Source organism: Gigantopelta aegis, chromosome 5, assembly GCF_016097555.1.
Source record: "Gigantopelta aegis isolate Gae_Host chromosome 5, Gae_host_genome, whole genome shotgun sequence".
Lineage (NCBI taxonomy): Eukaryota > Metazoa > Mollusca > Gastropoda > Neomphalida > Peltospiridae > Gigantopelta > Gigantopelta aegis.
The window spans coordinates 17,712,807-17,784,895 of NC_054703.1; the positions used below are offsets into that span (position 1 = coordinate 17,712,807).

The 72,089-nt window shown below is 43.0% G+C and overlaps 1 protein-coding gene across 5 annotated transcripts; it reads right to left on the reverse strand.

The window, feature by feature from the left end:
- Positions 1–2,541: 2,541 nt before the first annotated feature.
- LOC121373332 lies at positions 2,542–57,055 on the reverse strand. 5 transcript variants are annotated; one of them, XM_041499904.1, is made up of 3 exons: positions 56,973–57,055; positions 11,954–12,027; positions 2,542–7,288 (listed from the first exon to the last, which is right to left on the reverse strand). In XM_041499904.1, exon 3 carries the CDS (start codon positions 4,778–4,780, stop codon positions 3,569–3,571), a length of 1,212 nt encoding a protein of 403 aa, XP_041355838.1. In that variant the 5' UTR covers positions 4,781–7,288; positions 11,954–12,027; positions 56,973–57,055; the 3' UTR covers positions 2,542–3,568. The 5 variants fall into 5 exon arrangements, with proteins under 5 accessions (XP_041355838.1, XP_041355840.1, XP_041355839.1 ...); XM_041499906.1 differs by lacking the exons at positions 11,954–12,027; positions 56,973–57,055 and adding an exon at positions 11,323–11,466; XM_041499905.1 differs by lacking the exons at positions 11,954–12,027; positions 56,973–57,055 and adding an exon at positions 11,144–11,462.
- Between the last annotated feature and the right edge of the window lie 15,034 nt (positions 57,056–72,089).

Genomic DNA, 72,089 nt, shown 5'->3' on the forward strand with positions numbered 1-72,089 from the left:
GTCAGCCCGATTACAAAAAAAAAATCAATAATAATAATAATAATAATAATAATAATAATAATAATAGTAAATAAAATAAATAAATAAATTTAATTTTTTTAATTATTTTTTAGAATATTCTGATGACATATTGTGTACTGAATGAGCAGAGTATAAGAAGAGTTTATCGTGTATCGTATTTATGGCATTTGTTGTTTAATTTACACATTTGTGTCCCTAAAAGGAACAATAAATACAGTAGTTGCAAAGCCTGTATTACTGTTTTAAAAACAAACAATAACTGTGTCTTTTGTTCATGGTTTCCTTTTTAAAAACAAAATAACCAAGTATAAATGTAACCTGTTTATCATAATTGTCTCTAGAGTTTTTTTAACTGTTATACATACCGTGTCATGTAAACGCATACACGCTATTTTCACTCAGTTTAAATATTTCATTTCATAATCATTTGACTTTTATACCTAAGCTAATCTCATGCTTTGTTCCCTCACTGCCCACCGATCCATTCTAGCTTCAATTAACGTTAACCAGTGTATCACAAACAATCTACAACTTCTTTTTAGTTTTAATCTTTAAAAACAAAAACTGGAGAAAAATAAAATCAAGGCCTATTTACTAAATTTATCACAGCATACGGTTTAGGTATAATAGTATTAATAAACAGAAATGTTAAAACTTGTTTGTGTTTACGCAAAATAAGAATGAATTAAAAACTTTTAATAAATAAAACTCTATAATGTAAGGTACAAAATATAACTACCAATATGAAACATTTAATTTAAAACAAACCTACGGTATACATATGCATTTAATAAGAAACATTTTTTATTTCTTAAAAAACAAAAAAAAACAATCACAAAACAAATCCATTAACTGTTAGCTTTAGCATGCCTTGAATAACTTGGCCAAGATGTTTCACATTTCCGACAATTATCGATTAGCCTGTCCTAACTGTCAATAAGCGACATTTTTTGTTCGTTTGTGATAAAAGCGACATAGCTGAAATAGATGGCAAGCAGCCACGTATTTACATATGCGGGTCAGTGATCACGGAAAATACGGCTGCCGTGTAAATGTGGAGTTTTTATCACTCTATTTAATGTATTTATTTTATTTCCTAATGGGGCTATTTTGAGAAAGAAGATTACATCATTCTTAATTTTACCCCAATATTAGAAAGTAATGCATCCAATATCAATTATATATATATATATATATATATATATATATATATATATATATATATATATATATATATATATATATATATATATATATACACATATACTCAACAACGAAAGTTTAGCTAATGTTAAAAGAAATGGCATAACATTTATAAATTAACCTATTTTTATTCATTAGTATTCATATCTGAAATGTTTACCATTTACAAACAACATAAACTCATCAACCTTTGCCTTAACACAACAGGAGGACCTGGTTTTCTTTTAAGTTTATTTAACCATGGCAAATTTAGACGTCATAAAATATATTTGCTAAACTTACGTTGTTATACTGATTTATATATATATATATATATATATATATATATATATATATATATATATATATATATATATATATATATATATATATATATATATATATATATACATATGAGCTTTATTACAATTATATTTATAATTATATTAATAAACAAATATATACGATAAAAAAGAAAAAAAGATGTATATGAATAATGTCGGCCTTTAATTAGGTAAATGTTTAAACGAAGAGTGGGGTTAAATATTGTGCTTAGCGAAGTCTTGAAAATAAATAATATTGTTTTATTGATATACAGTAAACGACACAGCAGTAATTTCAACTAGTCACCCGTTGTTGTTGGCTATTTCAATTAATAAGACTGTTATAGTAACATGTCTTCGACTAGCAGAACATTTCTAAGGACTGCATTTACATATTGAATATATTTCAGTGCCTATAATATTAGTGTCTTTATAACCAATGTGTTTCTAGTCGTAATGTTTGCAGTGTTCTAAACTAGATTTTAACTCCCAATAAGACTAGTTCGTGTGTATCAAAACAAATAATATTAGGAAGTACAATCCAGTTTGGGACACTACAAACAGTAGCACAACCAGAACAAAACCCCTGTATATAGAGACACTGATATTCTAAACAAGATGTATTTAATATGCAATTTTATTGTAAAACAGTTCTGTTGGTTACTTTACATGCTACTTTAGTAGCACACTGAGAACAGTGTCTGTAATGAACCCATCTGAAGACAATAGCGCGGAACTAATCACCATAACTCCCCAGCTGTTTCACCCAGCTACCTTTACACTATATCTTTTCCACAAACACCAAGTGAAATGGGATGAAAACACTCTAACCACCCACCCATACCTAGTTGACCTTACTGCTAATTCACGTTCTGTATTTATATAACATATTTTCCCAGTTAATCTCAGAGTTTTGCATTACTCGCATTTTAAGCAATTTACCTGATACATACCAGTTACATCCACACATCTCAGTCATATCCATGCAATAGCATTAATACACCAATAAGTCCTATTTTCAAGGTATGGAAACAATACTTATTTATTCCACATTGATAAGAAAACAGTAAATCCTCAAATAAAACATATCAAAACAGTGCACGCTTTTCAAAAGTCACCACAATTCCGTTTGAGCAAAGTTGGTGCTCAGTTCATCTTGAGGAATTTACGACAACCATGTTTAAGACGTCAGTACATATAAATAAAAATCATTAAAAAAACGGCAGAAAAGAAGTAAAGTTGCTCCAGTGAATTCACTGAGCCGGTTGTCTTTTTGATTGTTAGGTACTCGCGTGATGGAGCAATTTATTACACACGTAATGACAATGACGTCAAAGCTTATGACCAGATACCAATGGAGAAGTATTCCCGAGGTACATGTCGAGTTTATATGTGGAACTATCAATAGTTCGTGCTGTGGTGCTCAGTCTATTAATCCATGAGGAAATGTAAAACACACTTTGTTCATCAAAATGACGTCACGACATATAAATGAAAACTACAGCGGAAATGAACATGTTTCCATAACACACCGATGCCATATTTATGTGTTATTGGTTGTTTTGGAGAAATTCACCACCAACCTGTCCAATGAAAATTACGTCACAACACACACATGCCAATGAAGCATTGTTATTGGCCACACATAGGCAGACTTTGTTCAGTTATGTTGTGGTGCTCAATCCATGGATGGATTTTCCATTCCAGAAAATGACGTCACAACATATAATCGATACACGTGTCGCTAGGATACCCTGCACATAAAAAAGACACTGGTATGTGCTGTACGTGCAACACATTCTCACAGCAGTGTTTGCCTTCACTCAGTCATTCCATTTCACAACAATATAGTCTGTATCTACAACTTCTAATCCGATGTATAAAAAATGCAAATGTGGTTAAATAGCATGACTGTTAAATATTAGACATACCAGTGAATAGAAATCACCAGTTTGTATTGAAATTCCTGATAATTATGATTATTGTCTTCAAATACTATTGTTTGATTTTTGTTTTAAATACACGATAATGTCCCCCTCCTTTTACGCAGTAGTTTCCGTATGAGTCTGAAGAGGGCGCTCTCGCTGCTGAAGCGGATGTTGATGCTGCAGAGGTAATGAATGAGGCCCGTGCGCGTGCATGTGAGCGTGCGCATGCGCGTGTGCCTGTGGATGAACCAATTGGTGCTGTCCGTGTTGTGGGTGTTGGAGAGTGTGGTGTTTGGGCATGCCCCGGGGAGGTTGGTACGGCGGGGGTGGGTAGTCGTCAAACACAAACGTCGTGGCGAATGGCCGCATTTCCTTCAGCAACGTGGCGTGGGCGTGGCGCGACGAATGGCCGTGCCCGGGAACTGTCAGGTGAGCGTTTATACTTTCGTAGCTCCTTCTCTCCGGAATCACCTCGTAATAATTTTCCGAACTAGACTGGCTGTAGTCGGTCTGTTCCCTGTCAGACAGCGACGGATTGACGTAGAATACGTCATCTTGCGTCATAGTAGCCTGCGATGACGTCACAGAGCTACCTTTACTTCCTGTTCGTCTGCGACTCAAGAGCCACAGAGCCAGGAAGACGGACGCCAGTATGAGCGCTATTCCGGCCACAACTCCCAGCGCAACAGCCACGACCCAAAACCGATCCGAAACGGGCGCGGGGGCCGTCAGTACCTTGGATAATGGGTCGGCTTCGCAGTCGCCATAGTAACCAGAAATGTTGAAAACGTAGTTCAAGTTGAGTGATTTGCGAGCATCGCACCTACTGAGCGCGAAGTACCAGGTCCTGACCCCGCTGGAGCGGAACACCCTCTCGCCGAGACACACGTAGTACGGCTCCCCGGTCTCGTTCCACACGTTGCAGCCCACGGTGCGGTTGTTCTTATAGAGCGGGATCACCTGGTGGTTGTTGGCCGGCAGGATGTTGACGCGCTCCTGGCACGTCATCGCCTCCTTCAACTCGCGGATCTGGTCGTCGTAGTAGATGAGGAGGTCGGTGCAGCACTCGCTCACCGGGTATGTGATCTGGTACTGGATCTTCGCCCATTTCCGCATCAGAGGCTTCTGCACGAGGTACCCGTACCACTTGAGTTCCGTGTATACCCGGCCTTTAACGGTACACACGGGCTTCGGCTGGTCGGAGACGGTCTCCACCGTGGCTTCACTGGTCAGCACGAGCAACACACACAGCAGGAGGAGTCTCTTCCACAAACACTCCACGAACATTGCCCCAGTGTGGGAAACAAGCGAACAACTGGCCGCCATGTTTACATCTGACGCTTGTAAAGCGGCTTATGGAGACGGACACGACGCACAATCAATAACCAGCCTGGAACAACAGTTAATCAAGATGGCGGTCGGCGGTATCAGACGAACTACAACAATAGAAGCAGACGACGTTGGCTGTTTTTCAAAACAAGAATGGATGAATGAACACACACCTCAACAAACATGTATTAAAATCCCTGTGTTGATTTTGTAATCCGCCACTGGCTGAGCGTCAAGTTTGGTCTACAGGTTATGTTTCCAAGTACACTTGGTTGTGGGTTGGGGTGTTAATGAATGACACGATAGTACTGTAATCTGATCACCGAATTTCTCAACACTTCATGCGTTGACTGGATCAAGGCTTTCTTTTGTAGGTGATTCTTCACTGGACAGTATTTGGTCGATCTGGTTTTGTAGTAAATATTAAAACAGCGCCAGATGACTGGTGTCTATTGTAAACTGTTCAATGATTCACACAGTGCTGTATTCATTTTCCACACATGTATTAGATATTTGTTTTGTTTTGCAGGGATGACACAACTTTAGTTTTAGGTCTGTACACACAGAACAGCGAATGGTGACCTGGGTGTATCCTGGACCCTGCGAGTGTTTCACGTCTCCCTCCGTCAAATGTGACAAATAATTGACACCTATATCCAATCTGTTACACGCCTAATATCCGAACTACAGGTGAACTTTCCAACACTGTCACTGATAATAAAAACTGAATGTCTTCTTCTAGACGTGATTCCTGCAACAAGAAAGGTCCAGCTTAGTTTAGTACACCAGTCCTTTAGACCCCTTAAACGACTCTTGTCTACCGTGTCCGTGAACCTCTGTCAGAGAGGTGTTTGTAGTCCTCGGCCTCACGGTAGCTGTATAAAGAGATCGTGCCTCGAGTACACTGCTAAATCTAAAGCGTATTGGCGAATCCTATTGCCTGTTGTAAATCCGTGCAGTTAGAACTCTGTCGTATCGCGGTGTGCCCGTATACTCGACACAGGAATCAAGGAATCAGTCAACTGTTCACTCAGCCTTCTGTACGTTATTCTAGTACGTGATTTATCACCGTACGCGGGGTGCGCGCCAACAGAAGGAAGAATATACGAGCGGGTTATTTTTACATACTGTAATTGCTTACAGGACATGCGCGAGTTGGCTGATCAATAATGTATACAATCAATAGTCAGTACCCTGGCCTTGGACGACAAAAACCCGATGACTTTTATTCAGCAACTGTTGGAACACAGACGATGTTGTCCCGAAGAAAAAGAGAATTGAGATGAGTAGCTTCACCTTGATTCTGGAGATAGCTACCGGTGTCCGTGAAGTGGTCTGCCAAGTTACGGATCACACTACACTCTATATTTACTTTTTATAACGTTAGTGAACTGTGTTAGTATCCACAAGCTGCGGGTCACAAAAAATGTTTTTGTCTCTAGACTTTGTTTTCAATTTTAGCGTTTAGAAAAATATATTCTCTTTCATTAAGGTGAGTATGCAACTCCACCAACGTAAATCCAAGTGTTATAAGGTCGGTGAACTTGTCCTGTACTATAGTTCTTATAACACGTGTCTGTTCTCTATCTCTGAATGTTGTCCACAATTACAAACATCCACTTCGCGTAATGCTTAGTTACTTTATAATAAAATCACAATGCCTAACACTGGAGGTGATTCGGCTCTAACAATATTAATCCTGAAGACGAATCTTATTCCACACTCTGAAATGTATCAAGTATAAAATTTCTAATTCGCACTGTTGTTCTTCTCTGTATAACCGTGTTTGTTTCTGTATGGCCTGTGATTGACTTCTTCCAGTATCAAATGATTAACACTCAGCTGTTGTTTGGATCTACACTTTTTTTTCCAGTATGAAACTCTGAATTCACACTTGGTTTTCCTTGAACAACCGTATCTGTTTTAATAGGTGGCGAGTTTGCCCGCTGATCTATGATAGCTTTGACAGCCCCTGTCATCACATGCCATCTCCCCACCGGTACTGGGAAATACCAGTCGGTTTGAGCGCGGTCTTCACGGGCTACTGTCCCACCAGTACTAGGGACATACCAGTGCGTCTGAGCGCAGTCTTCAGTGAACCGCTGACAACACCAGGTACTTCTGGAATGTCAATCAAAGCAAACAAACCAGCTGGCGTGGCTAACAACTCGAAGCAGACGACACGATCTCGCTTCAGCAGACGATCAAAAAACATTAACACGAGAATTTTCTTCTTGAGTTTTAACTGGAATTTCTGTCAGATTATTGGTCTGGGAACGTCATTGGAGCTCAATCAAAATTGGAATTGTAGTAAACACTTTTTTTCAGTAGACAACAATTTGTTTTGGCAGATGATAGAATTTTACCAGACGATATTTCTTCTTTCCGTGTGTGTCGATGTAAAATAAAAGTTTTTTTCTCCAGATATTCGTTTCTATTCGTGTTAACCCTTAGTCACAAGTAGATGCGCTGAAGATGTTTGAATTCGTAGACTCACTTGAATGTCTGAAAAATAGAATTTTATTGTTTAATAATAATCACAAGAAAGCTGCTATCATGTTAAAATGTAAGTTAATTCTGATTTCGGTTAGCATTTTAAGTCTGATTATTATTAAAGGGACATACCCAAGTTTTTAAACACTACGGTATATTTGTGACAATTATATCCGTTTTTGATAACTGGAATCATACTCTACTTAGATTTTATGATTTAGATTATCAATTTCCGTACATTCGAAGTGTCTTTGGTCATCCTGGTGTTTTTAATATCACAAAATGCATTTCTCATATTTTAAAAAACGCACGTGCGTCTGAGAAGTAACAGTTATGGAGTCGAGCTTTAGGCAGTTTTCAGAGGGTATTTCACAATTTCAAAGTCACAGACTCATGTTTCACTCAATTGTAACTTTATCCAAATGTGTTTCAGATTTGTAGATTAACTAAACGTAGTGTTAATTTTCACGGGTTGAAACTAGGGTCTGTCCCTTTAAAATATAACGAAAAGGTAGCTATAAAATACCTTTTAATCTAGTTTTCACTTCAGGTAAAAAATTCAAAACCTCAAACAAAATTAGAATACATTTAAAGGTGATCTATCCAAAAATTCAATGAATAAGAATCTTGAAACTTAAAACTTGAATATCAACACCGAATTAAGTTATCTTCCATCAACACAACTATACCTAAAGTTGATAATTAATGTTCAAATCGTGTTTCGAGACATATGATATATTTACGTTAAAGCAGCAATTTCGCCTCCCATCTTTTATTAATTTCCACGAAAAGACATTGGGATATCCTCGTTTTGGCTTCATAGACAACAAATATACCGTAGTATTTTAACACGCTACATTTAAATAAATTAAGATATTTTTAAACAACAATATATTTTTTTATTTCAGCATATTTTTCCTTATTTGTACAGAAGAATCTGTACATAATGACATAAAAACATTGTCGCCTGCTCAGTGTGTAACTGAGCATTATTTGTTTTATAGGGATGAAGATAATTCAAACGACCTCTTTAAAAATGAAATACAGGTTTTCTATAATACAGGTTTTCTATAATAAAAGTTTTATAGAACCAAACTCCTAGCACTGGAGTAAGAAACGGGGGAGGGGGGGGGGGGGGGCAAGTGGGGCATATGCTCCCCATATTTCATATATTTTGCTTTATATTTGCATTATAATAGTGTAAAAATGTATAAATATAAAAGTGTGCCCCCAATTGTTGGCACCTTCCTACGCCACTGCCTAGTGTTGAATTTCCTTTGCATTCATTCCAATTAAAAGCGTCTTAAGTTTCTGAATAGTGTCATAGTAAGAAAACTCAAATGATCCGATGTTTGTTTGCTTCACGATTACCAATTAATCTGACCGTGTATGTGCAAACATTAGAGTAGGCTACCATAGAGTTTGTTTTCATTAACTAGAGTACATTGATTTATAAATCATCGGCTATTCGATGTCAAAACATATGGTCATTTTGACACAGTCTTGGAGAGGAAACCCGCAACATGTTTTCATTAGCAGCAGAGAATCTTTTATATGCACCATCCCACACAGGATAGCACCTGCTACGGCCTTTGATATACCAGTCGTGGTGCACTGGCTGGAACGAAAAATAGACCAATGGGCCAACCGACGGGGATCGATCCTAGACCGATCGCTTTATCACTGGGCTACATCCCGTCGCCAGTACGATAGAAGAGAATTGAATCCGAAATGCGTACGAAGTTAAAATGATGGTGTCACGTGGTTCTGTCGCTGACGTTATCGATAAATATAAAATACATCAAAACATTTATAGTCAGCCATTGGGAATTTAGTAATTCAGCAATGCAAACAATGTTTGAAAGTAACTTACACGTTACAGTGAATGTTTGTAAGTGAACAGAGAAATATATTAATTTATTTGGAATAGTTAATGGTATTTGTATTTGTATTTGTAAATTAAAATATTACATTTTGCACACTAATAATTATTAATAGTGATTATAAGTACTTTGAATACATTTGGTTGATTGTTTTTTGTTACTTTCTAGTATTTTGATAAAATTTACAGAACATACAGCAGTAAGGCTAATACATGTTTAAAGGGATATACCCTAGTTTCAACCCGTGAAAATTAACACAAAGTTTAGTTAAAGGGATATACCCTAGTTTCAACCCGTGAAAATTAACACTAAGTTTAGTTAAAGGGATATACCCTAGTTTCAACCCGTGAAAATTAACACTAAGTTTAGTTAAAGGGATATACCCTAGTTTCAACCCGTGAAAATTAACACTAAGTTTAGTTAATATACAAACCTGAAACACATTTGGATAAAATTACAATTGAGAGAAACATGAGTCTGTGACTTTGAAATGGTGAAATACCCTCTGAAAACGGACTAAAACTCTATTCCATAACTGTTACTTTCAGACGCACGTGCGTTTTTAAAACTATAAGAAATGTATTTTTTGATATTAAAAACACCAGGATGACCGTAAACACTTCGAATATACGAACATGGATAATATAATCAATAAGATCTAAATAATGTCGGATTTCAGTTATTAAAAACTGCTCTAATAGTAAAAAATATGCATTAGTGTTTAAAAACTAGGGCATGTCCCTTTAACCATGACTAGTGGATTTGTAAAATCACTGATCCCATGGCTGATGGATTTTGATAAAACTCGAGAAGCTCTACCAGTACATTCACAATTTTCTTCCATCAAAACAACTGTATTTTAAAAGCAGCTATTTAAATACAAACGAGGTTTCTCAATTTGAAGTTTTTATTAGTATTTATTTCTGTTGATAAAATACATATTCAAATACAGGAGGGGATGGAAGAATTTGAAAAAACATCAGAGGCCAAATGTTAAAGGAACTTGAAACGATAGGTGATATAGTAGTGTGAAATATTATAGCCAATTTTTATGATATTTCGTAAAGCTTTCTGCCAGAAAATAACTTGAGGGTATGTAATAAAAACAAAACAGATCATAACTGTCTCTGCTAGGTGGGTATGGCTTTCAAACCTTTTTCAAATTGGACTGTGCATTTTGTTTACTTTGACAACATTTAAACAGTAATTATCTAACTATAATTTTTCTCAAAATTCAAAAAAAAAAAAAAAATTATCCATTAGTTTTCACGATTTTAGAGTACGTAATTGTGCCCCTCGTACCCTCTGGCAGAAACTTTGACAGTCTTGCAAAATAAAGGGTGCGCACTCCACGCACCCTACCTGTGGATCCCGAATATGAATGTTGAACACTTACATTACTCTCAGTAACTCTGACAATTTGAGAGATAAACCATGACTGTACAACACATTGATTTCCTATTAAACTACTAACTGTGGAAAACACCATCTTATTTATTGTAACAATTAATGTGTCGCATACAGTCCAACATGGCGGATAGTAGATTGCAGTTTGAGAAATAAACAATCGTTATAATATTGCATACCAAACTCACAGTAAACTGATTTTAACCCAATCAAAACAACAGGTTGAACAACCAACTATGTACGAATACAACATACACATTTAACGTACGCTGACAATTAATAAACTATGGCCTGTACCCAGTACGGTACACACAATTCTCAGCAAATTCAGCCTTCGTCCATCTAAAACAACGACATTATACTGTACGTGAAGTCCGGTTATTTACTGGTACACAAATAAACCAACATGGCGGACAATTTAACGTACGTTGACAATTCATAAACAATGGCTATACAAAACCCCACATTCCCAGTAAGCTCGGGTTTTCTTTCATCAAAACAATAACCAACTATTTATCTACAAACCTTACACGGAATTCCGTTATTTACTACTGTTAAAAAGTGTTCGAACACAGACCAACATGGCGGACAGTTTGACTTGCAGTGACAGATTGACAGAATCCAATACCAGACACTGCCTTGATCTACTGGCTGCGGTACACAGGTCTCCTAATAAACTGACTTGTCTTCCATCAAAAACAAATCACTCAACATTTCTCGACGCCGAGCTGTCAGCGAGAGAAAAAACACACATACACGCCATGTTAGAACCGAGCACAGTGTTGTCGTCTGCACAACAATGCGACGAGGAGAATCAAGCGGCTCTTTGTGTGCTGGAAGGTCGGGGTTAAAATGAGCGCCTGTAACCATCAGAAAATCCTCTCTCGTCCTCCCAGGGTGGGATTTCTCTTGCCAGTGCCAGTGCAGTTTACCGCTGTGTTAATTTGCCTGGAAAATCGCAAGCTTGATGGAGCATGGGTATCGCCTTACGCCAGCTGCCGCTGATAGGCTCACGCTGGGAAATGAAAGCGCGGGCTTTGTGACGGTTATCGTCTGCTACAGACCTTGTCGCATAGTTCGGCTTTGATTCTATCTGGCCCTCGATGTCAATCTTCAGGTAGTTTGTACTTCGCAATTCAATAAGCTTCTTAGGCCGTGTTTTTAATATACCTGTACATATCTTTGGGCCACGGTTTCGTATTAATAGCCAGTGAATAATTTACTCACGCGCGTACACACGCATGTCAACGCACACATATCGAGTCTCTGTATAATTGTCTGAATGTCTCTCTCATCCCTACCTATATCCGTCTGTCATAATATATACCAACAATGTTTTGATACTGCATAAAATAGATAAAATGGATATTATGGTATCCCTGTTTACCTGTTTATTATTTAAAGATGATGCCGTCCTGGATGATTGGCGTCGGATCACGTGAAGCCAATGACAGATAGTATCTGAAATTGTAAAACATAATATTGATATTTTATACATTTCAGCATAACCTGTGTTCCACACAAAAAAAAAAAAAAAAAAAAAAAAAAATAAAAATTAAATACGCAAAAGATTAAATGAACTGTTTTCTATGCTTTGAGTGTTATTCTGGGAAAGAGGAGGAGGAAGGGTGTGGGGGTTGCTGTGTGATTGTAATAATAATATAATGATGTTGAAGAAGAGGATCCACGGATTCCAGTGCGTCTGTGTTTCTGGCTTTAAAACAACATATTGGTTACCCTCTGTACGAGTTGCTTCATGTGCCCTTTTTTTTACTTTGTACCCTCACAAAACATGCTGGATCCGCCCCTGTAATGACGACGACGAAAGATGATAGGGAAAAGAAGTGGGGAAGAAGCAGGACGATTCACTAGGGGACGCGGGGGGGGGGGGGGGGGGGTGTTGTCTGGGGTGGGGAACATCAGGGGCGGGGACAGTTAACCCCTGACCTTCCGTCTCGTACGCTTATGCGTTTTTAGACAAGTGTGACGTAAATTACAGGAAGCCGCTCCGTCGGTGGGGACGTTAATGTGAAAAGCCGTGTAGTGTTGATTTCCGCTGTATAACCTTCTGAGTGTTAACTGCTGTTAGATAATTGTGTGACAGGCGTGGTAATCGTCCATACCTGTCCATCAGTGTGACACCACGACCTTTTCCTTCTCAAACACTTACTGCATACTTGTTCATTCTCAAACACTTACTGCATACTTGTTCATTCTCAAACACTTACTGCATACTTATTCATTCTCAAACACTTACTGCATACTTGTTCATTCTCAAACACTTACTGCATACTTGTTCATTCTCAAAGTGAGAAACGAAATTTTAAAGTGTATGTAACATGTACAAATTCGCAGGGATGCAGAAATGGAAAACATTTCACCAGCCCGCCGGACCAGAGCCAACTAAAATGTATTAGCCCACCAGAATTTCTACTAGTCCACCAGCCTATAGAAGAATCTAATTAAAATTAGCTCCACTATTACATGTGGATCTAACAGCAGCCAGTTGTAGCTCATGTCCACCAATCAAAACCTTACTTGCAGAATCATGCCAGTGATTTAAAAATAACTTGAAAACATTCCGAATTATGTTTCGTGTGAATTACGAATGCCTTAAAACATGTTTTATTTTATAAAATAAATAATTTGTAATGTAAAAGTGAAGACTGATTTAGTATTTTTTTTTTTTATAAATAAATAAATAATTTTTAATGTAAAATTGAAGACTGATAACCCATCCCGTACGTATTGGTATGGTTCACTGTACTGCGGCCACTAAAATAGACTTGCCCGATATTTTTAGAATTTGTATGCTACCAAATAACGTTATAAAAGGCGAAGTGTGATGGGTCAATATTTAAATTATTATTTACAGACAAAATGTTACTTGGACATTGAAGACTACGCAGTGTTGTTAGCAATCTGATTAAAATTAGTTCTACCGGTCTAAATAAGGCATTCGTAATTCACATGAAACATATCGTATACCCTCAGGATAATGCGGACTATTTTCAAATTATTTTCAAATCACTGTCATGATTCTGCAAGTAAGGTTTTGATTGGTGGACATGAGCTCCAACTGGCTGCTGTTAGATGCACATGTAATAGTGGAGCTAATTTTAATTAGATTGGCCTATAGAACAATATATTATTGTTCAACATATATATAATTCGTCAATGCGGAACATGAATTGTGTATTTGAACTAGTTCATCATCATTCTGAACAGTTTGTTTGAATGGTTTAGAATTTTGGCATGGCTGATACTGATACACAAAATAAATTTACAGTCAGTCAGAAAAAGACAGATCGCCCGTCGGACGGGTAGTTGCATTTTGTAACTCGTCAGTCAGAATTGTTACTCGCATTTGGCGAGCGGGCGAGTACTTTCTGCACCCCTGAATTCGTATTTGGGACATTTGTTACTTTTAAATCGTTTATTTCAAATTTTGGTTTTGTTTATTTGTTTATTTTTATTGTTTGCTTGTTTGTTTAGTTTTATTGTTTGCTTGTTTATTTGTTTATTTTTATTTTTATTGTTAATTTATTTATTTTTATTTCATTATATATTTTATTTTGGTGGAGAAGGCGAATAAAAATCAATCAATCAATCAATCAATAAGATAAGTAAATAAATACATAAATAAGCCTGTTTTCCATTAATTAGCCAGACGTCGACGTTCGATACAGACGTAGACCGTCTAAGACTGGATTTTATTACAAATGGTCTTAGTTTACGTCGGCCAGCGCTAATCTGCGTCGGTAGCTGACGTGTTACATATTGTATGGGAACCAGTGAAGAACTGTACACATGGTAGTGTTGTCTGCCATAGTGTATGTATATGGCATTTACTGAACACGGTTTGTTATTGCGAGTTTTCATGTGTGAAATCGGCCAAACAGTGAAACCACGTGCAACATATGGAAAGTGTTACTGACCACGGGTCAACAACTTACCCACAAACACGTGGCATTCTGACCTGAATGTCTGACCGTAAATCCCCAGTATCGATACCAGTTTAATAATAAGACAACACAGTTCGCATCGGCGGTCATAGCAATTAAACAGATTAGCCATTTTGAAATACAATTTCTGTAAATAGTACAATACTTCCATACACACACGTGTGTACATGTATATGTGTGAGTGCGTGCTTTTTTGTTTTTGTTTAACGACACAACTAGAGCACATTGACTTATTAATCATCGGCTATTGGATGTCAAATATTTGAGAGAGAGCGAGAGAGACAGACGAAAGTGAGTATTATAGATTATTTCTGTTCTTTCTCTGTATCTGTCTCTCTCTCGCTCTGTGTCTCTCTCTGTCTGATTCTCTCCCGCTCCCCCTCCCCCCTCCCCCTCCTCGCAGATGATAATCAGGCAATTTTCTAATTTCCTAACTTGTAAACGTCAAAAAAGGTTAAAGGTTTAAAAATATGAACCCTCCCTAACAAACCCATTTAAGAAATCGACAAACAACATAGATGAACTTCTATGAATGTGACCTCTGACCTGCTCGAAACAAGAAACAAGGTCAGCGCACCGATTCCCGGTTCCCCGTGATGTTTAGACAACAAACACCGTCGTGCACTAATTGTACACCTTAGACACGTTAGAGAGAGGCCTTGTTAGGGTGTTCAAATTCACACTAAACACGTTATTGGGTAATGGACAGATGTAATATGAAGAAAGAATATTAATACGGCATCTGTTTGTCTTCTTGTTGTTCTTAAATCATTAAAATGAGATAGTGGTCCTTTAACAGCATTTCTCATCCTTTACCATTATTGTAACCACATAACTTTAAAGTTTAAAAAGTTCGTTTTCTTTAACGACACCACTAGAGCACATTGATTTATTAATTATCACCTATTGGATTTCAAACAGTTGGTCATCTTTAACTCATTGTCTTACAGGAAGCTCGCAAACTATTTTCAGATATTTTGCTTTATATTTGCTTCATAATAGTGTAAAAGTGTGTAAATATGTGTGTGTCTCTCCCCCCCCCCACCCCCCGACACACACACACACACACACACACACTTTTCAGCACCTTCCTACGCCACTGTATATTTACAAACAGGGTTGTTTTCATTTGAATCACTTGTGTGGCCACTAGGGCGGACCCCCCCCCCCCCCCCCCCCTCCGCTAGTTGCACCCGAACTTTTTCTCGATCAATATCTGACCTGCCCCTCATTTTGTTTTCCATTGATAAATGGGCAGGCCGTACAAACACCGCCCCAGATTCCTTCCAGCTCGGTTTTTCTTCCAGCACGGAGCAATATTTCACGACACTGACACTGGCGCTGTCACTTAGCTTTACTTCCCTAATCCGTTCTCCATCTCGCCCTGCCAGCCCGGGCTGATCGATTCGCAACACGTGCTCATTGGGAACACGACACGAAACTGACAAGGTTTCCTCAAACTGGCACATCCGCGGTGCGCGCTGCTTTACCATATTCACATTCTGGAATTAATAAACAGTTGCCAAATACACGCCGTCGCTTCCTACACGCCGTGTGTAATATCGATGGGAAATTAATACTAGACCGTGACGTTAAAGGCCTGTTCTAATAAATTGCCCGATTCCGATTTTAAAGCCGCAGACCCTAGTTTCAACACGTAAACATTTACACTCAATCTTTTAGCCTGTAACACGTTTGGATAAAGTTACAACAGAGTGAAACAAGAATCTGTGGCCCTGAAACAGCGAAATACCCTTAAAACTAGACTAAAACTTGAGTCCGTAACTGTTATTAGTACTTCTCAGACGCACGTGCGTTTTTAAAAATATGAAAAATCTCAAAAACAGAAGCCGGGTGTGGGCAAAAGCTAATTAAAATATGTCCATTTCTTATTTCAAAACCTATTCGACATTTAACGAATTATGTACATAATATGTTCGCTGCCGAAATTGTCTTTATGACGTCATCACAAAAAACACCCACGTTTCTTATGTGTCACCCTGAAGCACTAAGAAATGTTTGTTGATTCAATACTTTCCTAGCTTTTGTTTATTACTTCAGTGAATGTACCGTAAAGCTGCACTCTCAGGCTTTATATATACTACTCAAAAGAATTTAAGGGTCAGATGATATTTTCGACATTATTTTCTGAATGTCAATTATATTAGCTAGACCATAATGTCACGCATGGTATTGTTCCATTTTGACGAAAGTGGGTCTAAGCAACCCATAAATGAATTAAAATCCACTGTCATTGACACTGTCGACTAGTTCTAATGGCGAAAACATGCTTACATTTGCACGTAAATTAGGGCGAAAGCGAAAGGTCTGCTAAGTGCCCATAACTTGCTTTTTCACAAAACGCTTCATTTGCACGCTTTGCATGTGTATTCCATGTTCCCAATGCTGAATTTCCGTATAATTGGAGCTTGCGTTCGTGTACGGTGCACACTCCAAATTCGACAATGGTACGACGTCAACTGACTATCGAAGATCCAGGAAGGGCTATTGCTTGGCTTCAGGATGGCAATACGCAAAGAAATGATGCTCTGAGACTTGGTGTCAGTCAGAGTGTCGTTGGCCGACTGTGGCAACGGTACCAAGCAACAAATTCTGTTCGAAATCGTCCACATTCGGGAAGACCCCGAAGCACTACAAATAGAGAGGACCGCTACATCACCAATATGGCTCTACGTCAACGCACAACCACTGCACGCCGATTACGTGACAATCTGCGGACTGCGACTGGAACTCGAGTGTCTGATCAAACCATACGCAATCGTCTGAGAGCTAATAATCTACGCTGCCGTCGCCAGGCTGTTCGACCACCACTCCTACAACGTCACAGAACGGCCAGACGTCACTGGTGCACGCTTCATCTGCGGTGGCAACGTGTTCAGTGGGGTCGAGTGATGTTCACTGATGAGTCCAGGTTTAGTCTCCAGTTCAACGACGGTCGGGTTCGTGTCTACAGACGTCCTGGGGAGCGCTTCGCTGACGTTAACGTTAGACAACGTCACCGGTTCGGTGGTGGCAGCGTCATGGTGTGGGGCGCATCTCTATCCACCACAGGACCCCCCTCTATGTGGTGGATGGCAATCTGAATGGAATCCGCTATCTGAATGAGATTATCCGGCCGTTGGTTCTCCCAGGCCTTCAGCAGATTGGCGGCGGGGCAGTTCTGCAGGATGACAATGCCAGACCCCACCGCGCCAGGGTGGTAACGGACTTTCTCAGACAACAAGGTATCGCCAGGATGGATTGGCCAGCATATTCGCCTGACTTGGCCCCAATAGAGAACGCCTGGGACGAATTAGGCAGGAGAGTTCGGGATAACCATGCCCCTCCGGCCAACCTTCATGATCTGGATCAACGTCTTATGGCAGAGTGGCAGGCCATTCCCCAAGAGTTCTTCAGACGTCTGATCAACAGCATGAGGCAACAATGTATCGAGTGTATTCGCGCCAGGAGTGAATTCACACACTATTAAACGAATGTTCTAATGTGTAAAATCCATGTTTGACAACCTTCAACTTTGACAGCATGTCATGTGACTTTCTTGTATACAGTGACGTTTATTTGTGTTTTTTTGTAAATATGGAACAATAAATTAAATTTTTGGTGTAGTTTACATCATCAATCTAATACACTCTGAAACTTATTTAGTTATAAATGTTTGACCCTTAAATTCTTTTGAGTAGTATATATATATATATATATATATATATATATATATATATATATATATATATATATATACTAGGCGGCAATAAAAACGCAATCTCGGATATGATCATGGTTTATTTTATTATGCGAGATCCCACAAAAATGAAACTGATACCACCAGTGAGACCAACCACTGGCCCATCTGACTGGTACTGTCAGCCGCCAACAGTGAATCGCGCATAACGTCTCTGGCGATGTCAAGTCATGGGGGTCAGTATTTCGTGTGACCTCCATGTGCTGCGATGCACGCCTGCAGCCTCCTAGGCATGGACATGCACAGGCGTGGGATTGCTGCCCAGTGATGCTGCAATGCCTGCTGCAGCTCCGCGAAGTTCTGTGGTGGATTCGGTTGGTTTTGAACACGACGTCCCAGCTCGTCCCACATGTGCTCTATTGGGTTAATGTCCGGGGAAACTGCTGGCCAGTCCAACACAGTGACATGGTGGGCACGAAGAAACGCCTGTGTACGCCTGGCAGTGTGCGGCCGAGCGTTGTCTTGCTGGAAGACGAGCCTGTTTCCGCCATGCCGTCTCATCAATGGGAGGAGGACCGGCCGCAGGATGTTGTCGACGTAGTGTTGCGCATTAAGGTTTCCCTGTACCACCACGAGTTCGGACCGGAAGTCAGCATTGATGGCGCCCCAAACCATGACTCCGCCGCCCCCGTAGCGGTCCCTCTCCAGAACACAGGCCTGCGCGACACGTTCTCCACGACGGCGGTAAATGCAACGACGTCTGTCCGTGACACTCACGTTAAATATCGATTCATCCGAGAAGATGACATCTCGCCATCTCCTGGGTCGCAAATGCCCACCATTCCTAGCCCATAAGAGTCTTGCTTGACGATGTCTGTGCAGGAGGATAAGGCCACGGTAGGGTCGGTGGCAATGCAGTCGTGCTGCGGCAAGACGTCTCCGGACAGTTCGGGCGCTGATGAGTCGTCCCCTGGTTCCCACTTCAGTCCTGGCAGTGCTTGCGGCTGTCAAAAACCGATTGCGCAGGTGCCGCAACCGTATGTTCCGGTCCTGTCTATTGGTCGTTACGCGTGGTGTGCCCGAACGACGGCGGTCATTGACGGTCCCTGTCGTCTGATATCGGTTGAGGAGCCGATTAATGGTTGACGGGTGCACGTGGAACCGTTGTGCTACCCGCAATTGGCCTCAGATTACAGTTATCTTCCCATTTGGTTGTCCAAAATCCGGAAGTTTCACCGCGCAAGTAGTCTGCTGTTTGACTGTGATTATTTCATGGCAGACAGCTATGAAGTGGCAACTGTTTGACTGAAGTGACAGGGGATAGCATGTAGTTTGTAAACATGTGTAACTTGCTGACATTGAAGACTTGTTTGTGGTAATTCCGGCCCATGCAAAAGTAGTGCTTTTTGTGTAAAATGGGTGTACTCCGGCCTGGTTTAGAGGGTGTGTCTGTTTAAACCAATATGCTGGGAGAAAGAGCTGGACAACAGGGGTTGTCCTTTTCAGGGTATGTGTCCCCCATGCAGGCAAAGGTACATACAAAACTTCACGGGCCTGCTGATATTAATAAAAATGTTATAGCCACTAAGGCTATATAGAAACATATAGCGAAATTAATTGTGGTCTGAGGCCAATTGCGAGTTTCCGGCATTCAACAAGCCAATGGCTTGATTCCGATCGGCGTTGTTCAACCGAGGCATCGTGTAGGAGTGAGATACTCATTGCCACCCGCGTGTTCTGAATGTGCCCGGGTATCAGGAAATGCACGTGCAAAGTGTTATTTCGCCAAGTGGTTGCGTGTGCGCGATTTACCGGATAATGCGTTTTTAGCGTAGTTCCCCTTATGTTGGGAACAGGCCGGAAGTCGACCTTTACATGCTGCTGAAATAATGTGTACCACTGTACCATGTACATTGACGAATAGCGTCAACGAAGTCCAACCGGAACGTATATTATTTTGACAAAAGGAAATTGCGTTATTAATGACGGCTAGTATATATATATATATTATTATTATTATTATTATTATTATTATTGAACCATTTATAATCGACCAAGCTTTTCTTCTACATCGACGAGAGATTTGTTATGAAATATAAAAAAAAAAGAGAGTAGATTTTTTCATAATTTTAAGGGAATTAATGTTTCTTGTGAAATGTAACGATTTTAACTTGAATTAAATACACATACTCCACCACCACCACCACCACCACCACCCCCCAAAAACAAAAAAAACAAAAAAAATACAAATAATTTAATAAAGAAATGGCTCATATTTTTGTGAACGAATATTTTTTTTGTTTTTTTATGTACTTAATATTGTTATCATCACCACTCCTGCCGGCGACGGACAATGGATTACTACTGTACATAATTCTACGCTACTTGTATTCCCTGTCAGGCGCGGATCCAGCGGGATGGTCTGGAGGAGCGCATTCCAATTATTGTATTTCGACATTTTCCGTTAAGTTACGAAAATTGCCGAGAACGTTACCACGCAAACGTCAACAATGCTTTGACGTGACGTCAACAATGATTTGACTTTTTAATATGCTTTATTGATGTCAAAGCGATACTACGCACATTCGTCTAAATATAGTTTAACTTCAGAGTGAATGAATGAATGAATGAATGAATGTTTAACGACACCCCAGCACGAAAAATACATCGGCTATTGGGTGTCAAACTATGGTAATGCAAACAAATAAATAAAGTGATGACCAACACCAATATAAAAATTCAAGATGTGCGAACTGAATCGCTGTTTGACATTTATTAACATATTTATTTTGAATGTGTACAAATATAAAATATCTGTGCATGAATCTAATACTATCTAATGGCGGATCTAATATTATCTAATGGCGGATATAACACTACCTAATGGCATGATGACATCTAACTACTATGCTATATTTTCCTTAAAGTGGATATGTGAATAAAGGTAAGTGTTTGCTTGTTCGTTCGTTCGATGCTTTGTTCGTTTGTTTATCAGGGACGACGAAGCAGGAGGTGGGGTGCATAGGCATTGGCGTATAATCGTTCAATTCATTTCAACTTATTTTCGTACTTATATCCAATTAAGGTTCAAGCACGCTGTCCTAGGCACACATCTCAGCTATCTGGGCTGTCTATCGAGGACAGTGGGTTAGTTGTTAGTGGTTAGTATGATAGAAGAGGGTGTAGTGGTCTTACACCTACCCATTGAGTCGTTAAAACTCACTCTGGGTGGGAGCCGGTACCGGACTGCGAACCATGTACCTACCAGTGTTATGTCCGGTGGCCTAACCACGACACCACCGAGGCCGGTGCTTATAGTCGTCCTCCGTTATGTCAGGTCATAGGGTTTTACGTGCACATTCAGAACAAGCTGTTGTAGCGCACGCCTGTCCATGACAAGAAAGGTGGGGTTAGGGGAGAGGAGGGACCGCCTGCACTGGCAGTTGCAAGGGAGCACCAGCAGAACGATCAAATCAGTAGCAGGCGGGTGGGGGTCTAGGTGGTGCTATGGAATTTGAATGGAGCAGTTAAATGCCAAAGAGAAAAGGGGGCGCAATTTTGATTGAGGGAATTTGGCGCAATTTTGAACGGTCGGTCGAAAGGTAAATGGCCGAGCTAATATAGGTTTTGATATGAGTGAATCGAGAGTAGCTCGTTAATTTTAGACCTCTACGATGCTGTGGTGGCTCCCTAGGTTGCCTTTAGGGCCCTTATAAAGGGCCTGACCGCTTCTGGTCGAGGCATCACCAAGTACCAAGTTATTACCAGCAGCAAGTATTGGGGGTTTGGGTGGGGGAGGCCGATATTCTTTTGTTCATCTTCTCCCGGGTGCATTGCAATTGTGTACTCGGTCCTCCGTTTCCTGAGTTTTTGTTTATATTGACAAGTGATGCAGCAGTTATCAGTGCATGTTGCATCTGATTTAGTACGTGCCCGTTCATTGGTCGCAGTGTACTAAACTTCCCAATCAAATGGTCGGTTAAACCAGTGCATAATGATTTTTATTTCCCCGCTTTTGAGAGTCTTCTGGGAGTAATGAATAACCCATCTTGCTTGTGTGTAGTTTAACAGTTATTTAACATTTCAAACTTACGTCGAAGTGTAGTTCATTTGTAATGAAAACAGTAATAAATATTGTTATTGCTTCATGTTGTCTCTTAGTGTACATTATTAGGTTATTATCTAAAGTTACTAAGTGAATTATAATCAATCAAATGCAGTTATATGGGGCATAGACGTAAACTCCCAGCGGTAGAAATGTATACCACCTCCGATGTATTTTTCATATTCAAAATGACGGCATATGATTGATTCTTATAGGCTCGCATCATTTGTTCCTGACGTCACTGGGCCACGATTGAAACACGACTATTAGGTAATAAGCACGATATTAAACACGTTACTATTTCATATAAAATTTATGCTTTACCATTTGTTAAATAGAGAATAATACATGAGTGACCGCTAGATACCACTTATCTCACAACGAGTTGTTTTAAAATGTATCCGACGAGCGAAAGCGAGTTTGGTACGTTTTCAAACAACTAGATAAATAGTGTCTAACGAACACGAATGTTGTTGGTACCTTTTTAAACAACTAGATAAATAGCGTCTAACGAACACGAATGTTGGTACGTTTTCAAACAACTAGATAAATAGCATCTAACGAACACGAATGTTGGTACGTTTTCAAACAACTAGATAAATAGCATCTAACGAACACGAATGTTGGTACGTTTTTAAACAACTAGATAAATAGCGTCTAACGAACACGAATGTTTTATTCTATTTCCTCTATTTCTTACATATTCTCAAAAACCAGGTTTTAAGCAAATTTTAACATCTTTCTCGACTAAAAGTTATTTACAGCCGTTGCACTTGTAGCTTGACTTATGCGTCACAGACACATGATTGTCAGGTTAACTATACATAACAATGTAATCGATTTCCATCGTGCTGTTGTTTTTTATTGGACGTATGCCATCACCTAGGAGCAGCCAGGCATATGTCTTGAAATTGTTAACACACGTACATTTGTTAACAAGTATGTGTACTCATAACTAACACATTATGTTCTCACCAACGGGTGTGTAAGAAATGAAACTTGTGTGTGTGTGTGTGTGTGTGTATGTGTGTATGTATGTGTGTGTATGTGTGTGTGTGCGTGTATGTGTGTATGTATATGTGTGTGTGCGTGTGCGTGTGCGTGTGTATATGTGTGTATATGTGTGTGTATGTGTGTGTGTGTATGTGTGTGTGTATGTATGTGTGTGTCTGTCTGTGTCTGTCTGTGTATGCGTGTGCGTGTGCGTGTGTTTGTGTGTCAGTGTTCGAGATTAAAACTTTTGGGCAGTATCCCAGTTGGATACTAACATTTCAAAATCTGGTATCCCACCTGAGAATTTAGTATCCCACTTAAATGAAATTCATAAATAACATCGTAACAAACTTGGACGACACTGTTACTTAACTTCACCAGTAAATGTCGACTTTCATTGTTTCAGCGAAAAATAAAAACGCAGGATTAAAAAAACCCAACAACATTATACGGTATCCCGGTGGGATACTTGGTTATTGAAGTCTGGTATCCAAAATTAAATTCTGGGATATCGGGATACCGTTATTCTCGAACACTGACTGAGTGTATGTTTATCTAGCACATGGTTATAAGGATACGGAGTCTAAAAATGAGAGAGAAAATACCCGCTGCTCCCGCCTAAAATACTTTTACCGGAAAGCAGCATACACACCATGGGCTTTTATATACCAGTCGTAAAGCACAGCCTATGGCACGAAAAAAAAGTGTACTAAGAGCATTTAGAAAAAAAAAAAAAAACCTTCGCTTCTCAGAAAAAAAAAAAAAAAAAATCTCATTTGCCAACTGAAAGGATCCCCGCTCCTCCCCCCGCCCATAGTGACGGCCTTGGCCATCACGCCGACGTCACGCAGATAGTGGGTGTCCGTCGCCACACGGTGATCTCAGGGGAGATTACTCACGACAGGAAACTGTTTCATCCCAAATCAGCTAATATATCTGTAACTGAACACCAGTCCATTTGGCTGGAATGTGTTTGTCACACAGACTGGGTGCTCCACGCATGCTTACTGTCACCGTTATCGGATGACCGGGTGCGACGTCAGTCTTTGTTAGTCGTCACAGAACAATGGGGTGTTAAAAGCGAGACTGTATCATGTGCGACAATCGAGGCCCGTTTGTCTCCAACCATTGTCGACATTCACTTTTGATCTAGTCAATTTATCAGGCTAGCATTTTAATTCGCAATTATCTGAGAATATAGTTTAATTATGAAATATTTTTCATCCATTTTTGTCCTTAAAATGTGGGTTCACGTTTTTTTTAATGATATGTACAAAAAGACGTTGTTTCTCATATAACATATAAACAAAGTATGAACGGTCACTTTTAAGTAGTGGGTGTCGTTTTACTGTATTTTTAACAACACATTTTGGTGCGTCAATATGCAGGCTATCACGTTTATAAATAATAAACTTCTCCTCTAGATTTAATTATGAATGATACTGTAATGAATGAATGAATGAATGAATGAATGAATGTTTTAACGACACCCCAGTACGAAAAACACATCGGCAATTGATTGTCAAATGTGATAGTGTAATTTGAAGACTTTGTCATTTTCTAGAATATTGAGTTTTCATACCATCCCAAGCTCACACTGGAAACACCACGACGTGCGTGAACGATTAAAAACCGTGAAATATGAAGTTGTGGGGCACTGGGCAACTGCTGTCCGATTCCCACCCCTGAAACAATTGTGACAAATGCATTTGTTTAGAACTGTTTTTTTGTTTTTTTGTTTTGTTTTGTTTGTTTGTTTGTTTGTTTTGTTTTAGCTGGAGACGTTTCTATATGACTGTACCCTGGTTCGTTCTCAGGGCCATGCACCCACTACCGTCATGTCCAATGGTTTAGACAGTCGATGTTTCAGTCTTTTTTGTTTAACGACAATTTAACACATTTTAACCCACGGCTATCTCATAGAAGACACCCGCCGATACACACGCTACGGCTACAACAATAAGACACCCGCCGATACACACGCTACGGCTACAACAATAAGACACCCGCCGATACACACGCTACGGCTACAACAATAAGACACCCGCCGATACACACGCTACGGCTACAACAATAAGACACCCGCCGATACACACGCTACGGCTACAACAATAAGACACCCGCCGATACACACGCTACGGCTACAACAATAAGCAGCAGTGAGTCTTTTATAAGCACTTTAATGTACCATTACTTGTATATCAAATGTCGTGGTAAGTGCTGTTATGTCTGTGGAAACGTGCATATAAAAGATAGTTTGTTGCTAATGAGAACAATGTAATCGGCTTCCTCTGAGACTACGAGTGAAATGGTTGACATCCTATAGCCGATTACTGATAAATCAATGTGCTCAAGCGGTGTCGTTAAACAAAACAAAACAACCTCCCATAGACAGCAGAACATACCAAGGACTTTGATGTGCGACTGGCTGGGACGTGGAAAACAACCAGAGTCCATCAACGGCGATGTATTCCCCCGACCCGTCGCCCATCATCAGGCGCACGCTCTACCACTAAGCTACATCCCACCATCACTGGATGACGTAGAAACCCGATGTCGCGTATAGTATCCCAGTTGGTGACCGGTCCAGAGTTCAACGATAGATCCGTTATGAATGATTCATTAGACCCCACCTGTCGGCTAAACAGTGTATGTAATACTAATTCTTTTACTTCAGCCTTTAGTCTGGACCAATCCCTCGATTACATCGCACATATCTGTGATTACGTCATAAGTTGTTACGTCATAACAGACAAGTGACCAATCTCCGACGCTTAGATCGCGTTATTTAACACGTTGTTGCTGTTATTGGTAATACTTATAGCTCAAAGGACGACTGCATACAATTCTGGGTTTGTTATGCTCGATAAGCTGATACGTCACCCTCTACTGATTTTTTTTTGTTTGTATTAGAGTGTATTTTGTTATGAGCGAGATATTCAAGGCACAACCTTTACACTAACAGATGCTGCAAACATGCCACACAAATAAATAAATAAATATATAAAATGGCACCTCGGCACATTTTAAACCACTGGCCTCAGTGGTGTAGCGGTTAAGCCATCCGACATATATAGAATACTAAACGAGCTTGCCTGTCATACCATTTTTATGAAATGAGTGAACACTTTTGGTATCTGACGAGCGAAAGCGAGTCAGATGCAACCGCTATTCACAAGTTTCATAAAAATGGTATGACAGACAAGCTTGTTTAGTATTTTTTTTTTATTATTACAAACCAACTGAAAACAAGCCGCAACGCAGAAGTAAGCAGATGTCGAGAACTGCTACACGTTATTTTTCTACGAATTGGGTCAGCAAGTGATCTACGTCACGCCGATATTACACTAGTTAGATATTGAGTGATTGTTATGACATGAACAATATCTTACACTGGTGTGTAATAAAAGATTGGTAGGGACCGGGTTCGCACCCAGAGCGAGTTTAACGACTCACTGGGAAGGCGTATGGCCACTACATCGACTTCTCTCTTACTAACCACTAACCCACTGTCCTGGGTGTATGGCCACTACATCGACTTCTCTCTTACTAACCACTAACCCACTGTCCTGGGCGTATGGCCACTACACCGACTTCTCTCTCACTAACCACTAACCCACTGTCCTGGGCGTATGGCCACTACACCGACTTCTCTCTCACTAACCACTAACCCACTGTCCTGGGTGTATGGCCACTACACCGACTTCTCTCTCACTAACCACTAACCCACTGTCCTGGGTGTATGGCCACTACACCGACTTCTCTCTCACTAACCACTAACCCACTGTCCTGGGTGTATGGCCACTACACCGACTTCTCTCTCACTAACCACTAACCCACTGTCAATTGGATATAAGCACAACAATAACTATAAATGAAATAGTTTTAAACTACAGCTGTTTGATATAATTATGTTCATGATCTCTCAGATATACACATGGTACACATTTTATTGTACAAAAAAACATACATACATATTTGTAAACAGAATAATATAATGTGCACATTGCGGGGAATGGCAAGTAGCAACGGGTTACAATCGATAACAGTCAATAGTACATGGGTAATGCATGCATAGCAATAATATACAATATAATAACATAGTAACATATGTCATGTATCAATGCTGTCTGTTCTATGCGTGGTAGTAGTGGTCAGATACTTACATAATTTAATTAGCTGTTTTAAATTGTCACTGGAGAGCAGTTGATGGTTTATTATAATAAACAGGTTTTATATATTTATCTCTTATGGTACTGTAGAAAGGGAACACTAGAACAAAGTGATATTCGTCTTCTGTTACATTCATATTGCACAGACGACACATTCTATTATTCCTGTCAATATTGTGCTATTTGCCCGCTCTATAAAGGGATTATGGGAAGATAATCTATATTTACTCAAAATATGTTTGTATTTCAGGCAATAGGTTTCTGAAGGTAAGGTTGTAAGTAATAATTATTAACAACGAATTTGTATAACAGACATTTTTTAGAATTGTTGAATACAAGAAACATAGATTGGATAAATTGATCAGTCATGCTCTGTTTGAATAGTGATACAAAGGTATTGCAATTTTCTACATTTTGATTATAGCAGGTCTCGTATTTGACTAACCCAGTTAACAGAACGTGGTTTTCTTATGCACTCGTCATATAGGGTGGTATACCTAATTTAAAATAGACCATCATGTTAGTATCAGTGCCCCTCTTCACGTCTAAAATACGTTTAAAGAATTGTAAATGTAGGATCTCGTGACTATTTGCTTTGTTAAAAACCCAAACTTCACAGCCATAATTTAAAATACTGCTAACATATGTATTAACCAGTGATAGTAATGTTTGTGGCATTTAAGAAATAGTTACTAGTTTTACCAAATAGAGCAGCCATAGCTTTTCTACCTTGGTTGCATAGTATCTTCTGTGCGGTATTATATTTTCCATTATAATGAAGACAGACCCCAAGATAGTTAAAACTATAAATAATTTCTAACTCGGTTTCGTGGTATGTCCACCATTCTTCAGGTTTCACATTTCCACCTTTTCTAAATACTACGATTTTACTTTTATTAATATTTACTTTTAAATTCCACTTGTTTGTGTATATATACAAAGTGTCTAACCTACTCTGCAATTCAGGTGCAATTTCGGAGAACAATACTGTATCATCGGCATACATCAGTAGACAGAGATGAAGCATATTTAACTGGTGTAGAGTCTGTGGAATGAGCCTATGGAATTTAACTGTTCCATTTCTAGATCGTTAACAAATGAAGAAAACAAGAATGGCGAAAGAGCTTCTCCCTGAGTTAGATCGGATTTGTACCAGAAGGATTCAGATATATTTCCCTGATATTTCACGATTTTATATGATCATACATTGACTTTACAACATTTACAACCTTACTATTTAATCCTAATTTATAACTGTGTTAGCCTCAATGCCTTATGCTCAACGGTATCACATGCTTTACTAAAGTCAGTGAAAGCAGAATAGACTCTTTTTTTGCTGCCAAGCGTAATACTTGGTCTAGGTAATTAGAAGGAATCTGCTGCCGCCACAAATGATACTCCCGCCACAAAGGATACTCCCGCCTAATAACAGCAACGTATATTAGTTTATACACAGTTCCTCAAAGACCGGTCAGCGACATCTAATGGCTATCGATACTAGTATCTACGACATCCCAAGCGAGCACTCTAACACTTAGGTCTCGCTATACAGTTCACTTCCGGGTGAGAGTTTATTCATCACGGTCCACTATAGTTCCTAATTGTGACATATGCTGTGGTTAACATATTATCTTGTACTAATTGGAGAAGAATTAAAACAATTTGTATTTTAATGGTAAGCCTCCTGTTGTTTTGTAATATTGGGCATCGACGTTTTGGGACATGAGTGTATAGGGAGGAGGCGTCCTGTGTGAATAGGTTCTTAAATTCTCAATTGTGGAGTGGAAAAACAACAATTATGCTTATATATTGTATATTGTATATTTGCAAGGATCTATGTTGTTGGTGCCAACGAAAACCCATTATATTGAAATCTTCATTTGAAGTTGGGCAATTTAACATGGATTTCAATGGCAGATGACATCTGTATAGTGAGACCTTCGCTACGTACCACTACCCCGTATAATGCAATGCCCACCCCTCAGTTCCGTGACGCCTCTTTCACAAGTGGTTATATCATTGTTTTTCTTAACGACACTAGTAGAGAACATTGATTTATTAATCATCGGCTATTGGGTGTCACTTTCTTTGGAGATGCAGTCTCTCCCCCATGTTACATCGTTTGCTAATGCAAAGTACACACGCATCCACTGTTAAAGACTCGTGTTTTTTTCACTGCTGACGTACAGTCGTCATATGACAAAGAGATCGTCCGTCAAGTTTTATAACACATCATTACAGGAAGTAGTAAATAAAGTGTTTTCTGACGCTCATGGTGAACTAATACCTGGTATATGACCTACATAAAATGACTGATAGAAAAGTAATATGGACAATTAATGTAAATTAAAAGTATGGCTGAATAGTAAAAGGTATTCTTGGGTGTGTTTTAGTTAAATCCCATTTATGGTACTGGCATAACAACTGAACCTCTAACAACAACAAATTCTACACAGCATTAAAAGTATGGCTGAATTGTAAAATGTATTCTTGGGTGTGTTTTAGTTAAATCCCATTTATGGTACTGGCATAACAACTGAACCTCTAACAACAACAAATTCTACACAGCATTGAAAATGACCCCCCCCCCCCCCCCCCCAAAAGAAAAAAAAACCCACCAAAAAACCCCCAAAAAACAACAAACAATAACACAACAAAAACAACAACAACCCCCCCCCCCCCAAAAAAAAAAGAAACACAAACTCAACAAACAACAAAACCCTAAACCTCCCCCCAACCCCCCCCCCCCCCCCCCCCACACACACACCCAACCTCAAATCGTTATGTTTTCCATATTAGTATTATTATCAGATGAAGCTGCACGTCTCGTTGCTAACGATATTTGAATTACTTGGCTGCGTTCCAAAATGAATTTCGCGTGTACCGCACTGACGTGTTCCGCTGACGAAGGCCACGACAGGGTCGTATAAGCTTTTAACGCCGTCAGCCATGACGTCACTACATTGTGAACTTTGAAGCAACCACTTACACTAATGTTGGTGAAAATATCACGGGATAACATTGTGTATCGGATATACACACACTGCCTGACGACTTGTGTAGTATGTTGGTTTTGGTCTCATTTTTAAAAAGGTCTTCCTAATTTTCTTTCTTTTTTTCTTTTTAATGCTCTTATCCTTATTTTATCAAACAAACAGGGGTATGGCAGAACATTTGTTCCAAAACTGTAGCCCTGTGATAATGTCATCAGATTTCAATCTGCCCGGGTGTGGGGGTGGGTGACGTGGGGTGGGAGAAAGGGGTTGCTCAGTAATAAAACAATTGTCTGAGATGAGATAAGGATGAGGTATGTACTGTCCTGCCTATCGGAAAACACACGTATTAGATCCCTTGATGTTTTTCAGAAAGAGTAGCCTGTGTGGCAGGTGTCTGTTTCATTACTGTTCACCATTATCCGACCGGCCTCGGTGGCGTCGTGGTTAGGCCATCGGTCTACAGGCTGGTAGGTACTTAGTTCGGATCCCAGTCGAGGCATGGGATTTTTAATCGAGATACCGACTCCAAACCCTGAGTGAGTGCTCCGCAAGGCTCAATGGGTAGGTGTAAACCACTTGCACCGACCAGTGATCCATAACTGGTTCAACAAAGGCCATGGTTTGTGCTATCCTGCCTGTGGGAAGCGCAAATAAAAGATCCCTTGCTGCCTGTCGTAAAAAGAGTAGCCTATGTGGCGACAGCGAGTTTCCTCTAAAAACAGTGTCAGAATGACCATATGTTTGACGTCCAATAGCCGATGATAAGATAAAAAATCAATATGCTCTAGCGGCGTCGTTAAATAAAACAAACTTTACTTTTACCATTGTCCGAAGTGATACAGCAAATAGCCACGTAGGGTGCTAAGATGTTAATAAACATATACTATGTCCTTTCCCTTTGGGTGGGATTTTAGCTCAGTCGGTTTAGTGCTCGGCTGAGGTTTCTGCGTCGCAGGATCAAACCACCTTGGTGGATCCATCCAACTTATTGGGATTTTTCTCGTTCCCACCGGTGCATCACAACTGGGCAAAGGCCGTGGTGTGTGCTGTCCTGTCTGTGGGGGAAATGCACATAACAGATCCTTTGCTGCTAATGGAACAATGTAGCGGGTTTCCTCTGAGGACTATGAGACAGAATTAACAACTATTTGACATCCAATAGTCGACGATTAATTACTCAATGTGCTCTAGTGGTGTCGTTAAACAAAACACAACTTTAAACAAAACTTGTTTTTCTTTCACTCCAGACTGGTGGTAAGACTCGACTAGGTCCATACTTCAGTACCGGCTCCGACACGGCGGTCAGTGCATGCTTCCATGGGCTGATGTACTTGTTTACTATTACTAGGTCCATACTTTAGTACCGGCTCCAGCACGGCGGTCAGTGCATGCTTCCATGGGCTGATGTACTTGTTTACTATTACTAGGTCCATACTTCAGTACCGGCTCCAACACGGCGGTCAGTGCATGCTTCCACGGGCTGATGTACTTGTTTACTATTACTAGGTCCGTACTTCAGTACCGGCTCCAACACGGCGGTCAGTGCATGCTTCCACGGGCTGGTGTACTTGTTTACTATTACTAGGTCCGTACTTCAGTACCGGCTCCAACACGGCGGTCAGTGCATGCTTCCACGGGCTGGTGTACTTGTTTACTATTACTAGGTCCATACTTCAGTACCGGCTCCAACACGGCGGTCAGTGCATGCTTCCACGGGCTGGTGTACTTGTTTACTATTACTAGGTCCGTACTTCAGTACCGGCTCCAACACGGCGGTCAGTGCATGCTTCCTTGGGCTGATGTACTTGTTTACTATTACTAAGTCCATACTTCAGTACCGGCTCCGACACGGCGGTCAGTGCATGCTTCCACGGGCTGGTGTACTTGTTTACTATTACTAGGTCCATACTTCAGTACCGGCTCCGACACGGCGGTCAGTGCATGCTTCCACGGGCTGATGTACTTGTTTACTATTACTAGGTCCATACTTCAGTACCGGCTCCGACACGGCGGTCAGTGCATGCTTCCACGGGCTGATGTACTTGTTTACTATTACTAGGTCCATACTTCAGTACCGGCTCCGACACGGCGGTCAGTGCATGCTTCCACGGGCTGATGTACTTGTTTACTATTACTAGGTCCATACTTCAGTACCGGCTCCGACACGGCGGTCAGTGCATGCTTCCACGGGCTGATGTACTTGTTTACTATTACTAGGTCCATACTTCAGTACCGGCTCCGACACGGCGGTCAGTGCATGCTTCCACGGGCTGATGTACTTGTTTACTATTACTAGGTCCATACTTCAGTACCGGCTCCGACACGGCGGTCAGTGCATGCTTCCACGGGCTGATGTACTTGTTTACTATTACTAGGTCCATACTTCAGTACCGGCTCCAGCACGTCTGTCAGTGCATGCTTCCACGGGCTGATGTACTTGTTTACTATTACTAGGTCCATACTTCAGTACCGGCTCCAACACGGCGGTCAGTGCATGCTTCCACGGGCTGGTGTACTTGTTTACTATTACTAAGTTCATACTTCAGTACCGGCTCCAACACGGCGGTCAGTGCATGCTTCCACGGGCTGGTGTACTTGTTTACTATTACTAAGTCCATACTTTAGTACCGGCTCCAACACGGCGGTCAGTGCATGCTTCCTTGGGCTGATGTACTTGTTTACTATTACTAAGTCCATACTTCAGTACCGGCTCCAACACGGCGGTCAGTGCATGCTTCCACTGGCTGATGTACTTGTTTACTATTACTAGGTCCATACTTCAGTACCGGCTCCGACACGGCGGTCAGTGCATGCTTCCACGGGCTGGTGTACTTGTTTACTATTACTAAGTCCATACTTCAGTACCGGCTCCAACACGGCGGTCAGTGCATGCTTCCACGGGCTGGTGTACTTGTTTACTATTACTAAGTCCATACTTCAGTACCGGCTCCAACACGGCGGTCAGTGCATGCTTCCACGGGCTGGTGTACTTGTTTACTATTACTAAGTTCATACTTCAGTACCGGCTCCAACACGGCGGTCAGTGCATGCTTCCACGGGCTGGTGTACTTGTTTACTATTACTAAGTCCATACTTTAGTACCGGCTCCAACACGGCGGTCAGTGCATGCTTCCTTGGGCTGATGTACTTGTTTACTATTACTAAGTCCATACTTCAGTACCGGCTCCAACACGGCGGTCAGTGCATGCTTCCACGGGCTGATGTACTTGTTTACTATTACTAAGTCCATACTTCAGTACCTGCTCCAACACGGCGGTCAGTGCATGCTTCCACGGGCTGATGTACTTGTTTACTATTACTAAGTCCATACTTCAGTACCGGCTCCAACACGGCGGTCAGTGCATGCTTCCACGGGCTGATGTACTTGTTTACTATTACTAAGTCCATACTTCAGTACCGGCTCCAAAACGGCGGTCAGTGCATGCTTCCGTGGGATGATGTACTTGTTTACTATTACTAAGTCCATACTTCAGTACCGGCTCCAACACGGCGGTCAGTGCATGCTTCCTTGGGCTAATGTACTTGTTTACTATTATTTATTTACCAAATTAATTTTGTTTTATTTAACGAGACTACTAGAGCACACTGTTTATTAATCATCAGCTGTTGGATGTGAAATATCTGATAATTCGGACACGAAGTCTTCAGAGGAAACCCGCTGCATTTTTCCATTATTAGCAAAGCGTCTTTTATATGTACTTTCCCTTTGATATGTCAGTCGCGTAAGACTGATTGGGACGGTGGGTGGGGGAGGGGAATCAATGGGTCCGCCTAGGAGGTCTGACCTTCACACCCAAACACCTCAAGTGAGCGCTTAACGGACTAAGCCAAATCTCGTGTTTCTATTTATTTATCAATACGATAGTTTATAGGCATAAGATAGACTTGTGGATACTATAGCGTGTAAGCCAAATCTCGTGTTTCTATTTATTTATCAATACGATAGTTTATAGGCATAAGATAGACTTGTGGATACTATAGCGTGTAAGAGCACTACACCGACTTGTCGCACACTAACCATAACCCTGTCTTTGTCGCGATCACCCAGGTGGTCGAGGTGAGTGTCTAGGACAGCTGGTTTCTGTCTTAGTTGGACAAAACTATATTTCCAGAACATAGGTTAGGGTTGCCCTGCACTAAATGATAGACGTCCGTGTCATAGTTCGAGGTTCGCTGTTACATATTACTCTAAGTGATACTTGTGCAATTATTATCTAATCTAAAAACAATTAAATAAATAAACAACTACAATAACAAAACCCCATCAGAAACACACACACACGCGCGCACGCACGCACACACGCACGCACGCACGCACACACACACACAAACAACACACACACAAAACACACACACACACACACACACACCTGCGTTAAAGCGAGTGATACATACTTGAAAACATCAGTTGCTACCTGCATTAAAGCGAATAATAAAGATACTTGAAAACATCGGTTGCTACCTGCGTTAAAGCTTATTCATTTCATTTCAACTTATTTTTGTGCTTATATCCAATATTAAGGTTCACACAAGCTGTCCTGGGCACACACCTCAGTTATCTCGGCTGTCTGTCCAGGACAGTGGTTTAATTGTTAGTGGTTAGTGAGAAAGAAGAGTGTAGTGGTCTTACACCTATCCACTGACACGTTAAAACTCGCTTTGGGTGGGAGTCGGTACCTGGCTGCGAACCTAATACCTACCAGCCTTATGGCCGATGGCTTAACCACGATAATACCGAGACTGGTTTTGATACCATTGGATTGGATAACACGTTAACGCGTGTGATAAAGATAATGTGTCACTCAAAAGCAATAGCCGCGCACGTAGCTTATGAACGTTGGCAACCAGCTTTATAACACAACCACGTAAACGACCCTGTTACAGTTTTAAACAGCGCAATGTCCAATAATCAAACGGCAGATACGTTATCACTGTTGACATGTGACTTAAAGAGGCAGTTCCACAGCCATCAGTAAAAACCTACTTAAGAGTTACTTCCGGTATTCCCTCTGTTGTTGCGCTCCGCTGTGATTTGCCTTGTTTTAACAGACATGCTAAACAAACACAACATGGCTTTAGGGGGTTAATGAATTTTAATTTACTTCCGGAATTTGTTTTTTGTTTGTAAAGACGCAGCAATTACCGAGAACACGCTTTTATCACTGTTAAAATATCCTCTCTTTTTATGCTGCTCCATAAGTAAGTACGTAAGTAAGTAAAGTAAAGTAGGTAAGTAAGTAAGTAAGTAAATATTTAAGTAAGTTTATATATAACTAAGTAAATAAATATAATGGACGAGGGGGCAGAGGAAGTATCTCACCACCCACCCCCAAACAACAACGAAACTAAAACAATTATAAAAACCCAAAAGATCCACCCACCAATCTGTCATTTTAAAGTTTAACATTGCCTTTTGTGTCTAACTGGGGAAGACTATATTACATTACCCTGATTATTTTATTACTAAACTGCCCTGAAAATCTCAGTCCATTTTTGCTTTTGACTACCATGATTGTTTTATTAGCTTAAATGTGAAAAGTCGACGGACACCTAACAACTCACAGGACAATTCAATCGATCCGTGGTGCTGCTAAACACGATGGCCGCGGGTACTGGAGGAAGAAGAATCGACGTAAACGTCATATTGTCTCTGCCAATAAATGCACATTGATTTCTCAGTAGACATGAATGTTTGGCTATCCCAGCGGGACAAGCGGCATCCTTGATGGAACCACTTACATGAACTGATTATCTGCTGCGGCGGTTACAGGGGGTGGGTGGAGGGATTCAAGACTGCCGTGTACCGTGAGGCGCGGCAATAGAATAAGTGACAGATTTTATGGAAACTAGATGTTACACTTGGTACGGTCCTATTCATTCAACAGAGTCCAAACATGGTCGGTTCCACTACTGTCTAGACCGTAGTTTGAGCAGGAAGTGGTTTTCACACAACACACACACACACACACACACACACACACACACACACACGCACGATACCTTCCCCCGGCACACGCACCTGGACTATGTATTAGGGGATCGCTTCAACAGAGTTCAGAGAATATTGAAAAATTAATTAATTTTTCGTATTAAAGGGGCTGCATACTGATTAATTTGAATGTATATTATATATTTTAAATCTTGAAAATTATGCCTTTAATTATATGCCAACAAAATATAATTACATTTAAATAATTTCATTTCCTACTGTTTATGAATTTATATTACTGCAAAATCCGATGAGTGTAGCGACTGTTTCAATTTGAATTACATATCCATATTAGTATTTTAATGGATAAGCGGTGAAAATGCGCGCGCGCGCGCGTGTGTGTGTGATAATGTGTGAGTGTGTGTGTGTGTGTGTGTCTCTCTCTCTCTCTCTCTCTCTCTCTCTCTCTCTCTCTCTCTCTCTCTCTCTATGTTTGTGTGTATGAGCGTGTGTGTGTGTGTGTGTGTGTGTGCGTACGCGTGCGATTGTGTTCATTTGTGTGTGCTTACTTGCGTGTGCTTGTGTGTATGTATGTCTGTGTGTGCGTGCGTGCGTGCGTGCGCGTGTGCGTGTTTGAAAAAACGTATGTCGGTAAGGTTACTGTAGAATTCAAATCAGTGCATCAGGTTGGAATGCCGTCACTCGATAATGCTACCCCCAAACAGCTCAAACCTTCTGCTTACATCATTCTAAAGACTCATTGGTATGAACATACTGCAAGGAGATCGGCCCCTCCCTGTTAGTGGCCCTGGATTCGTTCCTGGGCCCTTGGTGGAACCACTTACATGGGCGCGTTGTGTGCTTGGGGATATTCTGCCGGCGAATCCGGCAATAAGAGAAATTAGTTTATGTTGTCACCGGCATGAAGCAGTTTGCTCTGTTTAAACACCACACAGAACAAACACGATCAAGTTGCCCACTCGGGGATTTCAATTTGGCTCAAGTAATAAGTGAAATATGTCCAATTTCATCAATGGATTAAGGCACTTCTACTGAAGTAAGAGAGAGAGAGAGAGAGAGAGAGAGAGAGAGAGAGAGAGAGAGAGAGAGAGAGAGAGAGAGAGAGAGAGAGAGAGAGAGAGAGAGAGAGAGAGAGAGAGAGAGAGAGAGAGAGACAGACAGACAGACAGAAACAGGGAGTAAGAGATACAGATACAGATAGCGACAGCTATAAAGAGACTAGATACAGAGACAGAGAAGAAAGAAAGAAAGAAAGAAATGCTTTATTTAACGACGCACTCAACACATTTTATTTACGGTTATATGGCGTCAGACATATGGTTAAGGACCACACAGATTTTGAGAGGAAACCCGCTGTCGCCACTACATGGGCTACTCTTCCGATTAGCAGCAAGGGATCTTTTATTTGTGCTTCCCACAGGCAGGATAGCACAAACTATGGCCTTTGTTGAACCAGTTATGGTTCACTGGTCGGTGCAAGTGGTTTACACCTACCCATTGAGCTTTGCGGAGCACTCGCTCAGGGTTTGGAGTCGATATCTGGATTAAAAATCCCATGCCTCGACTGGGATCCGAACCCAGTACCTACCAGCCTGTAGACCGATGGCCTGCCACGACGCCACCGAGGCCGGTAAAGAGACAGAGAAGAGAAATGTGACTCCATCCGCTAGAAGTGATTCTGCGATCCCTTTTATGTGTACCGTTCTAACCGCCATGCTACGATTGATACTAAATAAGATATTGTTGAATGCGTTAGTGCAAAAATACACAATTAACTATACATGGCTTGCAATCGGTACTTTCCCCGACTTCCAATTTGAGACAGTAGTTCTTGTAATGATCACAGGCCTCTATTCACACGTTCTAGACCAAATATCGCAGTTAGCAGACCTTAATAATCGTTATTGGCAATTACACTGGGTTTACATTAAATATTTAGTTTTTACAAGAAGAATAAAACTCTCAACATGTTCAAACTTTCACAGCAGAATACACTTCAATACCGGCCATTTCATTTCAATGTATAATCACACGCTTTGTCTAGTTGTGCTTGAAACACAATTTCCTTGGCACACTCTAGTTGTCAGACTGGCCAGAGTTTAATGGTTGTGTTTTTGTGGTTAGAGAGGGAGACATCGATGTAGTCGCGTTACGCCTTCTCATTCTCCTGCTATCATTCACAGAACACTAGGCAGATCTAGATCATCAGGTCATTAGGTCGTAGGGTCGAATCCCCCCGGTGGACTCTTTCTCTTATTGTTTTTTCCCCCAGTCCCACCAATCAGTCCCCCACGTCCGGTATATGAAAGGTCGCAATGCGTTCTGTCCGAGGGACAGTACATGTAGATCCGTTGTATGAAAGGTCGCAATGCGTTCTGTCCGAGGGACAGTACATGCAGATCCGTTGTATGAAAGGTCGCAATGCGTTCTGTCCGAGGGACAGTACATGCAGATCCGTTGTATGAAAGGTCGCAATGCGTTCTGTCCGAGGGACAGATCCGTTGTATGAAAGGTCGCAATGCGTTCTGTACGAGGGACAGTACATGTAGATCCGGTATATGAAAGGTCGCAATGCGTTCTGTCCGAGGGACAGTGCATGTAGATCCGTTGTATGAAAGGTCGCAATGCGTTCTGTCAGAGGGACAGTACATGTAGATCCGTTGTATGAAAGGTCGCAATGCGTTCTGTCAGAGGGACAGTGCATGCAGATCCGTTGTATGAAAGGTCGCAATCCGTTCTGTCCGAGGGACAGTTGTATGAAAGGTCGCAATGCGTTCTGTCCGAGGGACAGTGCATGCAGATCCGTTGTATGAAAGGTCGCAATGCGTTCTGTCCGAGGGACAGTACATGCAGATCCGTTGTATGAAAGGTCGCAATGCGTTCTGTCCGAGGGACAGTACATGCAGATCCGTTGTATGAAAGGTCGCAATGCGTTCTGTCCGAGGGACAGATCCGTTGTATGAAAGGTCGCAATGCGTTCTGTCAGAGGGACAGTACATGTAGATCCGTTGTATGAAAGGTCGCAATGCGTTCTGTCAGAGGGACAGTACATGCAGATCCGTTGTATGAAAGGTCGCAATGCGTTCTGTCCGAGGGACAGTACATGTAGATCCGTTGTATGAAAGGTCGCAATGCGTTCTGTCCGAGGGACAGGTGTATGAAAGGTCGCAATGCGTTCTGTCCGAGAGACAGTACATGCAGATCCGTTGTATGAAAGGTCGCAATGCGTTCTGTCCGAGGGACAGGTGTATGAAAGGTCGCAATGCGTTCTGTCCGAGAGACAGTACATGCAGATCCGTTGTATGAAAGGTCGCAATGCGTTCTGTCCGAGGGACAGTACATGTAGATCCGTTGTATGAAAGGTCGCAATGCGTTCTGTCCGAGGGACAGTGCATGTAGATCCGTTGTATGAAAGGTCGCAATGCGTTCTGTCCGAGGGACAGTGCATGTAGATCCGTTGTATGAAAGGTCGCAATGCGTTCTGTCCGAGGGACAGTACATGCAGATCCGTTGTATGAAAGGTCGCAATGCGTTCTGTCCGAGGGACAGTACATGTAGGATTTCTCTGAAGACTATGTGGGGGCGGGACGTAGCCCAGTGGTAAAGAGCTCGCTCGATGCGCGGTCGGTTTAGGATCGATCACCGTCGGTGGGCCCATTGGGATATTTCTCGTTCCAACCAGTGTACCACGGGTGGTATATCAAAGGACGTGGCGTGTACTATCCTATTTATCCACTGCTACTAATGGAAAAATGTAGCGGGTTTCCTATTTAAGACTATGTCAAAACGACCAAATGTTTGGCGATGATTAGTAAATCAATGTGCTCAAGTTGTGTCGTTAAACAAAACAAACTTTACTGAAGACTATGTATAAAAGTTACTAAATAGTTGACATCCAATAGCCGATGATTAATAAGTCAATGTGCTCTAGTTGTGCCGTTAAACAAACCAAACTTCTACATCCAATAGCCAATTATTATTTAATCAATATGCTCTTGTGGTGTCATTAAACAAAACAAACTTCTAAATTCAATAGACAATTATTACTTAATCAATGTGCTCTAGTGGTGTCGCTAAACAAAACAAACTTTGTAAGAGGAAGCGAAGTCAATAAAATGTCCAGACATAACGTTTCTGGCCTCGCCACTAGACGATGGAGTCGGGTTAATGACTAGTGGGAGAGATACACGTGTTACGTCACGGGTACACGGGACCGAAACACGTGTGGTAATAAAGAGGCTAATTTCGGTCATTTACTAACATGAGTCTGTAATTTACGATATTTCTAAACCAACTCGTAACGCACACAGTGCGCGTTACTCTATAATCAACAACGTGTGTGCACGCCCGTCTGTCCTTGCCGTATCATTGTGTAAGGATTTATGGCGTTGTTGTGGGCCGTGTATTAAAGACGTGGTCACACCGCTCTACTGAAGGCAAAGTCGCACTGACAGAAAGAAATGGCTTCTTTTTTTTTTTTCAGAACGACAAACTTTTCGGATTTTTTTTGCCACAAATTCGAAAATCCGAAATTGACGTGAAATATTTGGATTTTCGTTTTTTAAATTTACTGTTCAATTTGAATGTTCCGTCTATAACATTGTAATAAAAATAAAAGTGTTTTGTTATGTATCCTTTTGCTTGTTGGTATTTTGTAAATATATGTCAAAACTGGCGTTTTAACATACTTTAAATTACTCTTTTTTTAATATCATACTTTCGTACACTTTCAATTATTGTCATTATTGGTAAAAAAAATATTCTGTAATCTAGTTTCACTGCGCTTAAAAATAAAAATACACGAACATTATGGGGAAATAATGTGTATTTACCTGCGAACACTCTTATTTAACGACGCACTCAACGCAGTTATATTTACTGTTATATGACGTCAGACACAATGGTTAAAAAGAACACACCGATAATAAGACACGAAACCCGCTGCCGCCACTTCTTGGGCTACTCTTTTCGATTAGCAACAAGGGTTCTTTTTATAGTCATATTCATCTCATAGACACGATACTACATACCACAGTCTTTTTTTTACACCAGTTGTGGATCATTGGCTGGAAGGAGAAATAGCCCTATGTGTTCACGGGTGGGGTTCGATGCTTTACGATCGAACGACAAGATGGGGCTGTTCGGACTCGATCTACTGGGCAGACTGAAGGCTCCGTATTGAGCAGACACTTAACTGTTACGCTATGTCTGACGTACATTATAATAATTAGTTCCACATTTTATTATTTCCTCCTAGCAATGTTGTTCCAGCTGTGTCTTAAAATATGACATTGCATGGTATGGTCTCGCTACAAATACGGTCAGAACTGCACAAGCCCAAATTACAGAACTTATTGAAATCAAGTAACTTGTTATGTTGAGAATCAGTTTATTCTGATAATTCAGTAGGCTAGGGTGTATTTCTAAAAGGTACTTATAAAACAAACTACTAGTATCATCGACACTCCAGCACACGCAAACACTGACAACCAAGACAAAGTGGTTCTAAAAACAACTGTACGTTTTAACAAGAACTACTGTACAATGTTGTGGAAGGAGTTTGTAGGGTTTTGAATTTTCATTCATTTAAACTTCTTTTTGGTGTTTGCATCTAACTAAGGTTCAAGTACGCTTTTCCTGGACACACATATCAGCTATTTTGACTGTCCGTCGAGGACAGAGGTTTAGTGGTTAATTGTTAGTTAGTGGTTAATGAGAGCGAGAGTGGATGAAGAGAGACAAATAGGGAGATAGAGGTGTATTGGCCTTATCTTCCGGGAGTCGAAACCACCACACCGCCGAGGCCGGTCTGGGAGTCGAAACCACCACACCGCCGAGGCCGGTCCGGGAGTCGAAACCACCACACCGCCGAGGCTGGGAGTGGAAACCACCACACCGCCGAGGCCGGTCCGGGAGTCGAAACCACCACACCGCCGAGGCCGGTCCGAGAGTTGAAACCGCCACACCGTCGAGGCCGGTCCGGGAGTCGAAACCACCACACCGCCGAGGCCGGGAGTGGAAACCACCACACCGCCGAGGCTGGTCCGGGAGTGGAAACCACCACACCGCCGAGGCCGGTCCGGGAATGGAAACCACCACACGGCCGAGGTCGGTCAGGGAGTCGAAACCACCACACCGCCGAGGCCGGTCCGGGAGTGGAAACCACCACACCGCCGAGGCTGGTCCGGGAGTTGAAACCACGACACCGCAGAGGCCGGTCCGGGAGTCGAAACCACGACACCGCCGAGGCCGGGAGTGAAAACCACGACACCGCCGAGGCCGGGAGTTGAAACCACCACACCGCCGAGGCCGGTCCGGGAGTCGAAACCACCACACCGCCGAGGCCGGGAGTGGAAACCACCACATCGCCGAGGCCGGGAGTTGAAACCACTACACCGCCGAGGCGGTCCGGGAGTTGAAACCACCACACCGCCGAGGCCGGGAGTTGAAACCACCACACCGCCGAGGCCGGTCCGGGAGTCAAAACCACCACACCGCCGAGGCCGGGAGTGGAAACCACCACACCGCCGAGGCCGGGAGTTGAAACCACCACACCGCCGGGGCGGTCCGGAAGTGGAAACCACCACACCGCCGAGGCCGGGAGTGGAAACCACCACACCGCCGAGACCGGGAGTGGAAACCACCACACCGCCGAGGCCGGGAGTGGAAACCACCACACCGCCGAGGCCGGTCAGCTTTTCACTTAAAGGCGCAGACCCTAGTTTTAACAAGTAAAAAATGGACACTAAGTTTAGATAATTTACAAACCTGTAACTCATTTGGATACAGTTATGATAACAGTGAAAGAAGAATCTTTGACGTTAAAACGGGAAATAATCTTTAAAATAGACTAGAACTCGCATTATGTACATAGTAGATATATCGGCCAAATGACCACATTCGTCTGACTTTGACACTTCACCTGTATCATACATCAACACGGTGCTAATTAATGAATCAAAGTAAACAATGTTTTAATCTACTGTCGGTCATTAGCTACCTACAAACGATCCCTGACTGTTTTTATCGATAGAAGCCCAGTGGTCACATCTCTACCCCTCCCCCGTCTGTCTCTTTGTCCCTCTTCCTCCTCTATATCTCTCTATTACTCTTTGGTCATCCCTCTTTCTCCCTCTCTGTCTCTTCCCATCTCTCTCTATATGTTTGATTTTATATATATATATCTATCCCTCTCTCCTCTTTGACCGTCCCTCTTACTCCCTCTTTGTCTCTCTCTTCTGCTCTCTCTCTCTCTCTCTCTCTCTCTCTCTCTCTCTCTCTCTCTCTCTCTCTTTATTTCTTTGTCTGCCTCCCCCCCCCCCCTCCCTCCCACAAAATGTTTCCAAATTTACCATAAAAGCAGGACGTTGTATTCAATAAATAGCAGTAAAAAGGACTGCAACAGCTGAAAAGTCTTCCCTGCATGACAACCAGGAGCATTGCCTTCAGGTGACCGACAGCAGATTAGTAACAAAAGTCCATAACAACAAAGACTTCAATGTATAATAGAAAATATACATTAATAATAATAAAAAACAAGCACACACGGTTCCTGTAACCACCCCATCAATCATAAGTGTTTGAAGCTGGCGAGTTTCCGTCTTCCACGACGGACGATGCATCACCAGGCGTCTCCAGTAGCCATCGGGGACAGAGACAAAGAGAGGAAACTGTCACATTAACCAGACTTTATGTGCAGTTGCATAAACCCAATCAATCATGGCGACTAGAGGTCTCACAGGGCAGTTTTGTTTAGGTCAGAGGTCTGCCTATGATTAGTCTATATGCATGCCATGGCGGCACCAGTATGAGATAATTGGAGAAAAATATACATTCGTATAAGTGTCATTAGCAAAACATCTCACTTCTGTCTTGGGTTGGCAGCTGAAATTCATGGATTGTTTGCCCAGGATAGCGTGCAAGAACATTAATTGTGTATGAGGAAGAACTCTTATTTGGTATTACTGTAGAAGTTCGATTAATCAGCATGAGTCTGTTTTTCTGTGTGATTCATCCGTTTATATAGAGTAAGACGTTCTTTGATGCCATATGGATTACCCGTCAGACAAACACACACACACACACACACACACACACACACACACACAGAGAGAGAGAGAGAGAGAGAGAGAGAGAGAGAGAGAGAGAGAGAGAGAGAGAGAGAGAGAGAGAGAGAGAGAGAGAGAGAGAGAGAGAGAGAGAGAGAGAGAGGATATTGTGAGAAAGAAAGAGACAGGGGTAGAGGGAGGGAGGATGGATGGATGAAGCGAGGGTATAATAAAAGGAGGGGAGAAGGATGCGAGAATTCCTATTTGTTGGCCGCAAATGTTTCATGTTTCACATCAGAGTAGACATCAAATAGTCAAAATCACCCGCATATCTAAACACTCCAGGTTATGGTTATGTCATGCATAAACACCCTTTTTGCTGGTCGGTAGCGATAGTCTATTATTCTAACATGGTGTTTCCAGTGTTGTTTTCTTCACACACATAACGTTCCAAATAATAACCGTTGACAGCAAAAAATTTTATTTTGTTTAAGCACATTGATTAATTAATCATCCGTTATTGAATATCAAACATTTGGTCATTCTGATTCACAGTGTTCAGAGGAAACCCGCTACATATTGTCCATTACACATGTCCCTCAATAGGTCAGAAGGTACTACACGGTTTGATATGACAGTTGTGGAACAATGGCTAGAGTGGTAAATAGGTCCACCAAAGAAATCTTTTCTACTGCACATCGCACGTCGAGCAGACATTCCGACACTGCTGAAAAGCCTCGTATAGTTTAGTAGATCTAGCAGGTTGTACTATACCAAATAAAATTCCATAGGCGACCACGTTAAAGTTTGTGTTTAAAAACGCTATATGCAATATATCAACCAAACAATGACCCATAAATATCAGTATTACAACCCCTACCTCAAAGTATTAACTGCAGAAAATGATACCTTTCATGGCTCATTTTCGGTATAACCAGATGTTTCTACAACACACCTAGTGTCGCACACAATTTGAGTACCTCTTTTTACAGGTATCCCATACATGTTTCAAGCACAAAGCTACTTGACACAGTGGTACTAGATGAAACAAAATTGCATACATTTTTAGCCAAGATGAAACTAACTTTTTTGTACAACCAACACACTCACATTTATAACCAACCACAGGACTTGTGGTGTTAACTTCTCTATCAAATGTTCGGTGCATCACGAACTTTGACCCAGCCAGAGGTTATTTTGTTTACTACTACCAACAAGGAAGGAAGGAAGGAAATGTTTTATTTAACGATGCGCTCAACACATTTTATTTACGGTTACATGGCGTCAGACATGGTTAAGGACCACACAGATATTGATAGAGGAAACCCGCTGTCGCCACTTCATGGGCTATTCTTTTCGATTAGCAGCAAGGGATCTTTTATATGCACCATCCCACAGACAGGGTAGTACATACCACGACCTTTGCTATGCCAGTCGTGGTGCACTGGCTGGAACAAGAAATATCCCAATGGGCCTACCGACGGGGATCGATCCCAGACCGACCGCGCATCGAGCGAGCGCTTTACCACTGGGCTACGTCCCGCCCCTGTACTACCAGCGAGAGGCAATGTCACGTGGTCCCGCTGATATAATCCTGTTACGTCTGCGTATGAAAGAACATTTCTTGGACATATAACACCTCGAAAGTCGTGTGTTTATAAGGAGGTTGCGAGACCTCGACAATCGATAATTTACTAACGCATACACCAAATGAGTTATTACGACTACAACACGATATGACATAATTCGATTTCCAGAATGCCTATCCGATTAGCTATCTATAGCGATATCAATTATGATTCGTAGTAGCAATTTAAGAAGGGCCAAGGAACCGATGACGTCAGCGCAACGCCATTTGGATCGAAGACTGTAAGAGTAGTCGATTGATACCATTTTTCTCTCATCCTTAATACACTTTTTTCTATCCCATATGCCCGCATACGATAGAGTCTTATAGTCGTAGATATGAAACGGGAGAAAATGAGAATGTGCTGGAGTTGTTGAATAGGTGTGTCTTTCATTATACCCATTTCCTTTCTTTTCCTTCACACGTAGCCTAGTAGTAAAGCGCTCGCTTGATGCGTGGCTGTGGTATGTGCTATCCTGTCTGCGGGAGAATGCATAAAAAAGATCCCTTGCTAATAATGAAAAAATGTAGCGGGTTTTCTAAGACTATATGTCAGAATAACCAAATGTTTGGCATGCGACTATTAATAAATCAATGCATAAGAACGCATGCAACGACTTGCAAGATATATATATATATATATATATATATATATATATATATATATATATATATATATATATATATATATATATATATATAAATGGTATCCAACGGACGTAAGTGTAATATTATTCTATATCATACATTTGATTCCATTTTAACTTTATTTTTGCGCTTATAAACAACATTGACCGAGACTTCGGCTATCTGGGCTCTCGGTCCGTGAAAGGGGTTAATGGTTATTAGATCTACCGGCCTCGGTGTTGTTTTGGTTAAGCCATCGGACATAAGGTTGGTAGACACAGGGTTCGCAGCCCGGTACCGGCTATCACTCAGAGCGAGGTTTTACGACTCAGTGGGTAAGTGCAAGACCACTACACCCTCTTCTCTCTCACTAACCACTAACCCACTGTCCTGAACGACTCACTGGGTAGGTGTAAGACCAATACACCCTCTTCTCTCTCACTAACAACTAACCCACTGTCCTGAACGACTCACTGGGTAGGTGTAAGACCAATACACCCTCTTCTCTCTCACTAACAACTAACCCGCTGTCCTGAACGACTCACTGGGTAGGTGTAAGACCACTACACCCTCTTCTCTCTCACTAACAACTAACCCGCTGTCCTGAACGACTCAGTGGGTAAGTGCAAGACCACTACACCCTCTTCTCTCTCACTAACAACTAACCCACTGTCCTGAACGACTCACTGGGTAGGTGTAAGACCAATACACCCTCTTCTCTCTCACTAACCACTAACCCACTGTCCTGAACGACTCACTGGGTAGGTGTAAGACCAATACACCCTCTTCTCTCTCACTAACAACTAACCCACTGTCCTGAACGACTCACTGGGTAGGTGTAAGACCAATACACCCTCTTCTCTCTCACTAACCACTAACCCACTGTCCTGAACGACTCACTGGGTAGGTGTAAGACCACTACACCCTCTTCTCTCTCACTAACCACTAACCCACTGTCCTGAACGACTCACTGGGTAGGTGTAAGACCAATACACCCTCTTCTCTCTCACTAACAACTAACCCACTGTCCTGACAGAGAGCCCAGACAGCTGACGTGTGTGTCCAGGACAGCGTGCTTGAACCTTAATTGGATATAAGGACGAACATAATTTGAAATGAAATCTTACATCTTGGTGAGCGAGAGGTCGGCGTCACGACCTAACACTTCGCACGTTTACTGTTACTCAGCAATGGAGCCGGTATAGGGATACGAACCTGGAACCGATGAACTAACCACCAGGCCACCGGGTCTGGTACCATCGTTGTAAATGATATCAGTTCTAGTGATGTGGAAAGTGCATTTCATAAACCTCTCGCAGATAGCTTGCCATTTTAGCCCGAAGCACCAGCGATGTCAAACGATAAGGACCGTTCTGAAATCACTCCAATTATCTCCCTTGATCGATATCTGGAACGACTCATTACGGCGCGCCGAGCACTTCCGGTTGTACAAGTCATCCAACTAAATCCGATATCGAGCCGACGCTCTCTGACAATTTCAAACATTTATCATTTAAAGGACAACGCCAAATATTTACCTTGTTTTACCGATCAAACCTCTTACTTTCATTTAAGTATCGCACTGAATACATTGATAAACACATTTTGATTTAAAGTATTGCTTTAAATATTTATATATTTACATAGAACCATCAACACTTTTATCTTAAATAAGTGCCGGAATAAATATTTTGAAAACTATTGCCTCAAACACACACACACACACACACACACACACACACAGAGAGAGAGAGAGAGAGAGAGAGAGAGAGAGAGAGAGAGAGAGAGAGAGAGAGAGAGGGGCAGAGGGAGAGATCGGGGAGGGAGATAGAGAGAGGAAGAGAGATGGAGAGAGAGGGATAGAGAGGGATAGAAAGTATTACAAAGATGGCAACAGATCTCAATGCTAAATGAGTAGAGTAGAATAGAATAGATGTTTAACGACACCCCAGCATGAAAAATGCATCGACTACTGGGTGTCAAACTATGGTAAATGCAAAACATTAAGTGGTATGCTAAATGAAGGCAACTGAGTAACAGTGTTAACACATACGTTTCTTAAATCAATAGGTCTGTTTTTATTTTGCTTTATTAAATCAGGTTTTAACATGGCGAGGTGTAAAGGTAACATTAAACATTAAGCATCCATTACTGATCAGACGCAGTATCCCCAATCTTCAAAGTGAAAACACACCAACACGCTGGAAACGCACCGTGTTGACTTATCGACTGCCAGGAAAAACTACAATGGCGCGATAATTAGGAAATAACGAAAACCCGTCAAGCTGTGCTCAATATCGACCGATCTCGTCCACGCCTGGCCGTACATATATTGGTCCAGCCCTCGTCTTAGGGAACAAAACCCGTTATTTGCCTTTAGGCTGTTAATGGACGCGAAATCCGACTTTCTGCATCATTACAGCCCTGCATATAAGGGGATAGGGGAGGGGTGGTGGGCAAAGAATTCGTTTGAATTATCTCCTCCTGGCTAATTAAGCACGAAGCTGTGGAATTATTCTGCAATTCACCGCGGACATATTCCTATTAGCCAGATTACTTCTAATCAAGCGGTCAGATTGGTTTCCAGTCGCCCGTCTACCAAAGTCTTACATGAAACAGCTAAGGCGTATCATTCCAAAGCTGAACGGTGCATCACTAACATGGCGCTCTACGCGATAAGGAGGAAAACTAGATGATGGTAATACACGCGGTTATCGAGGTTACTGAAAGGACAACCATTCGATTGCAATTTTCAGTGAACGTTGCCAGTCTTTGTAAATGAAATGAGCCGATTTGCAAATAAGAAAGCCTTGATTGAGAAGGATTCTTGGACAGAAGATAATTTCCAAATATTTGCACCGTTATCTCGACTGCAACAAGTAGGGCTTACGTCTTACATAAATCTAGTTAGAATGTCAACTAACTGTATTCTCTTGATATTGGGAGTACGGCTAGATACGGTTAGCAGCAGTTTGTCAAGTGTGGACAACGAACGGCTGCCAGATATTGTGTCTAAAATACACCTATTGTCCTACATCTGACGAGACGCCGTTGAGCTATTTCTCGTTACAGCCAGTGCACCACGACTGGTATATCAAAAACCGTGGTATATGCTGAACTGTGTGGGAAAGTGCTTATAAAAGATCCCTTGCTGCATTGGGAAAAAATGTAGCGGGTTTCCTTTGATGATTACGTATCAGAATTACCGGTGTCCTCCCATTTTGCCTACAGCCCACTTTGCCTACACTCAGTTTGCCTACCACCCAGTTTGCCTACACTCAGTATGAAAAGATGACATCCCCAGATAAAAGTGGAAGATTCCATGTAGGGTCCCTATGTATAAAACTAACATTACACAACAAAACCAATTAAACTATTAAAATGAGATCATTAGACTAATACTAATCACCATAAAGAGCATGAAATCCCCTTTGCACAACTAAGCCCCAATTACATTACTTATGCTCATTATAATCTTAATTGTCACATAATACCATGTTTTTATATTGGTTTGACACATAAAATAATAGGGATTGTCCCACTGGGGTTGTCACTGTTTCATATTGTAGGCAAACTGAGTGTAGGCAAAGTGGGTTGTTAGGCAAACTGAGTGTAGGCATACTGGGTTGTAGGCAAACTGGGTGTAGGCATACTGGGTTGTAGGCAAACTGAGTGTAGGCAAAGTGGGTTGTAGGCAAACTGAGTGTAGGCATACTGGGTTGTAGGCAAACTAAGTGTAGGCATACTGGGTTGTAGGCAAAATGGGTGTAGGCAAAGTGGGTTGTAGGCAAACTGAGTGTAGGCATACTGGATTGTAGGCAAACTGAGTGTAGGCAAAGTGGGTTGTAGGCAAACTGAGTGTAGGCATACTGGATTGTAGGCAAACTGAGTGTAGGCAAACTGAGTGTAGGCATACTGGGTTGTAGGCAGAATGGGAGGGAACCCAGAAAGACAGTCAGTCAGTTTTGGTTAGGGGAGTTGGGTTTCTTTTTGTATCGTTTGTGATCGTCACTAAAATGTAACCTTTATGTTAGTAAATGTGAAAAGGATGAATGACTCTAAAGGTCCTCTCGTCAGTTAAAAGTTAAAAGGGGGGGGGGGGGATGCCGCCTCCCTAGTGCTGGAACAAATCCTTAAATTCGGGCAAACACGATAGATATATTCGGGCAAAATGAACTTGCCCAAAACCTTTTCGCCATGTATTTCCATCATTTTACCAACAACATTAAATATAATCCATGTAAAAATGAGTAACGGTTCGTTTGCAACCCTATATAGCTATTTAGGAGTAATGTTAATATAAATAAATATTGTTATCCAGATTCGGGCGTTTTCGTTTAATTCGGGCAAAAATCACTCAGCCTTCCACCCCCTACCCCCCCTCCCCCTCCCCACACACACACAAAAGAGCCCGTACGCCTATGACGCGAACTAGTCGTTGGAGAAGACTGATATTGATCACTTGAATCTTCTCTAGCCCCACTCTGTCTGTTTGTTCAAGATGCTTCTACGCCTAAACAATTTAACCAATATTCGTGTAAGATACAGGTTTACAGTTCCCTGCTTGCAATATTATTGTCTGCATATTCGACTGTGCACTGAGAGGTCACTTTGTTAAGTGAAACTTGAGACAGATGATCAAGGCCTGTATCGGCGCGCTGTACAGTGACTGTCCTCCTACAGGCGGACCTGGAACCATATGTAAGGGTCAGACGAGCTCTCCTCTGTAGACAAACTACCCAGCAATGGTTAAAGTTTTATTTTGTTTAACGACACCAGTAGAGAACATTATTTAATCATCAGCTATTGGATGTCAAACATTTGGTAATTATGACTCGTAGTCATCAGAGGAAACCCAATATTTTTTTTCCAATAGCAGCAAGGGATCTTTTATACGCACTTTTCCACAGACAGGAAAGCACATACCACGGCCTTTGATCAGCCGTGCTGCCCTGGTTGGAGTGAGAGAAAAAATAATCAGTTGAATGGATCTAGGTTCTTGTGGAAAACAAAAGGCAATGATTTTGTCTGTTTGCGCGTATAATAACCTCATCACATTTCTTAAAGGCAATGAGCCTAGTGATGACATACAGAAAATGTGACTGGAAATGTACGCGTGTACTTCCTGGTCCTAATCCACCGATCTACTATTCCACCTATCCTAATGATTAGTTAGCATTGTTATAAGCTATTTTTCACTGTTATAATTGTTTTACGATCAAAATACACCTTTAATGTCTTTGGAAAATACGAAAACCCCCACCCGAAAGCAAAAACAAAACAAAATAAAACGCAAACCCAAAACTAACAAGGAAAACAAAAATATCACTCACTTTTTCGACAATGTTATCTCAGAACAGCCGACACAACAAAGTGTGTTTCGTTTGTTACCAGCTAGGAACTGAGAGCAGGACAACATAATTTTATTACTCTATAGATCGCGGAATCGGCTTAAACTAGTCAGGCAATTTTCACAATAGGTTTAATCAAACATACGGGTTCTTTCGTCGCCAAACCGGAACCGGTTAATTAGAGCCTAATTGACGCAATCAGTCTACACCGGCCGGCGGCCATTAACCCGCCATTAACCCGCGTCCAGGTTTCTACCCGTAAAGGTTGTTAAGTCGTAAAAGTTGATTACTAATATGCGGGTGGCAGGTTCGACATGCACTTGCCCGGTTCTTGTTGGCAATAAATAAAGAGACCATCAAAGTATCCCATATAGAGGCGCGGCCAGAGTGACACGTCAGTTATATAACTACTGAAGTGTAAAGGACGCTTTGTCGTCGTCAGTGGTTTTGTGTGGTTAGACGAAAACAAAGGAGGAAATTAAAACAACAACAAACAAAACGAATGAAATATAAGAATACTTAGATATAACTGACTATGAAAACCCCCCACAAAAACAAAACAAATTGCTACCCCACCCCCGAAAAAGCCACAACAACAATATACAAAAAACGAACGAAAAACAACCACCTGAAAACTGATGTGGAAGTTAAAACAAACAAAAAACAAATAAACAAACAACAACAAAAAAACATAACAAAAAAACCACACCCGGAAATGTAATACCGGCCTCGGTGGCGCAGTGGTTAAGCCATCGGACTACAGGCTGGTAGGTACAGGGTTCGCAGCTCGGTACCGGCTCCAACCCAGAGCTAGTTCTTAAGGGTTCAATGGGTAGGTGTAAGGCCACTACACCCTCTTCTCTCTCACTAACCACTAACCAAATAACAACTAACCCACTGTCCTGGACAGACAGCCCAGATAGCTGAGGTGTGTGTCCAGGACAGCGTGCTTGAACCTTAATTGGATATAAGCAAAAAAGAAAGAAATGTTTTATTTAACGACGCACTCAACACATTTTATTTACGGTTATATGGCGTCAGACATATGGTTAAGGACAACACAGATTTTGTGAGGAAACCCGCTGTCGCCACATAGGCTACTCTTTTACGACAGGCAGCAAAGGATCTTTTATTTGCGCTTCCCACAGGCAGGATAGCACAAACCATGGCCTTTGTTGAACCAGTTATGGATCACTGGTCGGTGCAAGTGGTTTACACCTACCCATTGAGCCTTGCGGAGCAGTCACTCAGGGTTTGGAGTCGGTATCTGGATTAAAAGACCCACGCCTCGACTGGGATCCGAACCCAGTACCTACCAGCCTGTAGACCGATGGCTAACCACGACGCCACCGAGGCCGGTTGGATATATTTAAGCACGAAAATAAGTTGAAATGAATGAACGAAATGTAATAAAAAGCGAATAAATCCGACCGGAACTGGGTAACGTATTGAAATTTACCAAACAAATACAGAAACGAAGTAATTATGAAACCAAAAAATAAAATAAAATAACATGAATGCAATAAAATATATTTAGAGCGACCAAATGATGATTTCTTTCAAAGAAATAATAATAATAGTAATACAAATAATTAAAATAAATAAATAAATAAATAGCGAAGGAAAAAAAATAGCCCAGGGAGGTTAAACGGAGATAAAGACTAAATTAAAGAAATAACTAAGAAACAAACAAAAATGATAAAGAAAACAAACAGTGAACAAGACAGAATAACTGAGAAGAAAGAAAAGAAAAAAAACTTTAGTAAAAACAGAGAGATGGAAAAAACCGAAAGACATCAAAGAAGACGAAATTCCTACTAAGTTCACACACACACACACACACACACACAACAAATGTCATTGGTGTCGACAATGAAGACACGCTGAACTCTTGAGTATTCCTCATGATTTACACAACTTCACACTGTGGCGTACAAACCGGTTATACACTTACACAAACTACTTATTGTTCCCCTCGTCAGAATAACTACTGAAAAAAGGCCCTCGGCGAAAAGACCGCGCAGGCTTCTAGACCATTAAGTAAAGTTTTATGCATCGCGTATCTTGACCTCTGAAAATAACGATCAATTCATTCACTACCCAGACCCCGGGTATTGAGACTTTCACAAAGCCCATCTCGGGAATATTGGGTCTTTCCATAGATTGTATTAAATTTGAAGTATTGTTATGGCCAGGTTTCCAGCCGGTTTTCTGTACATAATTATATGTGTTGACAATGAAAAGAAGTCTTTTTGTCAAATGTTCGACAACCATGAATACGCAGTTGGTCGACTTTGGCGCCAAGATATATAACAGCCACTTCGAAGCCATGGCAGTTTCTAAGTTTGGGAGATCCTGTGTTCAATGCTCAGTACCGGTCCGAATTAAAATATTTGTTTTCACACAGACTAGGATCACACGCAGTCAGTCTAGGATCGATCCCTGTCGGTAGATCCATTGAGCTATTTCTCGTTCCAGCCAGTGCTGCACAACTGGTATAACAAAGGTCGTGGTATGTACTATCCTGCCTGTGGGATGGTGCATATAAAATATCCCTTGCTGCTAATCGAAAAAGTGTAGCCCATGAAGTGGCGACAGCGGATTTCCTCTCTTTATATATATATATATATATATATATATATATATATATATATATATATATATATATATATATATATGTGTGTGTGTGTGTGATCCTTAACCATATGTCTGACGCCATATAACCGTAAATAAAATGTCTTGATTGCGTTGTTAAATAAAACATTTCTTTCTTTCCTTCTGCAACAAAAACTTAGATACCCACATATGCTACACCTTTATCCACCCGCCTGTCAACACCCCCAAAAACCACCCATTTTTATCGTGTTATCCCCACACGTGAACACGTAGGGAATATATACTAGTATTACCGAGTTAATACCAAAACATAACAGCAGGATGAGCCTGCCAGTCATGATTTCTTTCCTGTTTATAAAAGCAGCAAAACCTTTTCATTAGCTAATCCGGGGTCTTAATACCAAGGGCTCTAAAGGGCTTATCTCCGCCAATGAACGTCAGGGGCAGCTAAGTCACCCCGGCATGCCACTGTCGACCAATTACTGTCAATAAACAGCGCATTAGCGTGCTAGTTCTGTCAACACTCGTCTTCTTATCAGTACTACAAAATTATATTTCTACAATTGATGTCAATCCAAAGGGCGGCCATTTTGTTACGCATAACGTGTGAGTTATTGGGTACAGACGTACTACTTTTAAAGGTGCCATCTCGCCACCGTGTTCTATAATATATTCTGTTTACTAATGAAAATTACAAGCAGAGGAACAATTTAATAAAGTATATCTTGTGTTTTAGCTCCACCACTTATTGTCAACTGCCTGGATACAGGTCGAATTCGATTACCAATTTTACCTGGCCAATATACAACGGGAGACATTATAATCTAATAATGGAAACAGACAATGTCACATGCAGTTTGGCAATAAGGAGAAGACAATTCATATATACTAGTATCTTTCGCACTGAAGCTGTATTTAAATTATTTGAATACGACCTCGAATGTGAATCAAACCTAAGTAACATCGCAAAATGACCGGTAACAGTAAGAAACACAAGTTGGTGATCACGTTTTGACGTTTAGATGTACACTATTCTACACATTGCCCCCTTATATCGCTATTAATTACAATATTTCATAGCAGAATACTACATGTATGTTTCAGAACATTGATTCCCGCAATGGTTACTTTAATCATACTATTTTTACACTCGACACCTGGGACAGTACTTATAAAACTTTTAAAGTCCAACTTAATCTCTAATGACGTCACACGCATACAATTTTATTTGCGTGGCGTTGTCATGACAGTAGTGTCTCAGACTCTATTAGAGTCTCGAGTCTGGACTCTAAATATTTTACAAACAATCAGGCCAGGAGTGGATACAGAATTTATCTAAGGTGTGGGTGAAAGCAGAACAAAACAAATGGCACCAGCTTTATTCTAAAGTACAATATACAGTAAAGTGTTAAAGTATTATATACACGGCAATTTTATCAAAAAATATGATATGAGATTTTAATAAATAAACTGACTATAGGCAATCATTAAACATGGAAGTTTCGGTGAACTCGGACTGCATGGCTTGGATACGCTCATACAACACGAAAACCCTGGATCCACACCAGTTAATCAGAAGACCAAGCTATGAGTGTATATTACGTTGAGACAAACTTAGACAATTATACAAATTAAACACAGAACATGTTAAGTCTAAAATACTTGATAAAATAACATTGTTTTTTGGGTTGTTACTATATTTACTGTCATTTTAAGTTTTGTTTTTGTTTTCATTTTTACAAAATTACATCTTAGTTAGTAGAAAGGTGGGAGGCAACTGGTATATCTAAGGTCATGGTACGTGCTATCATGTCTGTGAGTTGGTGCATGTAAAATATCCCATGCTACTAATGGACAAGTATAGCGGGTTTCCTCTTTAACACACTATATGTCAAAATTACCAAATGTTTGACATCCAATAGCCGATGATTAATAACCGAATGTTCTTTAGTGGTGTCGTTAAACAAAACGAATTTTAACCTTTATATGTTTGACATGATTAATTCGTCAGTATCTTGATCTATATGGTATCTCGAGTAACCTCTAGCCCCCCCCCCCCCCTACAGCCTATTAATAACGGGAGGGCTAGAGTTGCATGTAACTCGAGCTGCTGCAAAATATATGTTGTCATCAAACAATAAATACGAAGTAAGAATAGCTGAAAATTGTACGACAACTCGGACTGTCTGAACACAATCTAAAATGTAAACTAGAATGAAGATAACGAATACTCACATCACAACATGATATGAAAGTTCCCACACAAAAGGTATATCTTCTGGTATGTCAGTGGTATGTCAGCCACATTAAGAATACACACCAACACAAAAAACCATACCACCCGATCTATTAGTTAACTCGTGCTTATTTCCGTATAGCACCACCCACTTAATTTGAATATATAGCCCGATTGTCTAATAGTGTTTCTTAAGCGTGCTACTTAAGGCGCTTGGTAACACGAGATTCTGTTCCAGGATTACGTAGAACAATTCTACCCTGTTAAATACACCCCTCCCTCGTTCACTAATACGCGTAGCCTGGCTGCTTAACAACCCATTTCATTGGAGTGCTTTCTATAGAGCTTTGTATCACAGAGTTTTTGTCAGCGTAATGAAATTCTACCTTGCGTAGTGAAGCAAGTCCTCAAGAGATGCATTCTGTTCTGGAGTTATTGCTCTTGATTAAGTAGATTTAATGTTCACAAAACACTGAACGAACCGAGTGTCGCTCGAGGTGAGAGTTGTCCGTATTATAACATTTAGTGTCCCACCATCGAATATCGCTGTAAGGGCACTCGAGTCGGACAAAGAGGTTAACACCAGACATGGTTAATGCTTGTTTATTACCGCGAGAGGGGAACCCGATCATGTTGGAGTACCCGAGAAGGAAATACCAGGCGTCACTTCAAATATACAATCCGCTAGTGATCGCAGGGTGCGCAGTCTTCAAGAGCCAACAAAGGGGTATTAAAGGGGTAGGTATGTGCTGGGGAGGGTGGTGGTGGATGTAATCCGCTAGTGATCGCAGGGTGCGCAGTGTCTCCACGAACCAACAAACGGGTATTAAAGGGGTAGGTATGTGCTGGGGAGGGTGGTGGTGGATGTAATCCGCTAGTGATCGCAGGGTGCGCAGTGTCTCCACGAACCAACAAAGGGGTATTAAAGGGGTAGGTATGTGCTGGGGAGGGTGGTGGTGGATGTAATCCGCTAGTGATCGCAGGGTGCGCAGTGTCTCCACGAACCAACAAACGGGTATTAAAGGGGTAGGTATGTGCTGGGGAGGGTGGTGGTGGATGTAATCCGCTAGTGATCGCAGGGTGCGCAGTGTCTCCACGAACCAACAAAGGGGTATTAAAGGGGTAGGTATGTGCTGGGGAGGGTGGTGGTGGATGTAATCCGCTAGTGATCGCAGGATGCGCAGTGTCTCCACGAACCAACAAAGGGGTATTAAAGGGGTAGGTATGTGCTGGGGAGGGTGGTGGTGGATGTAATCCGCTAGTGATCGCAGGGTGCGCAGTGTCTCCACGAACCAACAAAGGGGTATTAAAGGGGTAGGTATGTGCTGGGGAGGGTGGTGGTGGATGTAATCCGCTAGTGATCGCAGGGTGCGCAGTGTCTCCACGAACCAACAAACGGGTATTAAAGGGGTAGGTATGTCCTGGGGAGGGTGGTGGTGGATGTAATCCGCTAGTGATCGCAGGGTGCGCAGTGTCTCCACGAACCAACAAAGGGGTATTAAAGGGGTAGGTATGTGCTGGGGAGGGTGGTGGTGGATGTAATCTGCTAGTGATCGCAGGGTGTGCAGTGTCTCCACGAACCAACAAAGGGGTATTAAAGGGGTAGGTATGTGCTGGGGAGGGTGGTGGTGGATGTAATCTGCTAGTGATCGCAGTGTGCGCAGTGTCTCCACGAACCAACAAAGGGGTATTAAAGGGGTAGGTATGTGCTGGGGAGGGTGGTGGTGGATGTAATCCGCTAGTGATCGCAGGGTGCGCAGTGTCTCCACGAACCAACAAACGGGTATTAAAGGGGTAGGTATGTGCTGGGGAGGGTGGTGGTGGATGTAATCCGCTAGTGATCGCAGGGTGCGCAGTGTCTCCACGAACCAACAAAGGGGTATTAAAGGGGTAGGTATGTGCTGGGGAGGGTGGTGGTGGATGTAATCCGCTAGTGATCGCAGGGTGCGCAGTGTCTCCACGAACCAACAAACGGGTATTAAAGGGGTAGGTATGTGCTGGGGAGGGTGGTGGTGGATGTAATCCGCTAGTGATCGCAGGGTGCGCAGTGTCTCCACGAACCAACAAACGGGTATTAAAGGGGTAGGTATGTGCTGGGGAGGGTGGTGGTGGATGTAATCCGCTAGTGATCGCAGGGTGCGCAGTGTCTCCACGAACCAACAAAGGGGTATTAAAGGGGTAGGTATGTGCTGGGGAGGGTGGTGGTGGATGTAATCCGTTAGTGATCGCAGGGTGCGCAGTGTCTCCACGAACCAACAAACGGGTATTAAAGGGGTAGGTATGTCCTGGGGAGGGTGGTGGTGGATGTAATCCGCTAGTGATCGCAGGGTGCGCAGTGTCTCCACGAACCAACAAAGGGGTATTAAAGGGGTAGGTATGTGCTGGGGAGGGTGGTGGTGGATGTAATCCGCTAGTGATCGCAGGGTGCGCAGTGTCTCCACGAACCAACACACGGGTATTAAAGGGGTAGGTATGTCCTGGGGAGGGTGGTGGTGGATGTAATCCGCTAGTGATCGCAGGGTGCGCAGTGTCTCCACGAACCAACAAAGGGGTATTAAAGGGGTAGGTATGTGCTGGGGAGGGTGGTGGTGGATGTAATCTGCTAGTGATCGCAGTGTGCGCAGTGTCTCCACGAACCAACAAAGGGGTATTAAAGGGGTAGGTATGTGCTGGGGAGGGTGGTGGTGGATGTAATCCGCTAGTGATCGCAGGGTGCGCAGTGTCTCCACGAACCAACAAACGGGTATTAAAGGGGTAGGTATGTGCTGGGGAGGGTGGTGGTGGATGTAATCCGCTAGTGATCGCAGGGTGCGCAGTGTCTCCACGAACCAACAAAGGGGTATTAAAGGGGTAGGTATGTGCTGGGGAGGGTGGTGGTGGATGTAATCCGCTAGTGATCGCAGGGTGCGCAGTGTCTCCACGAACCAACAAACGGGTATTAAAGGGGTAGGTATGTGCTGGGGAGGGTGGTGGTGGATGTAATCCGCTAGTGATCGCAGGGTGCGCAGTGTCTCCACGAACCAACAAAGGGGTATTAAAGGGGTAGGTATGTGCTGGGGAGGGTGGTGGTGGATGTAATCCGCTAGTGATCGCAGGGTGCGCAGTGTCTCCACGAACCAACAAAGGGGTATTAAAGGGGTAGGTATGTGCTGGGGAGGGTGGTGGTGGATGTAATCCGCTAGTGATCGCAGGGTGCGCAGTGTCTCCACGAACCAACAAAGGGGTATTAAAGGGGTAGGTATGTCCTGGGGAGGGTGGTGGTGGATGTAATCCGCTAGTGATCGCAGGGTGCGCAGTGTCTCCACGAACCAACAAAGGGGTATTAAAGGGGTAGGTATGTGCTGGGGAGGGTGGTGGTGGATGTAATCTGCTAGTGATCGCAGGGTGCGCAGTGTCTCCACGAACCAACAAAGGGGTATTAAAGGGGTAGGTATGTGCTGGGGAGGGTGGTGGTGGATGTAATCCGCTAGTGATCGCAGGGTGCGCAGTGTCTCCACGAACCAACAAACGGGTATTAAAGGGGTAGGTATGTGCTGGGGAGGGTGGTGGTGGATGTAATCCGCTAGTGATCGCAGGGTGCGCAGTGTCTCCACGAACCAACAAAGGGGTATTAAAGGGGTAGGTATGTGCTGGGGAGGGTGGTGGTGGATGTAATCCGTTAGTGATCGCAGGGTGCGCAGTGTCTCCACGAACCAACAAACGGGTATTAAAGGGGTAGGTATGTCCTGGGGAGGGTGGTGGTGGATGTAATCCGCTAGTGATCGCAGGGTGCGCAGTGTCTCCACGAACCAACAAAGGGGTATTAAAGGGGTAGGTATGTGCTGGGGAGGGTGGTGGTGGATGTAATCCGCTAGTGATCGCAGGGTGCGCAGTGTCTCCACGAACCAACAAACGGGTATTAAAGGGGTAGGTATGTCCTGGGGAGGGTGGTGGTGGATGTAATCCGCTAGTGATCGCAGGGTGCGCAGTGTCTCCACGAACCAACAAAGGGGTATTAAAGGGGTAGGTATGTGCTGGGGGGGGGGGGGGGGTGGTGGGTGTAATCTGCTAGTGATCGCAGTGTGCGCAGTGTCTCCACGAACCAACAAAGGGGTATTAAAGGGGTAGGTATGTGCTGGGGAGGGTGGTGGTGGATGTAATCCGCTAGTGATCGCAGGGTGCGCAGTGTCTCCACGAACCAACAAACGGGTATTAAAGGGGTAGGTATGTGCTGGGGAGGGTGGTGGTGGATGTAATCTGCTAGTGATCGCAGGGTGCGCAGTGTCTCCACGAACCAACAAAGGGGTATTAAAGGGGTAGGTATGTGCTGGGGAGGGTGGTGGTGGATGTGTTGCTCACCCACAGTATGATATTTAAATAATAATAACAAATGCAAAAAAACACCCCAGAACAAACACACACATACAGCCCAACCCCCTAAACCCCCCCCAAAAAAAATAAAAAATAAAATAAAAAATAAAACAAAACAAAACCCCAAAGCCCGAACAAACAAACAAAAAACTCCAAAAAAAATAAATAAATAATAAAAACAAAAAACAAACAAAAACAACAACAAAAGCAAAACAAAACAAAAATAAAACAAAAACAAACAACAGTAACAATAACTAAAAGCCAACAAATAACACCAAAGAAAGGAAAACCCCACAAGAAACACACAAACCAAACCAAAACGTTTGTACATGTAGTATTCAATAAGTCGTGGGATTTTAGATTCTGTACAATTTAATATTTTTGTTGTCTTGTTTTTAGTGATGGTTGACCTCTATGGTTGCTGTCTTGTCTTGTAGTTGTTGTTTATTTGTTTGTTGTTTTGTTTTTGTTGGTGGTGTTTTTGGTTAGGACTTGTTGATGTCTTGTTTTGGAAAACAGCAAACAAACTAAAACGAACAAAACATTTTCATTTCAACTGATGTTCGTGCATATGTCTAATTAAGGTTCTAGCACGCTGTCCTGGGCACACACACCTCAGGACAGTGGGTTAGTTGTTAATTGTTAGTGGATAGTGAGAGAAAAGATGGTGTAGTGGACTTACACCTACCCAATGAGTCGTTAAAACTCATTCTCGGTGGGAGCCGGTACCGAGCTGCGAACCATGTACCTACCAGCCTTATCTCCGATGGGTGGGAGCCAGTACCGAGCTGCGAACCCTGTACCTAGCAGCCTTATGTCCGATGGGTGGGAGCCGGTACCGAGCTGCGAACCCTGTACCTAGCAGCCTGATCTCCTCCGATGGGTGGGAGCCAGTACCGAGCTGCGAACCATGTACCTAGCAGCCTTATCTCCGATGGGTGGGAGCCGGTACCGAGCTGCGAACCCTGTACCTAGCAGCCTGATCTCCGATGGGTGGGAGCCAGTACCGGGCTACGAACCATGTACCTAGCAGCCTGATCTCCGATGGGTGGGAGCCAGTACCGAGCTGCGAACCATGTACCTAGCAGCCTTATCTCCGATGGGTAGGAGCCAGTACCGAGCTGCGAACCATGTACCTAGCAGCCTTATCTCCGATGGGTGGGAGCCAGTACCGAGCTGCGAACCATGTACCTAGCAGCCTGATCTCCGATGGGTGGGAGCCAGTACCGAGCTGCGAACCATGTACCTAGCAGCCTGATCTCCGATGGGTGGGAGCCAGTACCGAGCTGCGAACCATGTACCTAGCAGCCTTATCTCCGATGGGTGGGAGCCAGTACCGAGCTGCGAACCATGTACCTACCAGCCTTATCTCCGATGGGTGGGAGCCAGTACCGAGCTGCGAACCATGTAATTAACAGCCTTATCTCCGATGGGTGGGAGCCAGTACCGAGCTGCGAACCCTGTACCTACCAGCCTTATCTCCGATGGGTGGGAGCCAGTACCGAGCTGCGAACCATGTACCTAGCAGCCTTATCTCCGATGGGTAGGAGCCAGTACCGAGCTGCGAACCATGTACCTAGCAGCCTTATCTCCGATGGGTAGGAGCCAGTACCGAGCTGCGAACCATGTACCTAGCAGCCTTATGTCCGATGGGTAGGAGCCAGTACCGAGCTGCGAACCATGTACCTAGCAGCCTTATGTCCGATGGGTAGGAGCCAGTACCGAGCTGCGAACCATGTACCTAGCAGCCTTATGTCCGATGGGTAGGAGCCAGTACCGAGCTGCGAACCGTGTACCTAGCAGCCTTATGTCCGATGGGTAGGAGCCAGTACCGAGCTGCGAACCGTGTACCTACCAGCCTTATCTCCGATGGGTAGGAGCCAGTACCGAGCTGCGAACCGTGTACCTACCAGCCTTATCTCCGATGGGTAGGAGCCAGTACCGAGCTGCGAACCATGTACCTACCAGCCTTATGTCCGATGGGTAGGAGCCAGTACCGAGCTGCGAACCATGTACCTACCAGCCTTATCTCCGATGGGTAGGAGCCAGTACCGAGCTGCGAACCATGTACCTACCAGCCTTATCTCCGATGGGTGGGAGCCAGTACCGAGCTGCGAACCATGTACCTAGCAGCCTTATGTCCGATGGGTGGGAGCCAGTACCGAGCTGCGAACCATGTACCTAGCAGCCTTATGTCCGATGGGTGGGAGCCAGTACTGAGCTGCGAACCATGTACCTACCAGCCTGATCTCCGATGGGTGGGAGCCAGTACCGAGCTGCGAACCATGTACCTACCAGCCTTATCTCCGATGGGTGGGAGCCAGTACCGAGCTGCGAACCATGTACCTACCAGCCTTATGTCCGATGGGTAGGAGCCAGTACCGAGCTGCGAACCATGTACCTACCAGCCTTATGTCCGATGGGTAGGAGCCAGTACCGAGCTGCGAACCATGTACCTACCAGCCTTATCTCCGATGGGTAGGAGCCAGTACCGAGCTGCGAACCATGTACCTAGCAACCTTATGTCCGATGGGTAGGAGCCAGTACCGAGCTGCGAACCATGTACCTAGCAGCCGTATGTCCGATTGGTAGGAGCCAGTACCGAGCTGCGAACCATGTACCTAGCAGCCTTATGTCCGATGGGTGGGAGCCAGTACCGAGCTGCGAACCATGTACCTACCAGCCTTATCTCCGATGGGTGGGAGCCAGTACCGAGCTGCGAACCATGTACCTACCAGCCTTATGTCCGATGGGTAGGAGCCAGTACCGAGCTGCGAACCATGTACCTACCAGCCTTATGTCCGATGGGTAGGAGCCAGTACCGAGCTGCGAACCATGTACCTACCAGCCTTATGTCCGATGGGTAGGAGCCAGTACCGAGCTGCGAACCATGTCCCTACCAGCCTTATGTCCGATGGGTAGGAGCCAGTACCGAGCTGCGAACCATGTACCTACCAGCCTTATCTCCGATGGGTGGGAGCCAGTACCGAGCTGCGAACCCAGTACCTACCAGCCTTATCTCCGATGGGTAGGAGCCAGTACCGAGCTGCGAACCCAGTACCTAGCAGCCTTATCTCCGATGGGTGGGAGCCAGTACCGAGCTGCGAACCATGTACCTAGCAGCCTTATCTCCGATGGGTGGGAGCCAGTACCGAGCTGCGAACCATGTACCTAGCAGCCTTATCTCCGATGGGTAGGAGCCAGTACCGAGCTGCGAACCATGTACCTACCAGCCTTATCTCCGATGGGTAGGAGCCAGTACCGAGCTGCGAACCATGTACCTACCAGCCTTATGTCCGATGGGTAGGAGCCAGTACCGAGCTGCGAACCATGTACCTACCAGCCTTATCTCCGATGGGTAGGAGCCAGTACCGAGCTGCGAACCATGTACCTACCAGCCTTATCTCCGATGGGTAGGAGCCAGTACCGAGCTGCGAACCATGTACCTACCAGCCTTATCTCCGATGGGTAGGAGCCAGTACCGAGCTGCGAACCATGTACCTACCAGCCTTATGTCCGATGGGTAGGAGCCAGTACCGAGCTGCGAACCATGTACCTACCAGCCTTATCTCCGATGGGTAGGAGCCAGTACCGAGCTGCGAACCATGTACCTACCAGCCTTATCTCCGATGGGTGGGAGCCAGTACCGAGCTGCGAACCATGTACCTACCAGCCTTATGTCCGATGGGTGGGAGCCAGTACCGAGCTGCGAACCATGTACCTAGCAGCCTTATGTCCGATGGGTGGGAGCCAGTACCGAGCTGCGAACCATGTACCTAGCAGCCTTATGTCCGATGGGTGGGAGCCAGTACCGAGCTGCGAACCATGTACCTATCAGCCTGATCTCCGATGGGTGGGAGCCAGTACCGAGCTGCGAACCATGTACCTACCAGCCTTATCTCCGATGGGTGGGAGCCAGTACCGAGCTGCGAACCATGTACCTACCAGCCTTATGTCCGATGGGTAGGAGCCAGTACCGAGCTGCGAACCATGTACCTACCAGCCTTATCTCCGATGGGTAGGAGCCAGTACCGAGCTGCGAACCATGTACCTAGCAACCTTATGTCCGATGGGTAGGAGCCAGTACCGAGCTGCGAACCATGTACCTAGCAGCCGTATGTCCGATTGGTAGGAGCCAGTACCGAGCTGCGAACCATGTACCTAGCAGCCTTATGTCCGATGGGTGGGAGCCAGTACCGAGCTGCGAACCATGTACCTACCAGCCTTATCTCCGATGGGTGGGAGCCAGTACCGAGCTGCGAACCATGTACCTACCAGCCTTATGTCCGATGGGTAGGAGCCAGTACCGAGCTGCGAACCATGTACCTACCAGCCTTATGTCCGATGGGTAGGAGCCAGTACCGAGCTGCGAACCATGTACCTACCAGCCTTATGTCCGATGGGTAGGAGCCAGTACCGAGCTGCGAACCATGTACCTACCAGCCTTATGTCCGATGGGTAGGAGCCAGTACCGAGCTGCGAACCATGTACCTACCAGCCTTATCTCCGATGGGTGGGAGCCAGTACCGAACTGCGAACCCAGTACCTACCAGCCTTATCTCCGATGGGTAGGAGCCAGTACCGAGCTGCGAACCCAGTACCTAGCAGCCTTATCTCCGATGGGTGGGAGCCAGTACCGAGCTGCGAACCATGTACCTAGCAGCCTTATCTCCGATGGGTGGGAGCCAGTACCGAGCTGCGAACCATGTACCTAGCAGCCTTATCTCCGATGGGTAGGAGCCAGTACCGAGCTGCGAACCATGTACCTACCAGCCTTATGTCCGATGGGTAGGAGCCAGTACCGAGCTGCGAACCATGTACCTACCAGCCTTATGTCCGATGGGTAGGAGCCAGTACCGAGCTGCGAACCATGTACCTACCAGCCTTATCTCCGATGGGTGGGAGCCAGTACCGAGCTGCGAACCCAGTACCTACCAGCCTTATCTCCGATGGGTAGGAGCCAGTACCGAGCTGCGAACCCAGTACCTAGCAGCCTTATCTCCGATGGGTGGGAGCCAGTACCGAGCTGCGAACCATGTACCTAGCAGCCTTATCTCCGATGGGTGGGAGCCAGTACCGAGCTGCGAACCATGTACCTAGCAGCCTTATCTCCGATGGGTAGGAGCCAGTACCGAGCTGCGAACCATGTACCTAGCAGCCTTATCTCCGATGGGTGGGAGCCAGTACCGAGCTGCGAACCATGTACCTAGCAGCCTTATCTCCGATGGGTGGGAGCCAGTACCGAGCTGCGAACCATGTACCTAGCAGCCTTATGTCCGATGGCTTTACCACGAACTCACCGAGGTCGGTCGACTACTAAACAAAACACGTTGTCTCCACTACTCTGTTAAATTGTTTTAAAGCAAGTGGCACCTCGATCAGTGTTCACACTCTCATTGTGCGGGGGCAGGAGTTAGTTCAGTCGGTCGAGTGCTCGATTGAGGTGCTTGCGTCCCTGGATCAAACCAACTCGGTGGATCTATTCAACTGATTGGGGGTTTTCTCGTTCCAGCCAGTGCACCACAACTGGTCAACGGTCGTGGTATGTGCTTTCCTGTCTATGAGCAAGTGCATATAAAACATACCTTGCTGCATTAAGAAAGATGTCGCGGGTTTCCTCTGATGATTACGAGTCAGACAGAAATACCAAATGTTTGACATCCAATAGTAGATGATTCATTAATCAATGTGCTCTAGTGGTGTCGTTAAACAAGAACAAAAACTGATTGTACGAGGAAGTGACCACATGTACGGCCGGTATTAAACTTTTCATTACCTCTCTTATAATAATGTCACATGTAAGCTACAAAACCATCAGTCGTGTCAAGTTCGCATCTGTGCACAAGTCCAGTGGACATTTATAACTCGTGACAGTTAAATAGACAGTCAATCAGACAGTCCTGACAGATATTTCGACAGTGTGCGTCCGTGACCCGTGGAAGGTCTGCCGTTATCCTTGTGTTTTCTGCTGCAGCTGTAGGACCACCAGACTGGCCTCTTCGTGACATACATTCAGGAATCACTGGGGGTATGGTTAGCTCAGCGCCTTCTTTCCATGAATATCTGCCACTTTATTAAGTGTTCAGAGAAAAGGTTGAGCGAATCCGTCATTGGCACAGGTACTACCACATACTGGCATATTATACAATCGCGACGAAGAATATTCTGTTGGAAATTGTTGAGATTGTGGTAGAAGGAGGAAGTTACTGGTGTGAAACAACCAATCTCAGACATGTGGTGAGGTATGTGGATAGTTAACCAGTAATGGAAATAAGAGGAACGGTTGTAAACTGACACCTCAGTACGTATTGCAACTAGCAACAGCCATGGGTGGTTTCAGTGGGGATGCGTGAGCGACCCTTCTTGGCGGCAACCAAAACCCCGTGAACATTTTCCAAGTTGTACCCTGTTCATAAGTAACACTGATATTCCTGTTATCGTATGACTCTCAACCCCTTCACAAACCTTTGGGCATTCGGAGTCTAACATAGAAAACAAAAACACCGCCAACAAGTAAAACACATACTAATATTAATGAGAAAAAGAAAAAAACTAAATTCACCCCATACCCCCAGCTCAATAAACTGTTGCCTAGACAACTAACGCTAACACACTGTTGATCATACCCAGAACAAGGTACATGGATATTAAAAGGCCAAAAACACTAAAACTAAATGATCACTCCATCTTGTGACATGATTGACAAACAACGTTTAATATGAGAACGTCAATGACTTGCAACAAGATCTACCCGCTAGTGAGAACAAAGGCGAAACACAGAAGTGAAATATGTTTCACACCTGTACGCGAAAATAAGATCTTTTAATGGCGGGCCGGGGAACAATGCGACAGTGTGCAAACGAAGCCAGGTGTGTCGGCGAGATGAAAGGCCCGGAGAGGTCATACCTACAGCATTACTAAAGATGTAATCGCGTGGAAGGTTTTTGCCAGGTGATTACCACACGGGAATGTATTTCATGTGGACTGTGTGTGTATTTTTACAGGTGTGTCAGCACGCTCCGGCTGATGCATATGGAATACTGATGTCTTCTTCAAGGCTTGCCTCAGATGCCATAGGTAATAGGATCGATTGTCGTCGTGGCCCCATCACGTATTTCCCGTTCCAACCAGTGTCTACGAGATCGTGAAATCTCTAAGCATCTGGGTATAATTACACCGGTGGCGTAATAGTTCATATATCCAACTTCAGACTAATACTTTGAAGTTCAAGGACTGAGAAGCGCACCCCAGTACCCTCCATCTAGATCCGCGCCTGGATCCACACACCTCTGCTCCCACCCTATCTACTTTAATAGCAGTTTTCCCACTGTCAGTGCGACTAGAAATTGTATTATTAAAACGACACAACCTGATAGACAGTGGAGCCGACCTGAGGGCAACACGAGAACATTATGACAATGTTGTACATGACTACATCTCTGTGATACGGTCTACAGATAACATCAACACGAGAACATTATGACAATGTTGTACATGACTACATCTCTGTGATACGGTCTACAGATAACATCAACACGAGAACATTATGACAATGTGGTACATGACTACATCTCTGTGGTACGCTCTACAGATAACATCAACACGAAAACATTATGGCAATGTTGTACATGACTACATCTCTGTGATACGCTCTACAGATAACATCAACACGAGAACATTATGACAATGTTGTACATGACTACATCTCTGTGGTACGCTCTACAGATAACATCAACACGAGAACAGTATGACAATGTTGTACATGACTACATCTCTGTGATACGCTCTACAGATAACATCAACACGTAGGCGACAGTTCCCCGACGCCTGGCTCTATTCAATTTTCAACAACGAAAAGACAAGACTCGGTCACTTTAAAATCGACGCTCTATATGGCTGTACGGTTTCAGTTTTATGTGAGTGTTATATGCAATTATGTCTGAAGCATCGGCTATTGGATGTTATACATATGGTTATTTTGACAGTCATAGAGAGAAAACCAGCTACATTTCCCCATTAGTAGCAAGGATCGTTTATATGCACCATCCCACAGACAGAATAGCACATACCACGACCTTTGATACACCAGTCGTGGTGCACTGGCTAGAGCGAGAAATAGCGCAATGGGCCCACCGACGAGGATCGATCCTAAACTGACCGCGCATCAGCGTGCGTTTTACCACTGGGTTATATCCCGCCACGTACATTAAGTAGACATAAAAAGAACATGATGTTGAATAAATCAGTAGGGATATCTAACTAATCATTAACACCCCTCTCTCTTTCTCCCTTACTCCCTCTCTCTATCCTTCTGTCTGTCTGTCTGTCTGTCTGTCTCTCTCTCTCTCTCTCTCTCTCTCTCTCTCTTTCCTGTTGTGGTATAATAGCCCAAATTGCTATTGGTCATAAACCAAAACAACACGAATGAACTATTTCGGCGGGACATTCCTGATTTAGTGTAACGCTTATTGTTCCAAATACATTCACATTTGATAACTTAGTGTGGTAATAGTCAAGTAAACAATTTGCGTGCCTTAATCCACGATTAGCATTTGCACATATTGTTGATTATCTCCCCATATCCCCAATCCCATCTGTAAACATGTTTTGGCATGGACTACAAAAGAGTTATTTCGAAACTTAACGAAGTCGCCCCAGGGTGGTTTCCGTCACGACCGGCAGTGCCACGTTTGAAACTAATCAATAAACGTGACTTGGAGACGGGTGTCACATACATTACAGTCAGTTACATTACCACACGTCCATAAACGTCACGTGCACCACGAGAAAAACCTATGTATTACTTCGTCTGATTTTATTCGCCCACCCTCATGTAAGTTTGTTTAACGACACCACTAGAGCTCATTGGCTATTACATGCCAAACATTTGGTAACTGACATAGAGAGGAAACTCCGTACATTTTTTCCATTAGCAGCAATGGAAAGAACGAAATGTTTTATTTAACGACGCACTCAACACATTTTATTTACGGTTATATGGCGTCAGACATATGGTTAAGGACCACACAGATTTGGAGAGGAAAACGGCTGTCGCCACATAGGCTACTCTTTTACGACAGGCAGCAAGGGATCTTTTATTTGCGCTTCCCACAGGCAGGATAGCACAAACCATGACCTTTGTTAAACCAGTTATAGATCACTGGTCGGTGCACACGGTTTACACCTACCCATTGAGCCTTGCGGAGCACTCACTCAGGGTTTGGAGTCGGTATCTGGATTAAAAATCCCATGCCTCGACTGGGATCCGAATCTAGTACCTACTAGCTTGTAGACCGATGGCCTGCCACGACGCCACCGAGGACGGTGATTAGCAGCAATGGATCTTTTATATTCACTTTCCCACAGACTGACAGGCCCGTACGCAGGGGTGGGTGGTGTGCTAGGGATGCGTACGCATCCCCCCCCCCCCCCGCCCCATAATCTGCCGAGGTCCATTCGTGGATGTGTAAAAAAAAAAAAAAATGGTCCGACGATGTGACAAATTTACTTCCCAGAATGCAGGAAAGTACATCTCCTGTAATCTAGATTTTTTTTTTCGGGGGGGGGGGGGGGGGGGGGGGGGGGGGGGGGGGGGGCGTCGATTACACACCCCTCCCCTCCACCCCCATTATACATTTCTGCGTACGGGCCTCAACTGAAAAGCACAGACCGCGGTCTTTGACCAGTTATGGTGCACTGGCTGCAACTAGAGAAAATCCCCAATCAGTTGAATGAATTCACCGAGGTGGTTCGCAAGCAGCTCATACATGCACTCAACCGATCGAGCTAAATACTACCCCTCCCAGTCCCCATCCCACCCCCATGTAAGCTAAGCACAACCCTGTCGATATAGCAATACATACATAATTGTAATACAAAAACCACACAAACAAAAAAAAGTTAATTCAAGTCCATATTGGAAGATGCATACTTTTGCCCCTCCAGCCTCACTCCCCCCCCCCCCCCCCACACACACACACACCATTTCCGCCTCCGACGTCTACGAGATTTCACACACGAGGCGGAAGCGTTAAAACTAACTTACTTCCTAATCGAAAAAGATAATTATTTCCAAAAGAAAGCTGTGTTGGACAAACAAAACGGAAACATTAAGCCGTTCTGTATACAGTTTGAATGAAGTCAGAAGGTCACAGATCACCCAAAACACGGACTTCCTGCTTAAAACTGTTTCTTGTGCCAAACTCGTTAGACCGCGATCCACGAGACTGCTCCGTGTACAGGTATATCCGTTCTAACACGACTGGTACCACGAAACACGCACACACTGTATTCCTGTACACAGTGGTTACATACTAGGCTACAGAATTAGTTAAAGTTTGTTTTGTTTAACGACACCACTAAAGCACATTGATTTATTAATCATCGGCTATTGGATGTCAAACATTTGGTAATGTTGACAAGAATAAGAATAAGAATATTTTTTTTGCATAACACCCGCATATGGGAAGAGCAAAAATAACACTATAATATACATTTATTTGCAGTAACAATAACATAAATATACATTAATTACATGAACAAACATTTGCATCAACAAATAGTCTTGAAGGAAACCCGCTACATTGTTCCATTAGTAGGAAGGTATCTTTTATATGCACAATCCCATAGACAGGGTAGCACACATCACAGCCTTTGATATACCAGTCGTGGTGCACTGGATGGAACAAGAAATAGCCCAAAGGGACCCCTAACGGGGATCGATCCCAAACCGACCGCGCATCAAGTGAACGCCTTTACACTGGGCT

Bases quoted from the DNA above. Each gene is read 5' to 3' on its own strand.
- LOC121373332 (XM_041499904.1), bottom strand. From the start codon at position 4,780: ATGGCGGCCAGTTGTTCGCTTGTTTCCCACACTGGGGCAATGTTCGTG.